General features: G+C 40.5%; 6 protein-coding genes across 11 annotated transcripts in view; 4 read left to right on the plus strand and 2 right to left on the minus strand.

The window, feature by feature from the left end:
* Positions 1–2407, plus strand: part of wnt3a (wingless-type MMTV integration site family, member 3A) — a 20732-nt gene extending 18325 nt beyond the window's left edge. Inside the window, exons 3-4 of the mRNA XM_034303402.2 lie at positions 1–237; positions 1114–2407. The exon at positions 1–237 is cut by the window's left edge and continues 29 nt beyond it. Of these exons, the coding sequence (XP_034159293.1) occupies positions 1–237; positions 1114–1593 (717 nt within the window). The 3' untranslated portion in view covers positions 1594–2407. The remainder of the gene's footprint in view (positions 238–1113) is intronic.
* A 12489-nt stretch (positions 2408–14896) lies between these two features.
* Positions 14897–24309, plus strand: arf1 (ADP-ribosylation factor 1). The gene is made up of 5 exons (XM_034303735.2): positions 14897–15033; positions 18846–19019; positions 19214–19324; positions 19475–19599; positions 21413–24309. Exons 2-5 carry the CDS (start codon positions 18875–18877, stop codon positions 21572–21574), a joined length of 543 nt encoding a protein of 180 aa, XP_034159626.1. The 5' UTR covers positions 14897–15033; positions 18846–18874; the 3' UTR covers positions 21575–24309.
* A 1672-nt stretch (positions 24310–25981) lies between these two features.
* c4h1orf35 (chromosome 4 C1orf35 homolog) lies at positions 25982–32150 on the minus strand. The gene is made up of 8 exons (XM_026910260.3): positions 31900–32150; positions 30572–30722; positions 29710–29755; positions 29528–29607; positions 29363–29435; positions 29116–29192; positions 28652–28792; positions 25982–26430 (listed from the first exon to the last, which is right to left on the minus strand). Exons 1-8 carry the CDS (start codon positions 31994–31996, stop codon positions 26250–26252), a joined length of 846 nt encoding a protein of 281 aa, XP_026766061.3. The 5' UTR covers positions 31997–32150; the 3' UTR covers positions 25982–26249.
* Positions 31314–46159, plus strand: guk1a (guanylate kinase 1a). Of its 4 annotated transcripts, XM_026910261.3 has the most exons (8): positions 33554–33719; positions 43752–43865; positions 44478–44519; positions 44613–44709; positions 45084–45222; positions 45466–45550; positions 45645–45730; positions 45940–46159. In XM_026910261.3, exons 1-8 carry the CDS (start codon positions 33686–33688, stop codon positions 45973–45975), a joined length of 633 nt encoding a protein of 210 aa, XP_026766062.3. In that variant the 5' UTR covers positions 33554–33685; the 3' UTR covers positions 45976–46159. The 4 variants fall into 4 exon arrangements, with proteins under 4 accessions (XP_053089327.1, XP_026766062.3, XP_053089326.1 ...); XM_053233352.1 differs by lacking the exon at positions 33554–33719 and adding an exon at positions 31314–31625 and having other exon boundaries at positions 44478–44709; XM_053233351.1 differs by having other exon boundaries at positions 44478–44709.
* A 5465-nt stretch (positions 46160–51624) lies between these two features.
* ipp (intracisternal A particle-promoted polypeptide) lies at positions 51625–58001 on the minus strand. 2 transcript variants are annotated; one of them, XM_026910267.3, is made up of 11 exons: positions 57983–58001; positions 57645–57740; positions 56693–57234; positions 56212–56423; positions 55613–55832; positions 55107–55256; positions 54826–54993; positions 54571–54708; positions 54214–54336; positions 52783–53003; positions 51625–52351 (listed from the first exon to the last, which is right to left on the minus strand). In XM_026910267.3, the coding sequence occupies exons 3-11, from the start codon at positions 57027–57029 to the stop codon at positions 52127–52129; spliced, it is 1794 nt and encodes a 597-aa protein (XP_026766068.2). In that variant the 5' UTR covers positions 57030–57234; positions 57645–57740; positions 57983–58001; the 3' UTR covers positions 51625–52126. The 2 variants fall into 2 exon arrangements, with proteins under 2 accessions (XP_026766068.2, XP_034159973.2); XM_034304082.2 differs by lacking the exon at positions 57983–58001 and having other exon boundaries at positions 57645–57759.
* A 953-nt stretch (positions 58002–58954) lies between these two features.
* The window catches only part of ccdc13 (coiled-coil domain containing 13), a 13387-nt gene continuing 1662 nt past the window's right edge, over positions 58955–70679 (plus strand). The window contains exons 1-14 of one of the 2 annotated variants that reach the window (XM_034304081.2): positions 58955–59331; positions 59893–60261; positions 61499–61635; positions 61759–61833; positions 62638–62751; positions 62936–63040; positions 63267–63431; positions 63560–63736; positions 66139–66336; positions 66441–66529; positions 66653–66727; positions 69435–69566; positions 69668–69810; positions 70636–70679. The exon at positions 70636–70679 is cut by the window's right edge and continues 50 nt beyond it. In XM_034304081.2, coding sequence (XP_034159972.1) covers positions 59895–60261; positions 61499–61635; positions 61759–61833; positions 62638–62751; positions 62936–63040; positions 63267–63431; positions 63560–63736; positions 66139–66336; positions 66441–66529; positions 66653–66727; positions 69435–69566; positions 69668–69810; positions 70636–70679 — 1821 coding nt within the window. In that variant the 5' untranslated portion in view covers positions 58955–59331; positions 59893–59894. Of the gene's footprint in view, positions 59332–59892; positions 60262–61492; positions 61636–61758; positions 61834–62637; positions 62752–62935; positions 63041–63266; positions 63432–63559; positions 63737–66138; positions 66337–66440; positions 66530–66652; positions 66728–69434; positions 69567–69667; positions 69811–70635 lie in introns of both variants that reach the window. The other variant, XM_034304077.2, reaches the window with a different exon arrangement.

A 70679-nucleotide genomic window follows, 5' to 3' on the forward strand; every position in this document is an offset into this window, starting at 1 on the left:
ATCGCATCTGCAGGAATAGCATTTGCCGTGACCCGAGGGTGTGCTGACGGTTCAACTACGATCTGTGGCTGTGATATGATACGTAAAGTTCCACCAGGGGATGGGTGGAAGTGGGGCGGCTGCAGCGAGGACATCAACTTCGGAAACATGGTGTCACGAGAATTTGCTGATGCACGCGAGAACCGACTCGATGCCCGATCTGCCATGAACCGCCACAACAATGAGGCCGGCAGAGTAGTGAGTATTTACAGCTAAAATAATCTTTACTACTGACTCCCAAAATACTGAATACACTATACTACTGACTCCCATTATACTGAATATACTGTACTACTGACTCCCATTATACTGAATATACTTTACTACTGACTCCCATTATACTGAATATACTGTACTAATGACTCCCATTATACTGAATATACTGTACTACTGACTCCCATTATACTGAATATACTGTACTAATGACTCCCATTATACTGAATATACTGTACTACTGACTCCCAATATACTGAATATACTGTACTAATGACTCCCATTATACTGAATATACTGTACTACTGACTCCCATTATACTGAATATACTGTACTACTGACTCCCATTATACTGAATATACTTTACTACTGACTCCCATTATACTGAATATACTGTACTAATGACTCCCATTATACTGAATATACTGTACTAATGACTCCCATTATACTGAATATACTGTACTACTGACTCCCATTATACTGAATATACTGTACTACTGACTCCCATTATACTGAATATACTTTACTACTGACTCCCATTATACTGAATATACTGTACTACTGACTCCCATTATACTGAATATACTGTACTAATGACTCCCATTATACTGAATATACTGTACTACTGACTCCCAATATACTGAATGTACTTTACTACTGACTCCCATTTTATTAAATATATACTTTACTACTTACTACTATGGACTGCCATTTGATTGAATACACAGTGCTACTAAACACCATTTATCTGGACACACCTTACTTGACTGCCATTATATTTCTGCTGTAACCCAAACATTTTATACAGTAAACAGGACTTCAGTAAAGCTAACCTCACTGCTCCTTCTCATCTCTCCACAGTCCATCACGGAGCACAGGTACCTGAAGTGTAAATGTCACGGACTGTCAGGAAGCTGCGAGGTGAAGACATGCTGGTTTTCACAGCCAGACTTTCGCAAAATTGGTGACTACATGAAGGACAAATATGACAGCGCCTCTGAGATGGTGGTGGAGAAACACAGGGAGTCTCGGGGCTGGGTTGAAACCCTGCGGCCCAAATTTGCCTTCTTTAAACCGCCCATGGAGACAGACCTCATCTACTACGAAAGTTCACCCAATTTCTGTGAGCCGAACAAGGAAACGGGTTCGTTTGGGACGCAAGATCGCACGTGTAACTTGACGTCGCACGGCATCGACGGCTGCGAGCTGCTCTGCTGCGGCCGAGGACACAACACGAAGACAGAGAGACGCAAAGAGAAATGTCACTGCGTCTTCCACTGGTGCTGCTACGTCAGCTGTCAGGAGTGTATGCGCGTCTACGACGTCCACACCTGCAAATAACTCGGAGTACGGAGAAAATCGGTTTCCTTATTAACCTGCTAAAATAGTGCTTAAAAGCAGGGTGTGTCCTGACTTTCCTGAGTGACAAGGCTTTCTTTATTTCTGGATGCTTAACATAAAATATTGATTCTAAAATCTGATTGGCTGAGCTGCATTCAAAGCAGATGTATATAATCATTCTATTAATGCACCAATGAGAGCGTTACATGTAATGCTCTGAACACAGAACGCCTTAATCTTCGCCTGTCATGTTGCTTAGCAACCAGTACTTACTGCTAACAAACTACATTGCATGGACGAAGAATTGTTTATAGCAAAAATTATTAATAATAAATTCAGTTATTTATTGAACACTAGATTTTATCATATTGTTTCTGTCGTGCAGGTATGGGGGTTTTTACTCCACTTCGCGTCGTACCTGAGAACACCTTTACCTGTGATAAAATCAGTGTAACGCACATCCTTAAGTCTTATTGTTTTATTTTAATAATAATTAAGTTAGCTAGCTAAATAAAGCTGATGTTAACATTATTTAGCTAAATGCCCTTGTTAACCCAAAAATGCTTGTCACTCTGCAAAATCAGGACCTCCGGGAACCTGAGGAGCACAAAAACAAGTGGTTCCCCCAAAAACCTGTGTGATCATTCCTTCAAGAACCTTCTGTGGAAATATCTCTGGATTAACGTCGAAATGTCGAGTAACGGTCTTCCAAAAACAACCTGTATCATCATTCCCTACTGTAATAGATTAAAGAGAAAGGTCGAAACGGAGGTCGTCGTAGATCCTGCACTGAAAAAAGGGGGCGTGTCTTATTACACACAGTCATTAGTGCTATATATAATTCTTATTTGCTCCTGCAAAAGATGGATATTTTTATTTTTTTATACTAAGCGCCGTATTAAATGATTAGTCTTTAACACGATTTTTCAAAAAAATAAATAAAAAAGCTCAATATTTAATAGCTACATCAAATATTTTTGGAAAAAAAGTAATTTCTGTGTTATGTGTCGTGAATATGTAAAAGAGGTTTATAGTAATATGTAGCATGATTACTGCCAATTTCAAGCAGCACTAGCATCACTTGCTGCTAGCAACGTAAAGATTCCTAACACCATACACAATTAGAAGATCTTAGTGTCGTATTTAATTCTTTGTGGCGCTACGAAATATTTTTGAGTTAAGACAAAGAGATTTGTGTGTTGAAAATGCTATGAAACTATGATTCTTAGTGACAAATATTTTTATATATATTTTTGATAGAAAATGCTTTATGGTGTGTGTGTGTGTGTGTGAGAGAGAGAGAGAGAGAGAGTAGTAGTAGCGCTATTAGCATAAGCGTTAACCTTTATCCATGTGATATTTAATTTGTAGCAGCTCTGACAAATATTTCTTGATTAAATGTAGTGTTTTGTGTGTGTGTGTGAAATTAAAAAAGGGCGAACAGCTGAAAGCAGGAAGTAGGCTGAGCACACGGTTAACGAGTTACTAATTAGGTTATGAGTGCACGGTTGTGCCTGAGCGAGCGTTACATATTTCCGAATTTCTCTGAATTCGCTTGTTTGCTTTATGAATCATAACTGGAACTTCGTCTCTCAATGTCACCATTCTGTCCTTGTTGAATGTTTCTGTCTCAAACTTTTCTGCTACTTATAGTCCTCTTATAACAGGAAAGTGTTAGGAGATTTATTTTTCTGAAGATAAATGAATAATTGATTTTGTTAGCTATTAGCCTTAGAGAATTAGCACTTCGGGTAGGCGCTAATATAGTACATAGAGTCCCCTTCGTTTTTGTGTTAACAGTATTAGCAATATTTAAAAGGGCTGCTCTCCAGAATAAATCAAACACTGGACCAAACATGTCACCATAGAAACACTGGAAATGGAGTCCATACAGATGTGCTAGGAATGCTAACTTTTTGCTAACTAGTTCTGAGAGGGTTTTATTTCATCCTAACTAGTTTAGTTTCTCTTTCTGGGTCGTATTCAGAGTCAGTGACTTAAGTCCGAATGTTACATCAGTATTTACATGAGGAAAGTTCCTGGTATTCAGAGTCGGGTTACGCAGATGCTTAAGTGGATTTTCTGAGCTCCACATTCAGATTATTAAAATCACCTGCATGTAGTTCACACCTCAAGGTTGCCAGATTTTTCTTGGGTTGAAGCATCCGAATTTCTACTATGAATTTCTACTTAGATCACCTTTAAACACAAATACTCTCCTTTAAGCCAGAAAAAAAGGGATAGAAAATACAGACTGAAAAAGGAAATTTTTTCTTTTTTCTCTTGCTTTTGTGTTACATCCCTAATATAAAGGGATATAACACAAAAGCAAGAGACAATTAAAAAAATGAAAAATAAACGTTAACACAAAAGATGGTGAGTGTTAAATAAATCTAACAGGAGTCTCATATATCACCAAAATATCACTGCATGAATAGAGCTCGCTGTAATTTTCACATTAATGACTGGATTAATTAAACAAAATGGCTTCCACACTCATTATTCAGCAGCTCATAGAATAGCACTTGATCCAGCACATCCTTTTATTTTACATTTTATTTATTTATTTTGTATATCCTGCTCTGACTGTTAAAATCATAATGTTTTTGTAAGATTTTCACAACTTTAATCCACTATTTTGATTTGTCGAATAAATAAAATATCGCAGATGTTTTTGTTGATATCACGCAAGACAAACTCCGCCCCCATGTGCGTTACTCCCATGTAACCTCTGAATAATTAAATCCTCACTGCACGCTTAACTCAACTCTGAATACTACAGTCTGTCAAATGACAAAACACATCTCAAGGCTAAGCTAATTAAATTAGCCAAGCGAGTTAGCATTGACCCGTGAGAAGCAGCAGAGTAATCGCGATTTAGCTTTAGATATTAGACTCATCTGGATGCTGCTAACAGTGTGTGTGTGTGTGTGTGCGTGTGTGTGTATGTGTCTGTGTGAAATCTCTTCTTTCTGTGAAAGACTCTATGTAGATATAGTTATGAACTAAAATGTGAAGTTTTCGTCTACTAATTCTCTTTTCATCCAAATGGGCCATTATCTTCATTTTAAAGGCTAACAAGAAGAAAATAAATAAAATCAGTGTGTTTAAATGGACCTTTCATCATTTTCTGTTCCTGAATAAATAATAATAATAATAATTTGAACTCTCTGTGATATTATCTACATTTTAATAATCGCAAAATATCGTGATATCATTTGCGAATTAATTTAGTAAATAAATTTCAGAAAAATATATTTATAATTTATATAAAGGTTTGATGTGAACAATGTGGAAATGGATCTATACTTTTTATTCCGATGATTATCTGTGTTATTTCTCATGCAGAGTTCATTTCGGCATTTTATAAAATTGATAAAATAATGAATAATGTTGCTGTCACACTGAATTCTCATTTCCTTTTGCTTTAATTTTTGTGGTTGTAAATTCCAAAGCTTTGTACAAACCGGTCCTGTGTTTATGGATTTTAGGGATTTGGGTCCAAGAATTTTTTTTTTACGATTATTTATTACAGAGTAAAGGTGTAAATTAGGAAGTGTGTGTGTGTGTGTGTGTGTGTGTTGGTAGAAGAGTAGTGTGTGATGTTTACCTCAGTATCTGCTGCTGACTCTGACCTTCTTCTTCTTTTTTTTCTTTAAAAAGTGCCGTGTCCTGCTGTCTGTTAGAGGTGATAACTATTAACCCCATAACTGAATAAATTTATTCTGAAAATCAAAAGATCTCAGTGTCTCAATTTTATTAGATTAATTCTTTCCATGTGCAAATGAAACAGTTTAATCCACATTTTTTATTTAATCAGTCATTTACCTATAAATCTGGAGCTAATGTGAGATTCAATTCAATTCAATTTTATTTGTGTAGCACTTTTAACAATGGACATTGTCACAAAGCAGCTTTACAGAAATAAATAGATTCAGAATATAAGTTTTAAATGTGTGAATTTATCCCTAATGAGGAAGCCAGAGGTGACGGTGGTGAGGAAAAACTCTCTGAGACGATATGAGGAAGGAACCTTGAGAGGAACCAGACTCAGAAGGGAACCCATCCTCATCTGGGTGACACCCGATAGTGTGATTATAAATCATTCCCTTCTATAACTGTGTACTACATGAACAAATAGTGCAGTTGTGTAACCAGGAAATTCATCACAGGTTTCACATGAAGTCTACTGTGTTGAAGTTATCAAACTGTTCACTGATGGAGAGTTGAGTGCAAAACTGTTCATTTTGAATTGCAGTCCAAAGCATCGTCATGGTTTCTGAGTGGTTCCATCCTCAGTAATCTCAGTGATCTTCAGGCTGGCTGTGTTGGAGACCATCTTCAGCAGCAGTGAGTGGATTTCAAATGATGAGAACTCTAACCAGAAGTAGGGCATCAGGATGGGAAAAAGCCTCCAAACCATAAACCATTTAATCATTATATATCTTCAATTAAAATAGAGATGATAATAATTCTATAGAGATGATATAGAGATGATAATTCTATGGAGATGATATAGTGATGATAATAATTCTATAGAGATGATATAGAGATGATAATAATTATAATAGTTTTATAATATTTACTCTCTAAATGTCTTAGAATAAATGTTCCACCACCTGCATTGTTTACAAAAGCCAAAACTAATAAACACAAAATTTCAAAAGTTTTCAGAAAATTGTTATTGAATATATTTAGAGATTTTTTTTTTTTTGGAGATTTTGATTGTCATTTTAAATTTTAAACGGCAGATTTTTTAAAAAGCTAAAATATATTGAAACTATTTAATTAATATTTAATTTTTTAGTTAATGGTGTTGTTTGTGTTTTAATTAGTGGTGACTTTAAAGGGTTTACTTTAAAATGATTATTTAGATAAAAGTGGAAGTACAGAGTGAAATGTTTCTTGAGCGAAAGTTAAATTTGTCTATATTGAAATGTCTTTTAAAATTAAATTAAAGTAATTTAAAAAATAAATTAAAAGTATATAAAAATAACATGTAAATGATTTTGACTGAATGTTTTTGCTGTTAATAAAAGGCCTCACACTTCTCACATTTTTTTTCTTACATTTTACTTAAATGAAGTCGAATAAAATCCAAACACAAATTTTTTAACTATATTTTCTCATTAATGCAGATTGTGTAATTCTTTCTTTCTTTCTTTCTTTCTTTCTTTTTAAATGTGAGTAAATTTAATAGATGAAGAGAAAGTGAGGCTAACAGACAGATGATAGTTAAATTAATCTGTATAATTTATAATATAAATCTGTGCATTTGATTTGACTGGATGTTTTGGATATATTTAGCAAATAAATTTTAAAAAAACGAGTGGTGTATGATACGGATAAATCAATATAAAATCTTATAAACTGTGGTAAAGGTAAAATGAAATAGGTGTGAGTTGTGTTAATTTAAGCTAAGTGGATTAACTGAGGAAAGCAGTTTTACGGATAAAATAAACGGATAAGATACAAGCAGCAGTGAGGAGGTGACGTGGATGAGGAGACGACGTGGAGCAGCTCACGGTGCTTCGCTTTAGATTGTGTTCAGGTGTAACCATCTGTGAAGATTTGGGAAGAAAATGTGCTGAAGCTCGTAAGACTGAAAAGGAATTATGAACTGATTTCTAACTCTTGACTGCACACAGCTGCCCCGAGGCAACGGAAAACTTTTCTGAGCTCCACCTTCTGCCAAGGTTTGGCTCCGACTCAAACTTCAGTGTGAGAGTTATCGCGAGAACCTTCCAGGATACACAGACAGATAGACAGATAGACAGATAGACGGATAGACAGATAGACAGATAGACGGATAGACAGATAGACAGATAGACGGATAGACAGATAGACGGATAGACAGATAGACGGATAGACATACGTAGGTAAAGCTATTTCTCGTGTAGATTTTTTGTCACGTGCTCTTTGCGTCCAGGTGAAAACAGGAATGTGGAATATTTGTACATGATTTAGTTGTTTCCAGAATAACTCGCAGGTTTTGAGTCTGAGTTATTTGTTTTTATTCACGCTTGGGTTAAACTACTTCTTAACTTTCACAAATCAAACAGTTTCATTTGGTGTGTGTGTGTGTGTGTGTGTGTGTGTTTTAAACCGTATTGTCATGTGAAGCACCTCAGTGCTGTAACTAAAGCACTCGCAGCTCTTTCCGAAGAATTTAACAATGAATTAACAATGATGACGTTGTTGTTCTTCTTTCGGCTGCTCCTGTTAGGGGTCGCCACAGTGGATCATCGAGCCGTGTATTTGATGTGGCACAGTTTTACGCCAGATGCCCTTCCTGACACAAACCTCCCCACTTTTATCCGGGCTTTGGACCGACACTGAGAGCGCGCTGTTGCACGCAGCCCCAGTGGCTGGTTCCCTCGCCGGGAATCGAACCTGGACAACAGCAGTGGTGAGAGCGCTGTGGCCTAACCACTAGTCCTCCAGGGCCCCTGAATTAACCATGACAATGTTAGATTTCAACTAAAGGAAGATCTTCTTCTTATCACGAGTGGAGACTGAGCTCTCACACCAAGCTGCTGAGACACGCATGACGTGAGCAGATGCATGTAATTTATGAAGGAGTTTGTAAACCACAGCGCAATCAGCATCAGCTGAAAGCTTTCACAGAAGCATTGCTTTGGCAGCGACAAATTTCACCATCCAGTTCATTCCAGGCAACTCCTGCAAGATCACACCGAGACTCAAGCAACTCTCCGTCCAAATAAACGGTTAGATTTCAGCAGCAGACATGAGAGGGCTCGCTTCAGCTCTACGTTCTTACCTGAAAACCTGCTCTTCACCTCAGATAAAGCTCTGTGTAAAATCTTACGCACATTGCGCTTCAGAATGCTCGATGCGGTGAAAGCTGTGGAGCCGGGCCGGCCCGAGGTTTGTGGAAGCGCTCACAAAGCCATCACATGACCTCCCTGCTTCCGACCCACACAGTTACACATGTCCTGAGGAAATAAAGACGCTAGCCAGATGCGAATATCTATTATCTACGATGTCAAGACCAGATCACGTAGTTTTATCGAGGGTATGAACACAATGTCCTACATGAGAAACTTTGTGTAATAATCATCAACTTATTCATTTTTCTTATTCTGTATTAATGCACTTAATTAGCTAAGTAGCTCATCATATGTTACTCCGTTAACTACGACTATTTTGCCTAGTCATGTAAGCATTTTTTTTACATTTGCTGAACCTAGTGTTAATTAAATGGTCAGTATTTAACATCAGCCCGTTTCTTTGTGGACTTGCAGAGGCAACATTATAGCTAAGCATTGTGTTTAGCTAGCTAGCTAAGTAAACTATTATTGTGTGCAATTAAATTTAGTGTTTTATGCTAAACAGCATGTTGTCCCAAGGAAGTGAATGTTTGTGATTTAGATGATCAAATTAAACTTTGCACATTTTTTTGTGTGTGCTTAAGTGTAAGACATGACTTTTAACTTTAAAAACCGTTCTTTCAGGTACACCGTGTTTTTTCTGTTCGAACGGAACCCTGGCGTGTTCTCTTCCACGTCTGAGAACATCTGAGTGACGTGGTCTCGATCCGCTTTCACGTGAACTCTAGCAGTGAGAAAGTGAATCAACTCTGAATCGACTCACCTGCAGGAAGTGAATCAAACACGCCGTGTGTTTTGTATCATGCAGTTTTTCTTTTATTCGTGAGCTGATCCACTGAGCCAAAGGACCGAGCTGTAGTGCTGCAGAAATGCCATGTGAATGTGATACACAAAAAATATATTTTTTTACATAATTATCTCATCATTTATTTAGCGTTGGCTCCGAGTTCTCCAGGCTCAGGTCAATTTTGTGATGCATTTGGAAAAGGTTTAATTTTCCATCACCATGTTTCTGACCAATGAATGAAGAGTTTTATGACGCTTTCAGCTCTACACACTAGTTTTTTTTTTGCTTTTTGGTTCGTTTAATTATGTCCCGTGTGAAAGTCTCTGATTGAGATGCTATGAATAGTCCTATGAATAATTAATAGGTTTATTTTTTTAAGGATTTAAGGTTTGTTTAGTTAATAAGTACATCTGAAGTTCGTTCTGTGGAAAATGTAATACGGGCGAGCGGCTGGATGAACATCGCCCTCGGTATCGTCCGAACCTAATCCTGTCCCATTCAGTCCAGCAGCATTAAACTCTCCACAGGAGGTCAGAAGTTTAGCAGCTAAACCTCTAATTCACTCCGTTTTCACTGCGTATTTATTAGAATTATATTTTCTCAAACTTTTATCAAAAACAAACAAAATAAACAGGCAGGTGCTGTGTAGCCCCCGAAGCTGAAATGTTAATTATACCAGCCTGGTGGATTTCCGGAAAGGATAACGCTGATTATTATGGGATGGCATGGTTGCCGTGGTGATTATTATGGGATGGCACAGCACCGCGGTGATCCGTGGCTTAAGCCTTTCTCACACTCGGGCCTTCGGTCGGTCTGTCAGTCTCTGTGGAGCCTGGAGGTGATTGTCGTATCAGATCCACATAAAACTTCTCCCCTGCTGATCCAGCGTCTCTGACCAACAAACGCCTCGGATTAACACCCGGCTAAGAACACACACACACACACAGAGGCCACAATGCTGTCATTCTCCCTGCTGTTTCTTTCTTTCCTTCTTTCTTTCTTTCTGTCTTTTTTCCAGGGGAGCAAAAAAGTCCTCCATAATAATAATCTGATTCTTTTCAGGCAGTGAAGGAGCCAGATTAGCACCGAAGACAATAAGCGCAGAAGGTCCTCCAGGTTCTCCTTGGTGACCGGACAGATTTTTGAAGAAAAGCCCTCCAGAATCCCGATAACTAATTTTTCACTCCACGACGTCCCGCCACACAGAGACGGAAAGGTGGAGACGGAAAAACGTTTTCCAAACATGACGCCTCGGACTGTGGTTTCCTCCTTTTCTGTAGTGAATAAGAACAATCATTTCTATCATCATCAATGTCATCATCATCATCATCATCATGAAATTCATCATCATCATCATCATCATCAGAGAAAGGATGAAGAAACCATGTTTGTTAAACTGAGAGGGAAAGAAATACAAGATAAGAACAGAGATGTGTATGAAAAATGTGAAGAAAGTAATAAAAAATGTAGAAGAGAAAGAAAGAAGGGAGACTGGAAAAATGGACAAGGGAAAAAAGCAATGGAGAAAGTTTTGTGAAAGTTTAAACAGAATGTCACGGTTAAAATAAATAAATAAATAAAAAGTTTTAGTTTTAGAATGTAACACAAAAATGACAGAAATTGTGGAATTTTTAATCAGGAAACTAGTTCTTACGGAAAACCGCTCTTGTGGTCTGGAATAAAAGACAGCAGAAGATGAATGCTGGGAATAAAGAATGAAGAAGAGCAAAAAGTTGTGGAGGAAGACAGAAAGAAAGAAAGAAAGAGAAGCGAGACTGAAGACAGGAAATGCAAAAGAAAAGAAAAAAGCACAGGAAGAACGAAAGAAACAAAGAAAGAAAAAGAAAGAAAGAGCGAAAAGAGGAGTGGAGATAGACGGAGAGTAATAAAGGAGTGGTGTGATAAACGAGTGTGTAAATATGCACTCTCTTTTCAGATGATGGAGGTTCACACACGGCACTCAGAGAGGGGCCACATCACACTTGGGTGAGGGACACCAGTTAGCATGTTGTCGCTAAACCGGTGTGTGTGTGTGTGTGAGTGAGGACCAGGAGGATGTGGAGGAGTGGAGCGATGGAGTGTGCGCCCTCTGGTGTTCACCGCCTGGAAGCGTGATGAGAGAAGGGTTTACGTTTCTACTTCACAGGAAAGCATGAGATCATTATCTCCAGTCATGGTGATTATCAGGAAGGGGTAGTGCGCTGATGGTTATTATGGGATAGCATGGTTGTTATGGTGATTGTTTCGGGGCATACAGCATCATGCTGACCTGCAGCTTAAGCTCTGTGTTTTGCACCCCACAAATGCCCCACCTATCTGCCCTGTTGGGGTATCAGTGCTGGTTAATTACCCCACGCTGAGACATTTTCCTTTTCTTTCCCATTTTTCCCCTCACACCCTGCATTCCTCACACTGAGCTGCAAATTACTGAGCCCAGCTCATTCTTTGGAATAATTGCATTTTAGTCCTGATTTTATTGGAACACACACACACACACACACACACACTCACACACACACACTCACACAGCGGAAGAGACAGAGGAGTAAAAAAGAGGGTGCTCTGCAGGAATCCCATTGAACGGAGGATGAATAGGAGATAAATTAGTTTATTTTGGGTTTAAATTAGGATTAAATTGAGAGGATTAATGGAGAATTAGCGTGAACATATCCCAAATCTCCCGCTGGCGTCGGATAATTCCGTCCACACATCACACACTGTGTGTGCTTTCACCATCAGCACTAAGAGGGACCCATTCTGCACTTTCGTATATGAACATACGAACATAAAACAGAACATAAAACTTCAGCTGAAAATCTAGTAGATCCTCAGAACACTTCACGACGTCCTGTCATCGCATCGTGATCACCACGGCAACATGTCACCCCACTGTGAAAATTTATTGAATGTATTAATGATCTCGCTTTATTTACTAGCGCTGCAACAAAAAATTCTCTTCATCAGCAAACAATCGTTCGACTATAATCATCAAATCTAACAATTATTCCCTGCTCCAGTAACTACAGAGAACATTCCCGCCTTTTCTCCGCTTCTCCGATCACATCCACGCCTGCAGAAGTAAAATAAAATTCCCTGTTGCGTTGCGTTTCACTTTCATCACTGTGTTGCACACGTGCCACACTGAAACGCAATCACTGTCCAATCACAGCCCTAAGCTGTACTTTTACTGCTCGTTAACGTCGATTCATTTTTGTTTCTTTTGGATGTAACATTATAAAAGCCTCAAATACACACACACACACACACACACACACACTCACACACACAGATGGCATTGTGGGTTGATTTTTTTCCCTCTTTGACATACTGTGTGGAGGTGATGGAGGTGACAGGAGTCGTGAGAACACCTGCCCTTCACAACACCACAGAACCACACACATGAATGTGAACTATTGTGTGTATAAGACTACGCAATACACACACACACACACACACACACACAACATGAAGGCCAGTTTGCAGCCCACGCTGTGCTAATGTGAGGTAAAACACAGACCCAGTGTGCAGACGCCAGACTGCAGTCACAGCCGTAATTTCAGCAGTAAAGTTCTATTGTTTGCATTAAAGCTACGAAGGTATTGTAGCTAAAAAGACAAGATCGTAGCCTCACGTTTAGCATCATCACACACTCACGTCGCCTCGGTCGACTTTGCAAAGAAACTGAATTTCACTGATAAATTATTATTCAAATTTACATCATATTTACACACCTGAAGGTGAAACTCTACATTTTAACATTACGTGTTTAGGATCCCATGTTTTACTTTTAGTCGTCATTAGCACAATTTTATTTGTATAGCGCTTTTAACAATGGACATTGAATGACATATGAAATATGACATTGAATTTATCCCTAATGAGCGAGCTAGAGGTGACGGTGGTGAGGAAAAACTCCCTGAGATGATATGAGGAAGAAACTTTGAGAGGAACCAGACTCAAAAGGGAACCCATCCTCATCTGGGTGCAACGGATAGTGCGATTATAAATCATTCCCTTCTATTACTGTGTACTATAAGGACAAATAGTGCAATTGTGCAACCAGTAAATTCATCACAGTTTTTGCAAGAAGTCCGGCTGGTTAAAATCTATCCACTGTCCACTGATGGAGTCCTGAGTACGAAGCTGCTCGTGGCAACTGCAGCCCCAAAGCCACTACAGCAATCGCAGTCGCAAGCCATTACAGTACAGTACAGTACAGTACAGCTCCCCATATGTGATCCCCAAGCAGCACCATCTCCACAGCCCCCAGGTGGCACCATCCCCAGCAATCCAAACAGTTCTTCAGAACGTCCACATGGGGCCCCAGCAGCAGCGAGCGAACTCAACCGATGAGAACTTGGTTTTCGGACTTGGTTTCGTTTGGGTTTCAGTGAAAGCAGAAAAGTCTGTAAAAAAATGCTACGTTACACATTCGGACTAAAATCCCAGAGATACTCCAGGAATAATTACATTCCACACCTCCACATGGAAAACTAATCCCGTCTGAACAGGGCTTAACTCACGTCCACAGAAACCTGCGATTTCTAAACATCTTGATGAAATAACCCTGATGACGTGATGTAGGAAAAGGGGTCGTCACTAGGGGGCGGTAGTGTCACACTTAACACAGCACTCCGCTTACGACACCTTTTCAGTCCAGTAGAAATACTGATGCTCTGAAAAGCCTTGTTGTGTGTATAACAAGAGAAAGCTGCGATTTCCTCAGAGAAAAAAACTGCAAACATGGATATTAATAATTATTCGTGAAATAAAGAATTCAAGGCTATTTATTTTAAGACTTAATAATAAATAAATAATAAATTATAACTCCTGAACACTTGAATACCTGAATAGTTAAAAGTATAAACCTCCTGTGTTTTAGGAAACGTGACTCTAAAATTTTGTGGTACAAAAAGTTTTCTTACAAAATGACAATTTGAAAGATCCAGTATGACATCAATAATCACAGGTAATCACAAGTACTCACAGGTAATCACAGGTAAGTACAGATAATTGAAGGTAATTGCAGGTAATCAGAGGTAATCACAGGTAATCGCAGGTGATCACAGGTAATCACAGGTAACCACAGGTAATCACAGCTAACCACAGGTAATCACAGGTGATCACAGGTGATCACAGGTAATATGTTAAATGAGAAGAACAAAACAAAACAAACAAAATCAAACAAGAAAAAGTATGAAACAATGAACCTTTAAAGAAGGAAAAATTCAGCAAAATATGTAAAATAGAAATCTAAAACAAATAAATAAATAAAATAAAAAAGAATAAGACACAAAAGGAAAGAAAACAATTATAAAAAAAAAGATAAATAAAATGAGAGAGATGCAAACAAACAAACAAACAAACAAATAAATGAAAGAAAACAAAAAAGAAGAGAAAAAGAAAACAAATCAAGAACAGAAAACAAGCAAGCAAGCAAACAAACAAATTACTTAATTAATTAAAGAAAGCAAAAAAGACGAGAAAAGAAAAGAGAAAAAAGGAAGAAAAGTGGCCAAGAAAGAAAAAAGACAAAAAAGAAGAAAAAGAAAAAGAAAATAATAAACTGATATTTAACTGATGTGTCACATTCATTAAGACTTCATTAAAAACGGATTTAAATAAAAATGACTTAATTTCATTTAATTAAGTTTTATTTTCCATCGTAGCTCTTGTAATTGTGGCACTGAGGTAAAGTTGATTAGCGGGAACGGAAATGACGCAGGAGTCCCTGACGTGGCCGGAAGTGCCGCCATCTTGAGGAAGGAAACGCCTTGAAGTTGAAGAGGAAACAAACTAACTGTAAGCAAACTAACTCTTTATTAACTCATAAACATGATTTTTTATGCCCCGAATCAGACAGAATAATTGATTATAAGTGTTTTCTTTAAGTTGTGTAAGTGTTGTGGGGAAAATAATAGGTGTTTTCATTTTATTTCCGTTTTTACGAGTTAAAGCTTGACAAAGAGATAAATCAGTGGCTAGCTTAGCTAACGGTAGTTAAGGCGCTACTTTTTCTGCACCCGTATTCCGGAAAATCCCGCCTCCATGTTGTCATTGGCTGCCTGCTCGCGGCAAGACGCGATTAGCCAATCAGAGCGCAGGAAGTTTCACAGCACTAGCCAATTGTAAAACAGGGAGGTGGGGTTTGTCGAAATACGGGTAGGGAAAAAAAATAAAGCTGAGCTGTAACAGACTAGCTGAGGAAGTGAGTTTTTATCTGAGTAATTTTACCAGAAAGATGGAGAAATATTTAATATATTCGCGAATCATTCATTTTTCTTCAGAGTTTACAGTGACGTAATAATGTTAGTTGATTGCTCAGGTAACAACACAGTTATTTATTTAGTTATTCAGCTCTGAAGATTGGGGTTTACTGTTGATTAATTATACACTCTTCAGTGATTAAACATGAATTATTTGTGGTTCAGCTGTGTTTGGATCAGTGTTTGTCCAGCTCGGATCCTGTACGATTGGAGTTCACACACTTGGTTCAGGTGCTCAGGTGTGCTCAGGTGCGCTCAGTCACATACTTCTGTACTACAGGAAGTGTGAGTGTACATGACTATCTAGAGCAAATGTAGCAGAGTAAAAGCAGGCGATACAATCTCGAGTATAGACTTGTGTTTTAACCTTAAGACTTTCAGGAATGGTTTAAAGCGTGTGTGAGAGAGAACGCCGCACTGACCGTCTTCTCTTTCAGGGAATAATGAACATCCTGACGAGAAACTCGGACACTTTCACATTCAAACTGAGACACACTCACCACGCAGGAAAGAGTCATCAGATCATATCAAAACATTTCAACACGGATATGCAGTCGCCCTAAACCCCGCCTTTAACCCCGGGTTACTGTCGCTCTAAACCCCGCCTTTAACCCCGGGTTACTGTCGCCCCAAACCCCGCCTTTAACCCCGGGTTACTGTCGCCCCAAACCCCGCCTTTAACCCCGGGTTACTGTCGCCCCAAACCCCGCCTTTAACCCCGGGTTACCGTCGCCCTAAACCCCGCCTTTAACCCCGGGTTACTGTCGCTCTAAACCCCGCCTTTAACCCCGGGTTACTGTCGCCCCAAACCCCGCCTTTAACCCCGGGTTACCGTCGCCCTAAACCCCGCCTTTAACCCCGGGTTACTGTCGCTCTAAACCCCGCCCTAAACCCCGGGTTACCGTCGCCCTAAACCCCGGGTTACTGTCGCTCTAAACCCCGCCTTTAACCCCGGGTTACTGTCGCTCTAAACCCCGCCTTTAACCCCGGGTTACCGTCGCCCTAAACCCCGCCTTTAACCCCGGGTTACTGTCACTCTAAACCCCGCCTTTAACCCTGGGTTACTGTCGCCCTAAACCCCGCCTTTAACCCCGGGTTACTGTCGCCCTAAACCCCGCCTTTAACCCCGGGTTACTGTCGCCCTAAACCCCGCCTTTAACCCCGGGTTACTGTCGCTCTAAACCCCGCCTTTAACCCCGGGTTACTGTCACTCTAAACCCCGCCTTTAACCCCGGGTTACTGTCGCTCTAAACCCCGCCTTTAACCCTGGGTTACTGTCGCCCTAAACCCCGCCTTTAACCCCGGGTTACTGTCGCCCTAAACCCCGCCTTTAACCCCGGGTTACTGTCGCCCTAAACCCCGCCTTTAACCCCGGGTTACTGTCGCCCTAAACCCCGCCTTTAACCCCGGGTTACTGTCGCTCTAAACCCCGCCTTTAACCCCGGGTTACCGTCGCCCTAAACCCCGCCTTTAACCCCGGGTTACTGTCACTCTAAACCCCGCTTTTAACCCCGGGTTACTGTCGCCCTAAACCCCGCCTTTAACCCCGGGTTACTGTCAGTTTAGTCAGAAATCCCGACTGTAAAGAGTTGAGCGATCGTCCTGTACTCTGCGATCGTCGCCAGACGACTCAATGTAACTGCGACCCTTCGTTCCGCATCGATAGCGGCTCGGAGATGAGTGTTTCACTTTCGTAACGTGGTCTCTCAAAGCGTTTACCGAAAACATAGAAGTCGTTCGTGTCATTAGAGCGTGGCGTATCCAGTCACTGTTGGGAAATTAGCGATGAAACGCCACCGGTGGTGACTCCTGGGGTCAATGTATAGTTTCCGAGTTGAGGACGGAGCAGTAAACAATGACGCTACTGTACAAATAAACGCAAATCTCTCCACGCTTAAAAGAAATTCAGAATATATTCATATCATTTGTTTCTCTGTGTTTTGCTTCTTTTGTCTTTTTGTTTTCGGAGGATTTACGTAGCGACACTTTTTCTCACTGATGAGAAATCACGAGACGAGCCGTTATTTAATCCGGTCGCACGCTGGTTTTATCCAATCATGGTGCAAATATGCAAATAAGAATGTTAACCCAGGGTTTAGAAGTGTACAGTGTGAAACGTGAGATCATAAATACGCAGGATTAATTGTTAACCCCGGGTAAAGTATGAACAATGTGAACCATGATAACCCAGGATTCTGGCTACCCGGGGTTTAGTATGACCCACTATTTCAAGTTAAAATGAAAAGCCATTTTGTTAAATGTTACTCAATGTCAAGTACAGTACTGTGCAAAAGTCTTGGCACCCTATTTTTTTTTTTTTTTTTTTTTACAAACTTTGTTATAGGTGTTTATTTTCTGACTTCTACATTATTGATTCAGTACAAAAACATTTTAGATTCCAAACATTAGTTTTCCAGCACAAAATGAAATGTTACAGAAAAATGTTTGTATGTCAGTAAAGAAAGCAGCAGATTCCATAAGAGACACTTTTCAGATAAAAACATAATGAAGGCTGCTGGGTTTCGCTGCAGAAATAAGAAGCGAGTCGACAGTCAAAGTCTCCAGAAGAACTGTGGCTGCTTCCGCAAGATGCTCAGTAACACTTCCAGCTCATTTCCTTATAAAACTGCACACACTGCACCTCAGATACTGCTTTATTTATTTACAGTGAAGGATCGTCACACCAAATATTGACTTTGTTTCATTTATTACTGTTTACTGCTCTTTATAGTATTTTTTTAAAATGTAGAAACATTTAATTTCATTATTTTTGAAGGCATCTTTGCTCTACAGCATTTCTTTGCATGTGCCTAAGACTTTTGCACAGAACTGTATATAATTATATTTCATTTTCACTGTTAAACAATTAGAATACCTGAGTATTGGTGTGTTTTGCTGGTTTTATTATTTAGTTTAATCTTTACCTTCCTACACCATGTAGGCAATGAAATAACACTTCCTCCACCATATCAAGTGCGCTATAGCTTCAAATTACGAATCATTTGGGATTCAACCAAATGCAGATAACTGGGAAGACAGTGATGTAACTGTTGATCAGACGTGACTGTGTCAACGTGTATCCCTGAATCCGAGTTATTCTGACACAAAATGTGTTTTATTTGAACCAAAAACGCAGAAGTGTAATGTCAGGGAGATTTGTAGGTGTTCACACACAAGGTGAATTTATTTATTTAATTGTTTTTGATTATGATCTTATTTTACTTTTGCCTTCGTTGCACAGCGAGTGAAACGCTACGACGTTCCCCAGCAGAGCGTCTACAGCATGCAGTACCTTTCAGTTTGTGCAGTAATAAAAGAATTGTTAACCTAGCTCTGTGTGGGTTTCAGCTCAGAAGGAGTTACAGCACCTATCCAGGATGGGAAACATTTTCGCAAACCTCTTCAAAGCCTTTGGTAAAAAGGAGATGAGAATTTTGATGGTGGGACTCGACGCAGCAGGAAAAACCACCATCCTGTACAAGCTGAAGCTCGGAGAAATCGTTACTACTATTCCAACTATCGGTAAGCGCTCGTCACTGCTCGGGTGCCGTGTTTACAGTTTGGCCATGAACGAAATGTACACAGTGTTCCCGAAAAATCTTGATCAGCCAAGATGTGTCAGGTTTTGCTTTGGAGCTAAAAGCCTAACGTAGCCAACAAGAGTGTTACTCGATAGACTCTTACTGACCGAGTTTGCTTTGTTTCTGTGATTTCAGGGTTTAACGTTGAAACTGTGGAGTATAAGAACATCAGCTTCACTGTGTGGGACGTGGGCGGTCAGGACAAGATCCGACCCTTATGGCGTCACTACTTCCAAAACACACAGGGTAAAAAACAAAAAAACAAAACACTTCTATGGAAGGAAAAGATTAAACGTTAACTTTTAACTACTAACTAAAGCTAAACGTCATATGGGAAGGTGCTGTGTGTGTTAAATATATGGGTGAGTGTAATGGTGTGTGTGTGTGTGTTTGTAGGTCTGATCTTTGTAGTGGACAGTAATGACAGAGAGCGAGTGAACGAGGCCAGAGAGGAGCTGATGAGGATGCTGGCTGAGGACGAGCTCCGAGAGGCCGTGCTGCTCGTGTTCGCCAACAAACAGGTGACCTCTCATACTGACGTGTTACAGTATAGATACGCCGAACTCTTTGTGCAGGGTGAAAGCGGTACCAAAACAAAAACGTGATTAAATATGAAAGTATAACGCTGATCAGTTCACTTGGCTACAGTCATTGCCCTTCAAGTGGCCCTTACAGTTATGTTACAGTATGTTATGGCCCTATACAGTTTGTATCCATCCTTGGTACAAGCGGGCACCATTACTGCATCCTTGGTACAAACGGGCACCATTACTGCATCCTTGGTACAAACGGGTACCATTGCTCCATCCTTGGTACAAACGGGCACCATTGCTCCATCCTTGGTACAAACGGGTACCATTGCTCCATCCTTGGTACAAACGGGCACCATTGCTCCATCCTTGGTACAAACGGGCACCAGTGCTCCATCCTTGGTACAAACGGGTACCTTTGCTCCATCCTTGGTACAAACGGGTACCATTGCTCCATTCTTGGTACAAACGGGCACCAGTGCTCCATCCTTGGTACAAACGGGCACCAGTGCTCCATCCTTGGTACAAACGGGCACCAGTGCTCCATCCTTGGTACAAACGGGCACCATTGCTCCATCCTTGGTACAAACGGGCACCAGTGCTCCATCCTTGGTACAAACGGGTACCTTTGCTCCATCCTTGGTACAAACGGGTACCATTGCTCCATCCTTGGTACAAACGGGCACCATTGCTCCATCCTTGGTACAAACGGGTACCATTACTGCATCCTTGGTACAAACGGGTACCATTACTGCATTGGTACAAACGGGTACCATTGCTCCATTCTTGGTACAAACGGGCACCATTACTGCATCCTTGGTACAAACGGGCACCATTACTCCATCCTTGGTACAAACGGGCACCAGTGCTCCATCCTTGGTACAAACGGGCACCATTACTGCATCCTTGGTACAGACCGGTATCATTGCTCCATCCTTGGTACAAACGGGCACCATTACTGCATCCTTGGTACAAACGGGCACTATTACTGCATCCTTGGTACAAACGGGCACCATTACTGCATCCTTGGTACAAACGGGCACCATTGCTCCATCCTTGGTACAAACGGGTACCATTACTGCATCCTTGGTACAAACGGGCACCATTGCTCCATCCTTGGTACAAACGGGTACCATTGCTCCATCCTTGGTACAGACCGGTACCATTGCTGCATCCTTGATAGAACCAGGTACCATCACTCTATCCTTGGTACAGACCGGTACCATTGCTGCATCCTTGATAGAACCAGGTACCATCACTCTATCCTTGGTACAAACCGGTACCATTGCTGCGTCTTTGAAACAATGAGTAACGATTCCTGTGTAATGGACAAAACCAGGTTTTGGTACCCTTGGTACTGCTTCCTTGGTACAACTAGGTACCATCGCTGCATACTTGGTATATCCAGGTACTGCGGCTGTATCTCTGGTACAACCAGGTACCATTGCTGTGTTCTTGATACAACCAGGTCCATGCAATCAGGTACTGTTGCTGCATCCTCGATACAGCAGGGTATCATAACTGCATCTTTAGGACAACTAGACACCATTCCTGCATCATTGCGGTGCAAAATTAAAAAACTCTATCTTCATAAACTGTGTGTGCACAAGTCTATTTTTTTCTACTTGACAGAATACAGTTATAATGTAATGAGTCATCCACATCTTCCACCCTTTCACAATCCCCTGTCTACTCTCACATCCCGGAGCAGCTATAAACTCGTACTATGGTTTTCGGGTTGTCAGGTTTAGTAGCGTTTCATGTTATTAAAATTAACATACATGTGTGGGGATTTTTTTTTCAGGACCTGCCTAATGCTATGAATGCTGCAGAGATCACAGATAAGCTGGGCCTGCACTCTCTGCGCCACAGGAACTGGTACATCCAGGCCACGTGTGCCACGAGCGGAGACGGCCTGTACGAGGGACTCGACTGGCTCTCCAATCAGCTTAAAAACCACAAATAATCCTGAACACCTACCTTCTGTTTATCCTTCTACACTGTAGCGCTCTCATCTCCATTCAGTTTTAAAGCAGAACGTGCCGGAAGCTGCTCTCCTCTCAGACTGGTCAAAGTGTGCTGACGGAGACACACACCTCTAATACTTTTACAAATAATGAGGCAGCTTTTGGAGCGCTCTTATGCAACACTAGGCGTGTGCCGATATTAGACCGTAGTATATCGATAATTGAGAAACTTTTTAAGGTTCAAGGTAGTATTAAATTTTTTTTCTCCACTTTTTAAACAGCTCTTGTACTGAAGAAGTAGCTGGTTAACGCTGATTCCCAAGATGCCTGCACTGATCGTGTTACATCAGCTAGCTGAATGGAACCTATAACCTTGGGATTCAAGGAAAAGCTCCTCTTAAGGTTGTAGGTTGCGTTTAGCAAGTTAACATACATTGATATGCTAGCTAGCATTGTTCTGCTATCTATGAACATGAAAAAAAAAAATTTACCCGAAAGACCTGACTTGTACATTTTATATATCACGATATACTGTGATTATCGGCACATGCCTATGCATTATATATATACAGTATATATATAAAGATATAGATCTATACACTCAGACTTTCCTGTTCTTTTTATTGTTTTTATTTAATCACAGATGAACTGTAGTGGGTAAATCTTGAAAATTGTCACATCCTGTATCTCTCCTTTCAGTTTTTTTTTTTTTTTCGTTTTTGCTTTGTGTACCCTAATGGTTAAGACGTACTGTAAAAGACTTACGGACTACGTAGAGGAGGTCAAGACAGCATGCACATAAACACACACGCACACGCACACGCACACGCACATATATACATACACACACTACCTACAAAAATAAGGGGCAAAACAAACCACAAAAACGAATCAGCAATCTCCCGCACCGAGACCAGCATATGTTTATAGAATAACTAGCATTAGCATATCAGATTGTATCAATATCAGCAAGGTCTAGCGTTACTGGAATTGGGTTAGGCGTATATTTATATTGTGACAAACATAATCATCTAGAAATCATTCCTAGGTTGGACAGACAATTTGAAAATTGTCTGATGCCAGTTGTCCAATCTTTGCCCCAAAATTCCCCCTATCTAGGCAGGCTTCTCCCAAATCTGAGCATTCATGACATTATCATGACGTAGTGAATTACTGATTATGACTAATTTAGATCCTTGGTAGTTTATTTGGAGTGCATGATACATGAGACTTCTGCAGCATCGAGAGGAAAACTAATCACCGTCAAATCTCAGGTTAAATCACGCTTTGCCTTTACGACTCGAGAAGCTGAACAGGGCTTTGTTTCGGGCGAGATTTATTTTCTGTGGGTGTTTTGTTCATTCCAGTTTAGTGTGTTTACTGTGTGAACTGGATCAGGTGTGTTACAGCAGGTAACACAGTAAAGTGCGTGTGTGTGTGTGTTTGGGGGTTTAGATCATCGAGCCCTAGTTAGGCTGCAGAGTGTGCACTACTGAAACTACAGCAAGTAGATTCATGCTGATTTCCACCAATTTTAAAACCTCTTTTCCTTTGACATGTGGTATAATCAAGAGACTTTTTCTTTTCTGAAGATAATCAATTTTTCATTATAAAATGTAAATTAAACCCCCCTTTTTTATATATATAGAAGTCTTACCATGTGTGTCTGTAATCATCTCATACATTAGTTTCTTATAAATTCACTCTGCTACAGCAGACATGTGTTTTGCTTACTAAAACTTACCTGGATAATGTTTGTATAGAAATTTGGCTGGCTAACCTAGCTACGAATCGTTACTGTTGTCACGCTGGATAGTAAGATGTGGATAGAACAGTGTCATCAGTGTCCTCTAGGGCTCCTCCGGGGTGTGTGTGTGTGTGGGTGTGGGTGTGTGTGTGCGCTAGCAAAGTAAACCCTGACCGCTCAGATCATCAGCTGCTCTAATCTCTGCTAGAACTCGACATTAACAGAACTGACTCCAGGTTTTGGATGTTTAAAGGTCAACCGGTTTATCAGTTGGACCTCGCTTACTTTTTTACGCTGCCTTTCCTGCATCCTGAACAGTAGACGTCTCGTTATGACCGCCTGGCTTCATGCTCTGAAATACTGAGAATGTGACATGGTACAGCAATATTAAACACGCAACAGCGTCGTATTTTAGATATTTTTGCTGTGTTGGTGTTCCTCGGTGCCTTCGTGATCTTCGTCTGAACTCAGTACCCTTCTGGGACTGTTTTTGTTTTTTGTTTTTTTTTTCTTTTCATTTTGTGTTAGTATAAACTGAATGAAAGTGTTCCTTTTATTTTCCTGTCTAGTTTCGTACACTCTGGTTTGCTTACGTTGGGACCAGGCATGTGCCGATATTTAATCTCACGACGTATCGGTTTACGATGTTATTACGGTATTCTGCTAGAAATGTATGAATTGCCTCTTGAATCGTCTTCTCAGAGACAATTCTGAGTTAAAATAATCGACTCCTTGCCAACTCCAGAGTGATGTACTGGATATTACGTGATACAATATGGTGCCTGCTGAATATCGTGATGTATCGTACAACCGATAATCAGCACATGCCTAGTGGGGACAAAAGTATTTCTGAATCTCATGAAATATGTCTTGTTGTGTGATTCTTTAACGTGAATGTTTAATTTTTTTTAATGCAAACTTGTCTTGCCTTTCATTTTGACAGAAAAGCAACGTAATGAAATGAAATAAAATTAAAAATGAAAATCATGCTTCTGTTGTTTCCTTTTGCTTTCAGTTTTAGTAAAGTGCATGTGCCAGGGCTGGGTGAGGTGATTAGATTGCGTAACACTCACATTAGTGTGTGTGTGTGTGTGTGTGTGTGTGTGGTGCGGAAATTCAATTCAATTCATTTTTATTTGTATAGCGCTTTTTACAAAGGTCATTGTCTCAAAGCAGCTTTACACAAACAAAAGTAAAGTGAAGTGTGTGTGTGTGCCGTCTCTGATGAGCAAGCAGGGCGACGGTGGCAAGGAAAAACTCCCTGAGATGGTGATAGGAAGAAACCTTGAGAGGAACCAGGCTCAACAGAGAACCCATCCTCATATGGGTTTACACTGTAGTGTGCGTGTGTGTGAGCACAATGTGTGTTGGTGTAGTCCATGGAAAACAGCTGAAGCGTTTTCGTGGCAGTGTGAAGCATTGCCGGTGGACAGGTCCAGAGTGAAGGGGGGGGAGGTCTGGATCACCGGCAGCTCAGGAGTGTAGCTCGGCAGAAGGAGAAGGAAAGTGGTTAGGTACACTCACAGTCACCGTGTGGAGATAAAACTCAACATCCACGAGTCCCCCAGATCTACTCCTTTGATAAAAACACTAGTCGCTAAATGCTAGGTTAAATAAATAAGTCTTCAACCTCGACTTAAACACTGAGACCGTGTCTGCTTCACGTACATTAACTGGGAGGCTATTCCATAATTTTGGGGCTTGGTAAGAGAAAGCTCTGCCCCCTGCCGTGGTTTTGGCAACGCGTGGTACTGATAGACAGCCTGCATCCTTAGAGCGAAGTAGGCGCGGCGGAACGTAAGGTACTAACATATCGCTTAAATACTGCGGAGCGAGACCGTTTAATGCTTTATAGGTTAGGAGTAATATTTTAAAATCGATGCGGAATCTTACCGGGAGCCAGTGTAATGTAGATAAGACTGGCGTGATATGCTCATACTTCCTAGTCCTAGTCAGGACCCTCGCTGCTGCGTTCTGAACTATCTGAAGCTTATTTATGTGTATAGGCTTATTTAGCTTATTTAAATGAGTGAATCAGCTACAGAAAACAAGTTTCATAGCCTGAAAGAGGGTTTTCTCATATTAGCCTCTAAGTTCTTCGGGTTTCCCGGGTTTTCCTAGTGTGCTTGTCCCATAACATTATCACTTTACCAATTTTCCATTCCCCTAGCATTCCGATTTTTCCTGGTTTCCTAGTCTCCTTATAAGATACACTTTAGGAATTAATGCCTTGACATTCTACAAAGCTTCAGGAGGACTGACCAGTGCGTTCCTGTGGTGTCAGTTACAGTAACTTGTGTGTGTTTGGCTGGAAAAAGCGCTCTCGTCTTCTGATCTGACATTTTTGAGGTCATGTTAGAAACGCGACGGCTTCCACGGCTAAGGACACATCTATCTCTCCTGCTGTCTGATGTGATACTAAAGCTGGATCCTGAAACACCTGAACTGTCACGGCTCCTCTCACCCTCCAGACCTGCTATAGAAACCACTCATTTCCGAGTCTGAGGAGATGAAGAGATCCGATCATCTCCGAAATCTCACAACTGTCGTCTCTCGTTGTCCCAGTTATTCCAACAAAACACGAACAGGTTACTAACGCTCTGATTAGCTTCACTTGGGATGTAAACTCAGCACCTGAATGCGCAGAAAAAAGAGTCAGTTTTATGCAAAAAAAAAAAAATCTCAGTTTATTCATGTGGGTTTTCACAAACAATCCGGTGGCTGTGTCCCAAACACACACACACACACACACACACACTAACTGCTTTAGAACAACATTTAGAGGAAACATAAAGCTTCACCTTAATTAAAAAGATAAAATTGAACACCTTAAATTGCATACAAAATAACAATCCTCATACACACACACACATTTTATCTTAATGAATAAACTGATGAATCTGAGGATCCGCTGTTTCACTTGGATATCAGTCGTCTGAGTCGGTGTCGTGGCGACGGCGGGGTGGGCGGTCCCTGGGAGAAGGGGAGGGGCTTCGATGCCTGACCTTTGACCCCCGATCTGAACGCCTGTCGTGAGCATCGTATCGCCTCTGACTGCCATGTGATGGACTAGAACCACGTTGGTGGTCTCTGGGGGGCTGCTTACGTCTGACACACACACACACACACACACACACACAGGGTCAGACATCTGGGGTGGGCATGAGGTAAAAACATCAAACGCTGCCTTACAGAACACTACACACTAGAAATAATATTGTGATTTGCACGCGTGCTGATCTGAATCCTGATACAAAATAAATGAAATGCTGACACATGCCCAGTCCTGAAGACCTCTGACTCTCTCAGACGTGTCCGATATCACAAGCACGAAGACACAACACACACACAGTCAAACCAGGACCAATGCAGCTAATGGTGCCATAGTGTCCAGAGTCAGAGTCAGAATCAGAATCAGATGCAGGGTCAGATTTAAAATCAGTCAGAAACAGAGTCAGAATCAAAATAAGTCAAAAAAACAGAGTCAGATTCAGAAAGAGTCAGAAACAGAATCAGCATCAGTCAGAATTTGAATAGAATCAGAGTAAGATTTAGAATCAGACTGAATTAGAATAAAAAATCCGTCAGAATCAAAATCAGAGTCAACACAGAGTGAGAATCAAATTCAGAAAAAGAGTAGGAATCAGAGTCAAACTCAGAATCAGAGTCAGCAGCAAAGTCAGAATCAGCTTCAGACTCAATCAAAATGGAAGCAGAGTCGGAATCAGCTTCAGAGTCAGAATCAGAATAAAACTCAGACTGAATCAAAATCAGAGTCAACAGAGTGAGAATCAGATTCAGAAACAAGAGGAATCAGAGTCAGAATCAGAGGCTACTTCCACATTAATCTGGATAGATCTAAAAACTGCATTTTTGTTTTATAACGTTCTTCGACTACACTGGCGTTTTCAATCGTTTTCCAAAAATTGCTCATCCACACTGAAACGTCTGAAAACGCTCATATCCCTATACTGCGCGTTCGTATAACCGTAAGACGCTTTAGTCTGCGTTATTTCCGTTCCGCCGCCGAATAGCAACTGCGAGTGAACATTCCGTCCCCTTTGAAAAAATATAATCTGAAGGTTGTACCAAGTGACTTTAATCTTCAACGACGCCATCAAACTGGATTACCACATCGTCCACCATCTTGTTTGCTTCGAGTTGAACGGGTCACATGACTAAAAATACATCATTGTTTTGAACATCTCCGTTTTCTCAGTTCACGCTACGACCCTAAAATGGCATTTTCAAATTTATCTGCTTGGGAGAGGGTTTTCCAAAAGCTCCGTTTTCGCTGGAGAAAAACGCTGTCGCAGTGTGAACGGAAGGCAAAACGTAGAGAAAAAGATTCGTTTTCAAATTTATCCGGATTAATGTGGATGTAGCCTGAGTCAGGAGCAGAGTCAGGAGCAGAGTCAGGGGCAGAGTCAGGGGCAGAGTCAAGGGGCAGAGTCAGGGGCAGAGTCAGGGGCAGAGTCAGGAGCAGAGTCAGAAACAGAGTCAGGGGCAGAGTCAGGAGCAGAGTCAGGAGCAGAGTCAAGGGGCAGAGTCAGGGGCAGATTCAAGGGGCAGAGTCAGGAGCAGAGTCAGGAGCAGAGTCAGGGGCAGAGTCAGGGGCAGAGTCAGAAACAGAGTCAGGGGCAGAGTCAGGAGCAGAGTCAAGGGGCAGAGTCAAGGGGCAGAGTCAGGAGCAGAGTCAGGAGCAGAGTCAAGGGGCAGAGTCAAGGGGCAGAGTCAGAAACAGAGTCAGGAGCAGAGTCAAGGGGCAGAGTCAGGGGCAGAGTCAGGAGCAGAGTCAGGGGCAGAGTCAAGGGGCAGAGTCAAGGGGCAGAGTCAGGAGCAGAGTCAGGGGCAGAGTCAGGGGCAGAGTCAGGAGCAGAGTCAGAAACAGAGTCAGGGGCAGAGTCAGGAGCAGAGTCAGGGGCAGAGTCAAGGGGCAGAGTCAAGGGGCAGAGTCAGGGGCAGAGTCAGGGGCAGAGTCAGGGGCAGAGTCAGGGGCAGAGTCAAGGGGCAGAGTCAGGAGCAGAGTCAGGGGCAGAGTCAGGGGCAGAGTCAGGGGCAGAGTCAGAAACAGAGTCAGGGGCAGAGTCAGGGGCAGAGTCAGGGGCAGAGTCAAGGGGCAGAGTCAAGGGGCAGAGTCAGGGGCAGAGTCAGGAGCAGAGTCAGGAGCAGAGTCAGGAAAAATAATATTCAGTCTGTACTTTTCCCTCATGTTTCCTTTTTACTTTGATATCAATGTCCATGATTCGTGTAAAACCTGATTATACTGAAGTGTGTTCTTTATCGTAATCGTTCTGTATCGTAGTGAACAGCGTATAAGCCGTATTACCTTTTACGGTCAGCATCCGAGTCGGAGTCAGAGTCAGAAGACGACTCTTTCCTACGCCGCTTCTTCTTCTCTTTCTTCTTCTTCTTCTCCTTTTTGCTTTTCTTCTCCTTTTTACTTTTCTTGTGGTCGTCATTTCTGTCACTGCGTGAACAGATTACTGTTTCAATTAAACACGTTAAGAGAGAGAAAAACAGAACAGCTACAGTGTGCAAAAGTTTCAGCACCCTTCTTCTGATTACTGGTGCCAAAACATTTGCACACAAGTTGTAGTTTATAACGTTCTTTTATTTTTAAAGTGGGATCTTAACAAGCACTGCAGTTCCCCCTGCAGGTGAAATCCTGTACTGCAGTTACAATATTACACACATATTATAAATATAGCGTTATTATAAAGTGTAGATTTATTACACTGTTTAATACTCAAACATGTGCTTTCATTTATTTATCAGTGAAAAAGGCAGAACCTTTTACTCTCTTCTTCTATCCCCGTGTCCTCAGTTTCCTTGGCAGCTGCGGCTTCACCTCCGGCCACCTTATGATGCTGAAAATGGATAAAAAAAGTGATGAAGAGATGTTAAATAAGATTACACACATTTCTTTAATCCGATTATGTGGATCTTTTATCACACAAATAGTCGTGATCATTAGCAAGCTGTCATATCGTGTCATTAAAGTGATGTCATTTCCTGACAGCGAGCGTGTCGAACGTACAGTAAACACCGGGAGACCCATTTTCACCGCTTCCTTCTCCTGTTTGGACAAAATCATCCTCCGACCTCCACCACTGAAACACACGAAACAGTAATTTGAGGGGTCAGAGGTCAAACTCTCATCCAATTAAAATGAAAGTGAGAGATCCTCATTAGCAATTTGTACCTGGAGCTTCCCAGTCCGGAGACTCGGTCCACGTCTCGTTCGTCCCCGTCTCCCTCTCTTCTGCACACATCTACCAAATCCTGCGCAAAAACACAACACTCTGAAACACACCCCGGCTTCGTCCCACACGCTACAGATATTGGTGATGCGTGAATCAGCGTGCGAGGATTTTAAACACACACCTCCTTCGTTAGACCGGCCGGCCGCTTCTGAGCGGTTTTATGACCCCTGAAAAGACAGAAGCAAGAAAAGTCTAATTATAAATATGTAAATAAGGAAACTTTATAGCACTTACAGAGCCTCCATCATTACCTAAAGATGGATGGATGGATGGATGGATGGAGGAGGCGTTTAATGATTACAGATGGATGTAATGATGGAGTTGTGGATGGACAGATAGACGGAATGGTGGAAGGCATGGATGATGGACAGATGTATGAACAGTAACGTCATGAAGCACACGCCCAGCGCGACCATCCTGGTGATGGAGTGATGGATGGACAGATGGATGGAGTGGTGGATTGACAGACAGATGGACAGATGGATGGAGACATGGATTGACAGATAGATGGACAGATGGCTGGAGAGGTGGCCTGACAGATGGATGGATAGATGGATGGAGAGGTGGACTGACAGATAGACAGCTGGATGGAGAAGTGGATTGATGGATCGATGGATTGATGGATGGAGAGGTAGATTGAGAGATAGACGGACAGATGGATGGAGAAGTGTACTGACAGATGGATGGATGGATGGATGGATGGGTGGATTGAAAGATGAATGGACAGATGGATGGAGAAGTGGACAGACAAATGGATGAACAGTAATTTAACTTATAGTGTGACCATCATGGCTTTGTGTTCAGATGGATGGAGTGAAGGATAGAGTGAAGGATGGAGTGATGGACGGAGTGAAGGACGGAGTGATGGATGGGGTGATGGATGGAGTGATGGATGGAGTGAAGGACGGAGTGAAGGACGGAGTGAAGGATGGAGTGATGGATGGAGTGAAGGACGGAGTGATGGATGGAGTGATGGAACTCACAGTGCGACCATCATGGCGTTGTGCTCGGCCTCTCTCACCGCTCGGAGCTCCTGCTCTCTGTCTCTCGTCCCTGAGCTCTGTTTGTCTTTATTAAACCACGTCAGGTCCCTTCCCTTCTGCCAGCGTCCCACTGGAGCCATCAGAGAGTTCCCTACACACACACACACACATGTATACCCACACACACACACATACACACATACACACATGTGCACTAGATATAAACACACAAAAACACCGGCTAAAAACAACACAGAATTCCCAAAAACTATAAATATAACCAACCCACCACAAAAAAACAATATACATCCAAAACAATAAATATCATTTTAAAATTATTTAATTACCCTTCAAAATTAAAAGCAAAATAATTAAAAATATTTTAAATCAGTAAAATTATAATATATATATTTAAAAAAATCTAGATATAAGAAGAAAAAAAACAGTTGGTGTTGGAGTCATTGTCGGAGCGGACGGGTGTGAGGTGTCGGAGCGGACGGGTGTGAGGTGTCGGAGAGGACGGGTGTGAGGTGTCGGAGAGGACGGGTGTCTATCCATCACTCCATACATCACTCCACCCATCTGTCTATCCGGCACGCCATCGTTCACTCCATACATCACTCCAGACATCTGTCTATCCATCTATTCATCACTCTATCCACAACTCCAGGTTTTTTATTTCGTTAAACAGAAACAGGTCTTTTAACCAGTCTTTAGATTATTTAGATTATCCTCCATACAGTTCCTTGCTGCTGTTATAGAAAACAACTTCTGACCAATCAGAATCCAGAATCCAGACAGCAGCGTGGTGTAGAGAGGAGATAAGTGGTGCAGTGCCGAGGAGAGATAACCTCTGTGTAACTGCTTTAGCGCTGATATTGCGCAAATTGTGCGCATGTGTGACGCGCAGAACGCATCCCGCAGAGCTCTCACTAACAGGCGCTGCCGCAGGAATTCATCAACATCAGAAAAAAACAAAAAGAAAACCTTTACCAAAACGCAATTTCCGTGGGGATTACTGTGTATGGAATGAGAGAGGACCTTAAAGAAACAGGTAAGCTCAGCGTGAGGTATGTGTGTGTGAGAGAGAGAGAAAGAGAGAGAGAGAGAGAGAGAGAGAGAGAGAGAGAGAGAGAGAGGGAAAAGAGGCAACGCGTTTACGCAGTGTAAAGAGATTAGCTAGATATAAACACAAACAAGAGTTAAACTGAAATTAAAACATCTAAATAATCTCGAGAATAGATAAATACACCATAAACAGAGTGGATAAATTGTAATAATTGAGTGTAAATAGTGTGTGTGTGTGTGTGTGTGTTTGTGTTGTTTACCCAGATAGTTCTCTCTGTGTTTGTCTACTTTCACATCGTCCCAGTTAAACTGGTCCTGTCCTCCTCTCACTCCTCCTGACCTCGAAGAGCCGAACATCTTCTCTCTTTCTCCAGATTTCACAGTTTGTTTATGAGTGATAATATCATCTGAGGTGTTTTCTTTCTTTAGATATACTGCATTTTACACGTGTATCGATCCAGCAGGTCTACTTCCGGCTTGGCTGTTGCCGTGGTAACCGCTAGAGGGCGCTATGGGGGCGGGGTTTAATCATGGCGGTGTCCCAATCCGCTCACTTCAACTTACATTTAAAAACAAAAACAAAAAACAAAACGAAACAAACCAAAAAAAAAAAAATCAGGATGATAAGTTTTTGTTTTTTTTGTTTTTTTTTTTTAAAATGTGACTTCTTTGAAGGAATTGTCACAGCGTCAAGTGGCAAAAACCGTTGGGAACATCGTTGCTATGGCAACGGGGATATATTGATTTAAATTCTTTTATAAAGATCTTATAAAAGCACAATGACACACGGAAACATCCAGAACATCAACATTTACCTCAGAAAATGTTGGTAAATTGCTAAAAAAAAAAAAAAAAAAAAAAATCCTCACGACTAAAGTTTCACTTTAATTACGCGTGGGCTGCTAACTGAAGCCCCACACGTTCCGCCATTTTGAGAAACATGGCCGCCTTCGTGTTCTGTCAGAAACATGCGAGCTCATGACCAGCGCCACAGCACGAGTTTTCTGTTTCTGATATAATGTAGTGGACGAATAAATGTTGTCATAAATAAACTAGAAAATGTAATTAGTGTCAGAAAGCAATTTACTTAAATAATAACCGAAACATCGACCATCATCATAAACTTCGCACGGAGCCCCACAGGGGACATGGCGATGGGAGGAACGTATATATTTCAAATGCTTTTGCGTTCACTCACAAAGATCTTCGCATTTGCGAGAGAACGCAAAAAAAAAAGAAATCATGAGAGAACGCAAAAGCATTGAAATACAAATTTTCCTTCCGTCTCGTATTTTTTCCCCTCAGGGGCTCCGTAGGAACTGTTCCAGTGTCAAGTGGCAAAAATCGTGGGAACGCCGTTGCTATGGCAACAGGGATATAGAAATTCTTTTATAAAGACGTTATAAACGCATGATGACGCTCAGAAACACCCGAGATTATCTCGTAAATATTAGCTAGCATAATATATTTCTCTCTATACGTAATGTTTTGAAGCGAAGCGAGTAAAAGACACAGATATTATACTTGACTACTTTCCACCCCTGATTACAGCCGATGATTGATTATAATTTTCTTTTTAGTTTTATATTGTATTTGATTTTTTTTTTTTATTAAAGTGAATGTTTTTAAATGTTTTTTAATCAGGCTTTATACAGACAAGCTCAGATTAGTATTTGTGATTAGTTATGACTACGCTGTTACACGTGTCTGTTAAAAAACATAACTTTAAAAAAAAAAAAATCAAGCTGTTATGTCACTTTATGCACATAAACATTGTCCAGGTAAAAATCTTGTAAATATAAGATCAAGACATAGTGCACATGGCTCGGTTTGAGACGCAGCCCGGTGGTGTTCTGCGCACAGTCTGCGCAGCGTTGACGCGCTCGAACTGTTTGAAGCGCCTGCTGCCGCTACTTCCGGGAAAGCGGCGCCCGGTGACGTCACTAGCGCAATGGCTGTGTGCGGAAAGCGATGAGTTGAGTTCCGTGTGCAGGATTGCAGGAGGATCTGTGAGTTTTTCTCTGTTGCAGCTCGGTTTCCTCCCCGATGTACTTGAGGTTTTTCTCCAGAGTTTCCTCAGGTGAGGTTTTCAGCTTTACTGTTTAATAAACAGCGAGTCGCTGATGCTGCATCCGGGGATTTAAGTGGCATCAGCGCGCATCACCTGGATTTGATGGAAGTTATTTCTCTTTGTTTCTCAAGACCTTAAACCCTGCACACACAGCTTTATTTCTGCCCCAGATTCACTTTGTCCCCTTTATTTATTCCCCAAATCCCCCTTTCCCTTTTTATTTCTGCCCCAAATCCCCCTTTCCACTTTTATTTCTGCCTCAAATCCCCTTTTCCCTTTACTTTTGCCCCAGATTCACTTTTTCCCCTTTATTTATTCCCCAAATCCCCCTTTCCCTCTTTATTTCTGCCCCAAATTCACTTTTCTGCTTTACTTCTTCCCTAAATTCACCTTTTTCTCTTTTTTTGCCTTAGATTCCCCCTTTTCCCCCCTTTATTTCTGTCCCAAATTCACTTTTTCTCCTTTATTTCTGCCCCAAATTCACTTTTCCCCCTTTATTTCTGTCCCAAATTCACTTTTTCTCCTTTATTTCTGCCCCAAATTCACTTTTCCCCCTTTTATTTCTGCCATAAATTCCCTTTTTTCCTCTTTATTTCTGCCCCAAATTCACTTTTCCCTTTACTTTTGCCCCAGGTTCCATTTCCCCCTTTTATTTCTGCCCCAGATTCCCTTTTTTCTTCTTTATTTCTGCCCCAGATTCCCTTTTTTCTTCTTTATTTCTGCCCCAGATTCCCTTTTTCTTCTTTATTTCTGCCCCAAATTCACTTTTCCACTTTTAGTTCTGCCCCAGATTCACTTTTTTCTTCTTTATTTCTGCCCCAGATTCACTTTTTCCCCTTGATTTCTGCCCCAGATTCCCTTTTTTTTCTTTATTTCTGCCCCAAATCCCCCTTTCCTTTTTTATTTCTGCCCCAAATTCACTTTTCCACTTTTATTTCTGCCCCAGATTCACTTTTTTCTTCTTTATTTCTGCCCCAGATTCTCTTTTTTCTTCTTTATTTCTGCCCCAGATTCTCTTTTTTCCTCTTTATTTCTGCCCCAGATTCACTTTTTCCCCTTGACTTCTGCCCCATTTGGAGGTAGAATACAGTTTAGTCACGCTCGAGTGTTTGTCAGTCGCAGTATTTGTGTTTAAATAATGAATGACTGAATGCTATTTATATTTGAAAGTGTCACAGTCAGGATAAGACTCTGCTTATAAACACCACGGTACTGAGAGAGTGTTGATTAATGGCACATGAGTGATGTTAATAAACAGTGTTATGTGATGTGTGTTGGCTGAGGAGGAGATCAGAGACTCGTTTATCTCCACTGCTTCAGAGCTTTTTATTACAGTGTAAAGTCCTGCAGGTTTTCACCCCGTCACTGATCCGGCACTGAAACCGTCCTCATGAGTCTCGCGTGATTTCACTCGGAGTGAGTTACAGATAATTAACCTGCATGTGGCACTCGTTAGTCACCATCCTCCTCCTCCTCCGTTTATTAAATATATATATAATATAAAGTAAATAAAGAAACCACGAGTTCCTTTACAATAAAAAAGCAACAAAAAGACGTTTCAAACTTTTTACATCGTCCACTTTCTCCATTTAAAAAAACAAAAACAAAACAAAAAAAACAGTTCACCTTAAAAACCCCACACTTTCTTCACATTACACAAAAACACAAAAAACCTTTCACTTTAAAAAAAAAAAAGGAAAAAAATAAAAGTGACAGTTTGTTCGTTTTCTTTGTTTGTTTACCTTAAAAAAGATTTGTTCATATTAAAAAAAAAACAGAAATGAGTTTGTTTACCTTAAAAAAATAATAATAATAGCTTGTTCACTTAAACATTTTCTTCACGTTTAAAAAACAAAAACAGGTTTTTTTTGCCGTTCTCTTTATAAACAATGACAGGTTGTTAACTTCTTTGATAAAAATGATAGTTTGCTGACCTGAAGGGGGAAAGACACGATAAACAAACTCTATATTACTGTTTATAATAACATCATAGCATATTTAAAAAGTTAAAACTAAACTTTATAAAAATTGTAGTGACATTATAGTGACATAGTGGAGTTATAGCAAGGATGTAATGACATTATAGTGACATAGTGGAGTTATGGTGAGGTTATGATGGCATTATAGTGACATAGTGGAGTTATAGCAAGGATGTAATGACATTATAGTGACATAGTGGAGTTATAGCAAGGATGTAATGACATTATAGTGACATAGTGGAGTTATGGTGAGGTTATGATGGCATTATAGTGACATAGTGGAGTTATGGCGAGGTTATGATGACATTTTGGTGACATAGTGGAGTTATAGCAAGGATGTAATGACATTATAGTGACATAGTGGAGTTATAGCAAGGATGTAATGACATTATAGTGACATAGTGGAGTTATGGTGAGGTTATGATGGCATTATAGTGACATAGTGGAGTTATGGCGAGGTTATGATGACATTATAGTGACATAGTGGAGTTATAGCGAGGATGTAATGACATTATAGTGACATAGTGGAGTTATAGTTAGGTTATGATGGCATTATAGTGACATAATGGAGTTATAGCAAGGAAGTAGTGGCGTTATAGTGACATTATAGTGGAGTTTAGTGGACTTACATTGATGTTAAGGTGGAGTTATAATGACATTACAGTGGCGTTACAGTGGAGTTATGGTGGTGTTATAGTGGTGTCATAGTGGAGTTATAGTGGCATCATGGCGGCATTATAGGAGCGTTATGATGGTGTTACAGTGGAGTTATAGTGGAGTTATAGAAGCATTATGATGGCGTTACAGTGGAGTTATAGTGGAGTTATAGAAGCATTATGGTGGCGTTACAGTGGAGTTATAGTGAAGTTATAGAAGCATTATGATGGCATTACAGTGGAGTTATAGTGGAGTTATAGAAGCATTATGATGGCATTACAGTGGAGTTATAGTGGAGTTATAGAAGCATTATGATGGCGTTACAGTGGAGTTATAGTGGAGTTATAGAAGCATTATGGTGGCGTTACAGTGGAGTTATAGTGGAGTTATAGAAGCATTATGATGGTGTTACAGTGGCATTACAGTGGAGTCATAGAAGCATTATGGTGGCGTTACAGTGGAGTTATAGTGGAGTTATAGAAGCATTATGGTGGCGTTACAGTGGAGTTATAGTGGAGTTATAGAAGCATTATGATGGTGTTACAGTGGCATTACAGTGGAGTCATAGAAGCATTATGGTGGCGTTACAGTGGAGTTATAGTGGAGTCATAGAAGCATTATGGTGGCGTTACAGTGGAGTTATAGTGGAGTTATAGAAGCGTTATGGTGGCGTTACAGTGGAGTTATAGTGGAGTTATAGAAGCATTATGATGGCGTTACAGTGGAGTTATAGTGGAGTTATAGAAGCGTTATGGTGGCGTTACAGTGGAGTTATAGTGGAGTTATAGAAGCATTATGATGGCGTTACAGTGGAGTTATAGTGGAGTTATAGAAGCGTTATGGTGGCGTTACAGTGGAGTTATAGCGGAGTTATAGAAGCGTTATGGTGGCGTTACAGTGGAGTTATAGTGGAGTTATAGAAGCGTTATGGTGGCGTTACAGTGGAGTTATAGCGGAGTTATAGAAGCGTTATGGTGGCGTTACAGTGGAGTTATAGTGGAGTTATAGAAGCGTTATGATGGCGTTACAGTGGAGTTATAGTGGAGTTATAGAAGCGTTATGATGGCGTTACAGTGGAGTTATAGTGGAGTTATAGAAGCATTATGGTGGCGTTACAGTGGAGTTATAGCGGAGTTATAGAAGCATTATGGTGGCGTTACAGTGGAGTTATAGTGGAGTTATAGAAGCGTTATGATGGCGTTACAGTGGAGTTATAGTGGAGTTATAGAAGCGTTATGGTGGCGTTACAGTGGAGTTATAGCGGAGTTATAGAAGCATTATGGTGGCGTTACAGTGGAGTTATAGCGGAGTTATAGAAGCATTATGGTGGCGTTACAGTGGAGTTATAGCGGAGTTATAGAAGCATTATGATGGCATTACAGTGGAGTTATAGTGGAGTTATAGAAGCGTTATGGTGGAGTTACAGTGGAGTTATAGTGGAGTTATAGAAGCATTATGGTGGCGTTACAGTGGAGTTATAGTGAAGTTATAGAAGCATTATGATGGCATTACAGTGGAGTTATAGTGGAGTTATAGAAGCATTATGGTGGCGTTACAGTGGAGTTATAGTGGAGTTATAGAAGCATTATGATGGCGTTACAGTGGAGTTATAGTGGAGTTATAGAAGCATTATGGTGGCGTTACAGTGGAGTTATAGCGGAGTTATAGAAGCATTATGGTGGAGTTACAGTGGAGTTATAGCGGAGTTATAGAAGCATTATGGTGGAGTTACAGTGGAGTTATAGTGGAGTTATAGAAGCATTATGGTGGCGTTACAGTGGAGTTATAGTGAAGTTATAGAAGCATTATGATGGCGTTACAGTGGAGTTATAGTGGAGTTATAGAAGCGTTATGATGGCGTTACAGTGGAGTTATAGCGGAGTTATAGAAGCATTATGATGGCATTACAGTGGAGTTATAGTGGAGTTATAGAAGCATTATGGTGGCGTTACAGTGGAGTTATAGTGAAGTTATAGAAGCATTATGATGGCATTACAGTGGAGTTATAGTGGAGTTATAGAAGCATTATGATGGCGTTACAGTGGAGTTATAGTGGAGTTATAGAAGCATTATGGTGGCGTTACAGTGGAGTTATAGTGGAGTTATAGAAGCATTATGGTGGCGTTACAGTGGAGTTATAGTGAAGTTATAGAAGCATTATGATGGCATTACAGTGGAGTTATAGTGGAGTTATAGAAGCATTATGGTGGCGTTACAGTGGAGTTATAGTGGAGTTATAGAAGCATTATGATGGCATTACAGTGGAGTTATAGTGGAGTTATAGAAGCATTATGGTGGCGTTACAGTGGAGTTATAGTGGAGTTATAGAAGCATTATGGTGGCGTTACAGTGGAGTTATAGCGGAGTTATAGAAGCATTATGGTGGAGTTACAGTGGAGTTATAGTGGAGTTATAGAAGCATTATGATGGCATTACAGTGGAGTTATAGTGGAGTTATAGAAGCATTATGGTGGCGTTACAGTGGAGTTATAGTGAAGTTATAGAAGCATTATGATGGCATTACAGTGGAGTTATAGTGGAGTTATAGAAGCATTATGATGGCGTTACAGTGGAGTTATAGCGGAGTTATAGAAGCATTATGATGGCATTACAGTGGAGTTATAGTGGAGTTATAGAAGCGTTATGGTGGAGTTACAGTGGAGTTATAGTGGAGTTATAGAAGCATTATGGTGGCGTTACAGTGGAGTTATAGTGAAGTTATAGAAGCATTATGATGGCATTACAGTGGAGTTATAGTGGAGTTATAGAAGCATTATGGTGGCGTTACAGTGGAGTTATAGTGGAGTTATAGAAGCATTATGATGGCATTACAGTGGAGTTATAGTGGAGTTATAGAAGCATTATGGTGGCGTTACAGTGGAGTTATAGTGGAGTTATAGAAGCATTATGGTGGCGTTACAGTGGAGTTATAGCGGAGTTATAGAAGCATTATGGTGGAGTTACAGTGGAGTTATAGTGGAGTTATAGAAGCATTATGATGGCATTACAGTGGAGTTATAGTGGAGTTATAGAAGCATTATGGTGGCGTTACAGTGGAGTTATAGTGAAGTTATAGAAGCATTATGATGGCATTACAGTGGAGTTATAGTGGAGTTATAGAAGCATTATGATGGCGTTACAGTGGAGTTATAGCGGAGTTATAGAAGCATTATGGTGGCGTTACAGTGGAGTTATAGTGGAGTTATAGAAGCGTTATTGTGGCGTTACAGTGGAGTTATAGTGGAGTTATAGAAGCATTATGGTGGCGTTACAGTGGAGTTATAGCGGAGTTATAGAAGCGTTATGGTGGAGTTACAGTGGAGTTATAGTGGAGTTATAGAAGCATTATGATGGCATTACAGTGGAGTTATAGTGGAGTTATAGAAGCATTATGGTGGCGTTACAGTGGAGTTATAGTGAAGTTATAGAAGCATTATGATGGCATTACAGTGGAGTTATAGTGGAGTTATAGAAGCATTATGGTGGCGTTACAGTGGAGTTATAGTGGAGTTATAGAAGCATTACAGTGGAGTTACAGTGGAGTTATAGTGGAGTTATAGAAGCATTATGATGGCGTTACAGTGGAGTTATAGTGGAGTTATAGAAGCATTATGATGGCGTTACAGTGGAGTTATAGTGGAGTTATAGAAGCATTATGGTGGCGTTACAGTGGAGTTATAGTGGAGTTATAGAAGCATTATGGTGGCGTTACAGTGGAGTTATAGGTTAGGTTCGGCTTTATTGTCACTGCCAGAGTACAAGTACAGAGACAAAGAAATGCAGTCAGCATCCAACCAGTAGAGCAAATAGCAAATAAATTAAATGAGGTAATGAGGTCATGGTGCAGTAAGTTAACAGTGTACAGTGTAGAGGTAAAGGTAAACAGTATGATGCATATGCCTGCAGAGAACAGTAGTGTCTGATGCTAGTGTTTAATTATAAGGTGGAGGTTTGCAGTTAATGCTTGGAAGTTCAGCATCAGTACAGCTGAAGGGAAAAAGCTGTTCCTGAGTCTTTTTGTAGACGTCTCTAGTGTTTTCTTGATGGGAGACCCACACACACAGTCCAGGGTGGGGATGGGAGGTGTCCTCGATAACACCTCTCACTCTCCACAAGCAACTGCGTCAGGCAGTTTTCACTACCCGCTGTCGTGCCTTCTGGTCACACACGTTATAATGTAGTTACAGCAGCAGAAGTTTCCAGAAGGTCAGAGCTGATCTGAGGTCAGTAAAGTAAAGGTTGTGATGTAGCTCCTGACTCTGACATGGAAAAGGAGCAGTTCGTGGATTCTAGCACTGAGTGAAGTCAAGAGCTGCTGTCAGTGCCAGCTGTTACACACACACACATACACACACACACACATATATATGTGTATGTATATATATATATATATATATATATATATATATATATATATATGTATATATATATATATGTGTGTGTGTGTGTGTGTGTATATACTGTATACACACCCCACACATACATATATACACACACATTCCACACACACCCACACATACCACACAATCATATACACACACAAAGGCAGCTGTAAGAATCACAGAGGGGTGTGGCATTAAACATGTTAATGCCTTTTGTGAGACACACTGAGAGTGAGACCCAGTGATATGGAGTGAGAGTTAGACATGGTGTGCGTGAGACAGTGAGACATGGTGAGAGTGAGACACTGAAACATGAGGAGACAGTGTCAGGAGACGGCATGTCTCAGCATGTGAGACAAGCTTAGACAGTGAGACACAGTGAGAGTGAGACCATGAGAAATTGAGACATGTTGAGACACAGTGAGAAAGTGAGACCCTGTGAGACACAGTGAGAGTAAGACATGCTGAGACCCCGTGAGAAAGTTTCACATTCCTGCTTTTCGTACCTTGCTGTGCGTGCTCTGACAGATAATGGAGTCTGAGTTTCTCCTGTCAGAGTTCAGCAGTCAGACTGGATTTTTCCTGGTAGTTATTTTTACTCCTCTGAGGTAGAGACTGAAGCAGGTGATGATGGGCGGGGCTGTGGGACGGGACACTGTACGGATCAGTGTGTGATGTTGAGCGATGAGGCGAGTCAGTCACACCACCGATCTCTACATGTCCGATTACTGACCTCAAAACAGCTGCTGAAAGCGACACACACTTCTTTTTTTTTTTTAATGGAGTAAATATTGGCACAGTGTTACACTGAGACACACACTGTTTTTCTTTTCCTTCTTCTTTTTCTTCTTCTTAGGGGTCCAAGCACTTAGTCCAGGAACCTTATCATTTGAATTTGTTCTTATTAGGGGTCCAAGCACTTGTTGAAAATGAACTTCTTGGTTTGATTCCTGCATCATACATGTGTGGGATTGTAGAATAACCTTCTCCTCATCCATGAAGACATTATTTTTATCAACCTCTGGGGTGTAAATGAACACACAATCTTTCCTATAGCGCAGCTTTTTAAACATCTATCTATCTATCTATCTATCTATCTGAGCAAGTTCCTTGTATACAGTATTAGTTTTTTTTTCATTAAATGCAAATCCACTTCTTTCTCTTCTTCTGTTCCTCCTCCACTTCTCTGAAGCTTTGATTTATCCTTCTTCCTTATTTTCCCCCTTCCTCTTCATCTTACTTATCTTTCTCTTCTTCCTTCTTTTTATTATTTTACACCTTCTCTTTTTCTTCTTATTTTTCTTTTTTTCACCTGTTTCTCTGTGCGATGGTGGATCCACTGTTTGGTGATGATTTTCTCCTTTAGTTGGGGCTGTCCAATTAACACACGATTTACACAGCAACACACACACACACACACACACACACACACACACAGAGGCACACCCTAAAGAAATCCGTGCCTGATGTGATGGCTGGTTTGAATGCTGAATTTAAGAAGCAGTTGTTTGGCCGGGTGCTGGCCCTGCCACACACACACACACACACACACACACACACACACACACACACACACACACACACCTATATAAACACACCTGTGGACAGTTGCAGTGTAGTTTCTGTTTTCACTCTCGCATAGCCGTGCCTCAGGAAGGTGAGTCTGATCTTTCTGTTTCTACATCTAAGTGTGTGTGTGTGTGTGTGTAAAATGTTAATGAACTTTGTGAACATTATGGAAAACTGCTTATTTGAAAACTTTGACATTATTTAAAATAGTCGCCCAGTTTTTGTCCTCCTGTACACTAGGCACTAGGTGCATTCACTTGTTTTATTTTTATTTGTGTTTACACAAGTACACTAGTTTTTCCCCATTATTCACTAAACAGTTTATTTATTTTCCCTCTGTTACCTGGCACCTGTGTTTATTCTCTATTACACCAGGGGGCGCTGTGTCTTTTATTTAATAAAGCTTAACAGCCTTGATTTATTTGTTTTTTGTTTATCTGTTGTGCACGGTTCTTCTTCTTCTTTCTTCTTCTTATCACCATTATTATTGTTATTATTATTATTATTATTATTATTATTATTATATAACAATACTTAACATGTGACAGCTGTAAGTCCTGTCAAGTAGTCAAAAATCAAATGTTAAAAAATAATGTAATGAAATACACAAGAATAAAATATGATGATGTGAAAACAATAATACACATAAATAAAAAAACACAAATATCTAAAAAAAAAAAAAAGTATAAATAAAGAAACATGCAAAAAAAGTTAAATACTCTTAAAATATCTGGATTGAGAAGAAAAAAAATCTAAAAAATTTGGAAAAAAAAATCTGTTTAGAGGAAGAATGCTGGAAGGTAAAGAGTGGACATACAGGTATTTATAGAATATTTATATCATATTCAGAAAAGGAGGCACAAACCTTTGACCTGATGTGATATTGATGTTTTTTTCCCCGCTATTTATATATGAACATAAACTTGTGACCTTTGTTGTTTGTTGGAGGTGAAGGACCGTGTGTTCTGTGAGATTGGAGGTGAAGTGTGTTTGAGGTAATTAGCCTCCTGAGGAGCGCCTCAGCTAACAGTGCAGTAATTAACGAGTATGCTAATGAGCTCGAGACAGAGCGTGCTAACGAGCTCAGGTGTTGATTAGTCCTTATTAATCACGTACAGCTCGGGGAGAATTCAATTATTGGGAGTGGGAGCTCCAGCAAAACAGCTGTGGGCTGCATCCCAAACCACGTACCACTGTACTATTTAAAGTACCCTGTGATCGGTTACTATGACAACCACAGGTGATGTACTATTATTCTACCACACTGAACAGTGTGGATTGGGACAAAACCCATTGGTGACGCTAGAACACGCAGTTGTTTCGTTATTATATCAATTCCAAAAAACACTTGATAAGAACATCAGCTTTGTTATATTTGAATTTTTACTGAACCTGTGTGTGTGTGTGTGTGTGTGTTTGTGTGTGTGTGTGTGTGTGTGTGTGTGTGTGTGTAGTGATGGCAGGACCGAGGCCGGTGGTTTTCAGCGGGCCCTCAGGTGCTGGAAAAAGCACACTACTCAAAAAGCTGCTCAAAGAGTTCGACGGAGTCTTCGGCTTCAGCGTCTCCCGTAAGTCTCACACACACACACACACACACACACGCTGAAACACACACACACACACACACGCTCAAACACACACACATGCTCAAACACACACACACACATACACTCAAACATACACACACGCTCAAACACACACACATGCTGAAACACACACACACACACACACACTCAAACATACACACACATACACGCTCAAACACACACACATGCTCAAACATACACACACACACACACACACACACACTCAAACATACACACACACACACATGCTCAAACATACACACACACACACGCTCAAACATACACACACACACACACACACATGCTCAAACATACACACACACACACACGAACATTGGGTTCTATCTTAAATGCCAGATAACTAGAAGCGTGTCATGTCGTTACATGTATGTCTGAGCGTGTGTGTGTGTGTGTCTGAGCGTGTGTGTGTGTGTGTGTCTGAGCGTGTGTGTGTGTGTCTGAGCGCGTGTGTGTGTGTGTGTCTGAGTGTGTGTGTGTGTGTGTGTGTGTGTGTGTGTGTGAGAGAGAGAGATATGTTGTTGATGATGATGATGATGATGGGGTTTATTAGTTTATTTTACTTTTTCCTCTCAGATACGACACGGAAACCTCGTCCAGGAGAGGAGAATGGAAAAGGTATATACACACACACACACACACACAAACACAAAACACACACACACATACACACACAGTGTGTAACAGTGTGTGTTACGTTATGTGTTACAGATTATCATTACGTGAGCAGGGAGGACATGGTGGCGGGAGTCGCTAAAGGAGAGTTTATTGAGAGTGCAGAATTCTCAGGGAACATGTATGGAACAAGGTACACACACTACTGCCTCCATACAACCTGTGTGTGTGTGTGTGTGTGGTTTAAATAATTGGGTCACTGTAATTACAGCATAAATTAACTATTTTCTTATTAATTTATGAACACATCTGAGGTAAATGTTGACGTTCCGGATAATTCTGTGTCATTTCCATGGTCACTGTGTTAGCGGTTTGATGCTAAGTGTAATTACAGTGTAAGTTAAGTATTTTCTTATTAACTTATTAAGACTTCTGAGGTAAATGTTGACGTTCCGGATAATTATGTGTCATGTTCTTTGAGATGGTTCACTTTCGCTGTGTGGTACTCTGAGTGGTAAAAGTGTGTGTGTGTGTGTGTGTGTGTGTGTGTGTGTGTTTCCCCTACAGTAAAGCTGCAGTCCAGGCCGTTCAGGCCCAAAATCTGATTTGCATTTTGGACATCGACATGCAGGGAGTGAAGAGCATCAAGAAAACCAATTTAAACCCCATCTATGTCTCCATCCAACCTCCATCCATGGATGTGCTGGTATACACACACTCACACACACACACACACACACACACACACACACACTACAACACAGACCCTCAGCTAAACAATGACCTAAAATTCATCCCAAACCACACGCCCTGTTATGTTTAAATGATTAATAACTAATGTGAGTTTGTTGTGTGTGTTTCTCTGCAAACTTCCCTCTCTGTGTGTGTATGTGTGTGTGTGTGTGTGTGTGTGTGTGTGTGTGTGTGTGTATGTGTGTGTGTGTGTTAGGAGAAGAGGTTAAGGGCGAGACAGACTGAGTCTGAGGAGAGTTTACATAAGCGACTCCAGACTGCACTTGTCGAAATGAAGTTCAGTAAGTGATACACACACACACACACACACACACACACACACAGTACAGCCTTGTACATGTGCGGGTGTATAGTTGTGTATCTTGTGTGTTTCAGGTAAAGAAGCGGGTCAGTTTGACGTGGTCATCGTTAACGATAATCTGGATGAAGCGTACGAGAAACTAAAAGCAGCTCTGCTCCAGGTCACAACTTTCACCTCACACTTTCACTTCTGCATTCTGATTGGTCAGAAGGTGTTGAATAGTTTTCTATAACAGCAGCTCTGACAGTAGCACAGGTTTACATTAATGCACTCACTCTAATACGTTATCTATCGTTTCTATAGTAACAGCTCATTCACAGGGACGTGTACTCATGTCTCTCTTTTTTTTTTTTTTTTTAAAAAAAACAGGAAATCCAAAAAGTCAAAAACACCACCAAAGCCTGAAGGGCCAACATCTGGCCATCGAAGACCAGCGCTCAGAGACGGCAACATTCCAGACACACACACACACACACACACACACACTCTCTGCTTACACACTCCTCTCCCTCACACAAGGCTGATATATTCATACAGCTTCTGAAGGGAAAATGTTATTTAAATAAAATAAACATCTTTTTATTCTTAACTGATGATTAAATTTAGTCCATGAATTGTAAGGTTCAGGGAAAAGGGGACGAAATTTATTACACACTCATCCGAACAGTACATTTTTATAAAACAAACTCAGCAACCCTCAGTGTTTACCTTGATGCACACTTACAATGCAGTGCATTGTGGGTAATACACACAGAGAACGCTAACTTATTGAGCTCCTTCTGCTGCCTGCGAGCTGAATCACAGTGACAGTGATGACTCCACCCCCTCTGTTCAAAATAAACATGCCTCATGTGTTCACCTTTAAAGGAAAAGTGGGCGGGGCTGAGTCATTCTGTTCCAGGTGGGGGTGGAGTTATATTTCAGTGCTGGGAAAATCGAAACAGAAGTTGTTGTGTGAGTTTTTGGACATTATTACAGGTCTAGAAACATTTTTATACTTTAAAAGCTGACAATACAGGTATCACAATATATATATATATATATATATATATATATATATATATATATATCAATTAAATATTACGGTATTTAATAATAATAATTATGTCACAGTGTGTTTTTTCTGAATCTAATCTTCATCAGTACTTCTGCAGCATTGAGCAATTTTCACTAGCTCCATTACACAAATTAAATCACAAAAAAATTTAATAAAAAGTCACTTTTGCACATCATTCTCCTTCTTCTTTTTTTTTTTTTTGTAAATCTAGATGGTTTTTTTTTAGTTAAAATTTGTATTTCCACACTTCATTCAGACAGTAAATAGCAAACTGGAAAATAAAGTTGGCCTATAATTAAAAAAAAAAAAAAAAAAAAACATGTACATACTCATGGGATTTGTTTTATGATTTAAAATCTTGAAAAATCAATTAAAGAAAATTTGTTACCAAATCTTAGCTAAGAAATAACACATTATCTGTTTGTCCCAGCAATTATTATTATTTTTTTTTACCTCTTTAAAACATAAGAATCATATTTATTACAGGCTTCATTAAAAACGATTGGAAACTTCATTTTTGATATGTATCTTTTTTTATTGGACGGGTTTGTAGTTCAAAACTGCTAGCTGATGATTGGTTATAACTGGCATTACAGCAGCTGACCAATCAACTCGCACTCAGTGGAACTGCACATGTATTAAAATTCTAATAAACACTTATTGTAATTACACACTCTCTATAATCACACACTCGCTATAATCACACACTCTATAATCACACACTCACTATAATCACTCTCTATAATCACACACTCTATACTCACACACTCACTATAATCACACACTAACTATAATCACACACTATATACTCACACACTAACTATAATCACACACTCACTATAATCACACACTCACTATACTCACACACACACTATAATCACACACTCCCTATAATCACACACTCTATACTCACACACTCTATAATCATACAATCGCTATAATCACACACTCACTATAATCACTCTCTATAATCACACACTAACTATACTCACACACTCACTATAATCACACACTAACTATAATCACACACTATATACTCACACACTAACTATAATCACACACTCACTATAATCACACACTCACTATACTCACACACACACTATAATCACACACTCCCTATAATCACACACTCTATACTCACACACTCACTATAATCACACACTAACTATAATCACACACTATATACTCACACACTAACTATAATCACACACTCACTATAATCACATTATAATCTCACACTCTATAATCACACTCTATACTCACTCGCTATAATCACACACACTGTAATCACACACTCGCTATAATCACACACACTATAATCACACACTCGCTATAATCACAAACTAACTATAATCACACACTCTCTATAATCACACACTCGCTATACTCACACACTCACTATAATCACACACTCGCTATAACCACACTCTATAATCACACACTCGCTATAATCACGCACTATAATCACACACTTGCTATAATCACACACTAACTATAATCACACACTATAATCACACTAACTGTAATCACTCTATAATCACACACTAACTATAATCACATTATAATCACACACTAACTATAATCACATTATAATCACACACTAACTATAATCACACACTCTATAATCACACACTAACTATAATCACACACTCTATAATCACACACTAACTATAATCACACACTAACTGTAATCACTCTATAATCACACACTAACTATAATCGCATTATAATCACACACACTATAATCACACTCTATAATCTCTCACACTATAATCACACACTCGCTATAATCACTCTCTATAATCTCACACTCTGTAATAACACACTAACTATAATCACTCTATAATCACACACTCGCTATAATCACACACTCGCTATAATCACACTATAATCTCACACTCTATAATCACACACTCGCTATAATCACTCTATAATCACACACTAACTATAATCACACTATAATCACATACTCGCTATACTCACACTCTGTAATCACACTCTATAATCACACACTCGCTATAATCACACACTCTATAATCACACTCTATAATCACACTATAATCACACACTAACTATAATCACACTATAATCACACACTCTGTAATCACACACTCACTATAATCACTCTATAATCACACTATAATCACACACTCGCTATACTCACACACTCGCTATACTCACACACTCGCTATAATCACACACTCGCTATACTCACACACTCACTATAATCACACACTCGCTATAATCACAATCTATAATCACACACTCGCTATACTCACACACTCACTATAATCACACACTCGCTATACTTACACACTCTATAATCACACACTAACTATAATCACTCTATAATCACACTCTATAATCACACACTCGCTATAATCACACTATAATCACATACTCGCTATAATCACACTCTATAATCACACTCTATAATCACACTATAATCAAACTCTATAATCACACACTCGCTATAATCACACACTCGCTATAATTAGACACTCGTCACTTTTACTGTCTATTTACTGAACAACACGTTATCCACAATCACTGTGTGTGTACTGTAAAGCCCCTGTGTTTAACTTTCATAGCTGAGTTTAGTGATAATAAAATTGTTATATCATTCGTTAGAGCTTCAACACCTCACAAACACACACACACACACACACACACACACACACACATACTGTCGCTCAGTGCTACATGTTTTGTTTTTAGTCTGAGTTTCTAAACGAATTTTCAGGTTTAATGAAAAGTAAAGCAATGTGAAAATCAGAGCAATGTTCTCTTCTGTTATTCTCAGAACTGGAAAAATGTTCTGAAAACAGAAATAATCATTTTTTTATTTGTTTTAGGACAAAGTTCAGAACAGTTTGCACACCTAATTTGTAAAGTTGGAAGGTTGAGTGTTTTTGCTTTTTCTTTTTTCCAACCACATCACTGATCTGTTATGAAGTTTACATGAGAGCAGGGTCAGGTCAACTTTTTTTTTTTTCTGTAACAATCCTTTCCTTTTTCGAATTTTTTTTAGTAACTACGAGGTTCTTTTTACAAAAAAAAATTAATTAGTTGTCAGGTTATTTTTTTTTTTTACCTTTTTTTAAAAATATCTGGGTAATATCTAATATCTAAGCATCAGGTGCTTCATTTTTTAGTTATTGTCAAGATTTTCTTTAGTAACTGTCGGGTTATTATTATTATTTTTTTTTAGTAAATATCTGTTTTTCACATCTTTTTATTTTTAGGTTGTTTTTTAATTAATTTTTTAGTAACCATCACGTTCTTTTTTAAAACAGCTTTTTAGTAACTATAATTTTCTTTTTTCTTCACCTTTAAAATAACTTTCAGCTTCTTTGTTTACATTGTTTTATAATTATCAAGTAAATATAAGTTTCAGGTAATTGTCTTTTTCTTTTTACTTTTTAAAGTTAAGTGTTGAGTTCCTTTTTTTAAAAAAAACAGGTTATTGTTATTTTCATTAACTACTAGGTTCAGGGTTTTTCTTGGAAACTATTGGGTTCTTTTAAAAACTTTTTTTTTTTAGTAATTATCAGGTACTTTTTTAGTAACTGTCATTTTTTTTTTTACTAACCATCACATTCTCTATTTTATTAATTTTTTTTAGTAACTACCAGGTTCTTTAGTAGAAAAAGTATTTTTTCAGGCTGTCAATAGCACGCTGTAGTGTCAGATAGGTATTTAGCTACAGATCTTAAATGGTGTGAAACAGATGGTTGAGGCATTATTTAGCTATAGATCTGTAGAGGTTTAAAGCTCAAATAGAAACAATTAGATATACACTATAGGGGCATAAGTTTGTGCACCCCTGACCATCACACCCATATGTGCTTGTTGAATGTCTCATTCCAGATTTATTCCCCGTGTGTTTGCTGTTATAATAAGCTCCACTCTTCTGGGAAGCTTTCCACTAGATGTTGGAGCGTGGCTGTGGGGATTTGTGTTCATTCAGCTACAAGAGCATTAGTGAGGTCAGGCGCTGATGTTGGGATGTCGAGGAGGTCTGGGGTTCAGTCGGTGTTCCAGTTCATCCCAAAGGTGTTCAGTGGGGTTGAGGTCAGGGCTCTGTGCAGGACACTCGAGTTCTTCCACTCCAACCTTCACACACCATGTCTTCATGGAGCTCGCTTTGTGCACAGGGGCATTGTCATGCTGGAACAGGTTTCAGCCTCTTAGTTCCAGTGAAGGGAAATTGTAATGCTACAGAATACAGAGACGTTCTATACAACTGTGTGCTTCCAATTTTGTGGTAACAGTTTGAGGAAGAACTACATATGGGTGTGATGGTCAGGGGTGCACATACTTTTGGCCATATAGTGTACGATAGGAAAAAACAAGCATCATTGGTGAATTTCCCAACCACATTTTTTAATGTGCTGGGACACAGCTAGCATCCAGTTGGCTACTTTAGCTATCTCATAAAGATGACGGGTTGTGATGTTTATACACATTGGTGTGAATATAATTAGTTGTTTTAAATACAGTTAATAAATAATGTTAAAATGTGATGTTTAAAAGGACGTGTCAGAGGAGCGCCGACGCTTCCAGCGGTTTTAGGTAAGTTATTGAGTTCCTAGCACAGGGACAGACACGTTATGTGCGATGCTCATATAGATTACTAACAATCGAGCTGCGATGCGCTGACACACTCCCTATGACACACACTCATAATAAACGGAAACAAATTAGCTTGCGTCAAAGATTAGAATTGGGCGAAATCGTTTCCAACGTGGTCCAGCAACATTACTTAATAGACATACGTTCAGAAAACTAATCCAGTCCAAATAGTACTGTATTAACCATACATGGTTACGTGCATAACTAAATTTAGCAAGCTCATGAAAAGTGACTTGCTAACTAGCCAGTTTGCAAACTTGAATTTTTTTTAGTGGTGAAATGAAAGTTATATAAATAATTACACATGAAATGTGTCACCATGAGGCTTAAATACAGTAAAAGAAGCAGCGTTATTATAAAGCTGATTTTAAAATGCTAGTTTAATCACACAAGTAAGAAATGTGCGACAGGTAAAGTAACAAATTTCATTTACACACAGTAACACACATCACCACAGTAACGTCTTTCATTACAGCAATAAAAATACGTGAAATATCTTTGTGTTCAAAATGTTTAGAAAGCTTTTTTTTCTAGATTAACATCTATTTAGAACACTCATCAAATTTCAGTCAAAATGTTATAATAGACTTATGATGCATAATAGACTTATGATGTAAGAACGAATGCTGTTGCGTGAATAGTGCTTGAGAACTAGACATAAAGGGGCGGAGTCAGTGAGAGCATGGCCACGCCCCGTCACACAACCATGCTTATTGTTTTCTTTGTAAAATTAACACAAGGTTGTAATTCAATCAGCCGGCTCGTAGCACCTTCGTGTTCATGTATGAACATCGTAACTATTACGCTCCTCAAGTATTTCATTTAACAGTCATAACTCGTAAACATGTAAAGGGGAGGAGCATCTCAGAGCACAGCCACACCCCCATCGCAGCGGCTCGTGATCATGTTTCCTATTTCAGTCCATGTGTCCAGGTGCGGATCGTAAATCTCCACAGAGTCCACGGTGACCGGAGCGGAGAAATCCCGCCCAGAGGTTCGGCCTCCAATGGCGTACAGCAGCCCGTTAACAGCAGCTACGCTAACACCAGCGCGTGCCACTGACATAGACGCGACCTCCACCCACCGCTCCTGAACAGTGAACACACAAAGTTAGCATACAATTATCCACACCAAAACTTACAGGATTAAGGATGGCCAGCATGCTAAACTTAGAGGCCACTGTTCTTAAAACCCTAGTGAGCTAGCTAACCCTAAATCTGACCTGCTAATAAAATAGTTATGCACACAATGTATTCAGACACAATGTAAGACAGTTAAGTAATTTAGCTAGCAAATGTTAAGGCTTTAACTACTACTAGCCACAGATATTTAGCTACACCTTAATTTATTTTTCTTCATTTTAGACACCACTATCCTGTGTGTAATTCTGTTAATCTGGTGCTTTATTCCAGTTACGTGTTTTTACTTTGCTTTCACAATACTCAGTAGAACGGAAAATGTTAAATGTTATGAACGTAGGCTGTTTAAGTACACTAAATACAGTGAATGCTAGATCAGACCTCCTCAGGACAGTATTTCTCCACGGTGTCCAGCGAGCCGAGAGCCTCGTTCCACCCCCCCACCGCGTAGATGGCGTTATTGAGCGAGGCCACGCCCACATACGCCCTCCGTGTCATCATGACGGGCAGCGCTCGCCAGCGGCGGGAAATGGGGTCGTAGACCTCAGCTGAACAAAGCTCCACCCCCTCATCGCTGATCCCGCCAATCACATAGATGAAACCTGAAATCAAACATGCAATAATGATTAAGGGTTACAGTAAGCTTTATGTTACTATCTAGCTAAATGTAGCTAAATATCATGTTTCTCTATGCTTCTGCAAAAATACGTACCTAAAAATAGCTAAAAAAAAAATCATGTTTCCCTACTCTTCCATGGTAACATGTAGCTAAACATAGCTAAATATTTAGTTTGTTTATGTTTCTGTGGTAATAAATAGTTAAACATAGCTAAAGATCAAATTTCATTATGCTTCTGTGGTAATATTTAGCTAAACATAGCTAAATATTGAGTTTTTGTACATTTCTGTGGTAATACATTGATAAACAGCTAAAGATTGGGTTTCTCTATACTACTTTGAGTAGATATATAGCTAAATGTAGCCAAAGGTTGAGTTTCTCTACATTTTTGTGGTAATACATAGCTAAATGTAGCTAAAGAATGAGTTTCTCTACTGTTCTCTACCTTTACTCTGTGGTAATACCCAGCTAAATATTGAGTTTGTCTATGTTTCTGTGGTAATATGTAGCTAAATATTGAGTTTATCTATGTTTCTGTGGTAATATGTAGCTAAATATTGAGTTTGTCTTTGTTTCTGTGGTAATATGTAGCTAAATATTGAGTTTGTCTACATTTCTGTGGTAACATGTAGCTAAATATTGAGTTTATCTATGTTTCTGTGGTAACATGTAGCTAAATATTGAGTTTGTCTTCGTTTCTGTGGTAACATGTAGCTAAATATTGAGTTTGTCTACGTTTCTGTGGTAACGTAGCTAAATATTGAGTTTGTCTACGTTTCTGTGGTAACATGTAGCTAAATATTGAGTTTGTCTATGTTTTTGTGGTAATATGTAGCTAAATATTGAGTTTATCTATGTTTCTGTGGTAACATGTAGCTAAATATTGAGTTTGTCTATGTTTTTGTGGTAATATGTAGCTAAATATTGAGTTTATCTATGTTTCTGTGGTAACATGTAGCTAAATATTGAGTTTGTTTACGTTTCTGTGGTAACATGTAGCTAAATATTGAGTTTGTCTTCGTTTCTGTGGTAATACGTAGCTAAATATTGAGTTTATCTATGTTTCTGTGGTAATATGTAGCTAAATATTGAGTTTGTCTTCGTTTCTATGGTAACATATAGCTAAATATTGAGTTTGTCTACGTTTCTGTGGTAATTAATTAATATTAATTTTAAAAAAATGTGGATTTTACCTTGTAGCTCACAGCAGCCGAAGTAGTAGCGTGGTACGGGCATGCTCTCTATCACCTCCCACTTATTCTCCTCTGGATCATAACGCTCCATCGTTTTCCCGATTTCAGAACCGATCCACCCGCCTGTAGCAGTCAGAGGTCACACAGAAGTCAGAGGTTAGAGCAATTCAAGGAACTACATTTCCCATAATGCTTTGGCCCAAACTGCAGTTTTGATGGGAAATGTAGTGTTATTTTGAGACACGTTTAACATACAGAATAATTGTTATACGGATGAAAGGTGAATTAAAAACAGAAACATTCAGTGATGTTAGGCAGAGTAAGCAGTGTGGTGTGTGTGTGTGTGTGTGTGTGTACCAAGTGCATAGAGAGCTCCGTGGCACGGACACACCCCGACTCCACAGCGTGGGAAGTTGAGTGAAGCGACAGCAGCCCACTGTTTGGTGACGGGGTCGTAGCGCTCCATACAGTCGAAGATCATCGAGTCCTTCTCACCTGGACCACCATAAACACGTGTCACAAAACTACTTTCCCTGAGCTTTGTCTAATTCCTAACTCCACCTACGGCGTGAAGCTTAAGATTAATCCAAATAAAGTAAAACATGTACACACCTCCGATGACGTAGATCATGCCGTCGAGGACGGCGACGCCCAGCCCACTGCGGGCCTGATGGAGGGAGGAGACCGTCGTCCAGAACTGACTGAACGAATCAAATCGCTCCACACAGCTCAACGCCCGACTATCACTCCATCTCCCCCCTTGCAGACGAGTGTAACCTCCTGATGGGGTAAGAAAGGTTGCAAGTGTAAGAGAGATGAATGAGAATGAGAAACACACACACACACACACACACACACACACACACACACACAAACACAGACACACATTGTACCAATGGCGTAGAGGTATTTGCGGGCTTTCCTCCGGGGCCTGGTCTTTGTTGGTTGTGCGACTGTTTTGGGGTCTTTGGGGGTTTTGGTCGTCTCTGTGTATTCTCTCAGGAGGGTCTGCAGCGCCACCCGCAGGTTGAAGTCGCTCACGCCTGTCTCACACACACACACACACACACAGTATCTACACTGTAAGTATGTCATTTCTATAATGTGACTATGATGTAACTATGATGTAACTACTGCCATTACACATTAACTGTGACATAACTCATAACTATGAATTAACTTTTGCCATAATTATGTCATAACTATGATGTAACTGTAATGTAATTATGATGTAGCTATGTAGTAATTATCCCGTAAGTATGATGTAACTATAGCTGTAATTATGCTGTAACAGACATAACTATGATGTTACGTCATAACTATGACTTAACTATTCTGTAAGAATAACGTAACTGTATGATGTAACCATCACCCCTTTATTCTGAGGCGTTGCACTCACCCTCGATGTAGGCGTAGAGTCTTTGCGGTGACAGCAGAGGGAAGCGGATTGGCTCCAGAACTTCCACCACGTGTTTCTTCCTGTGTGTGATGTCATGCAGAAGCCAGCTCATGGCCGCCGTGAACACCTGATACTCATCCTCGATCCTCAACTCCTCACTGCGCAGCAAACACGCCAGCTGATCCTTCGACAGGCTGGAGAACTCCTCCGCCTCGCACACCTGACACAGGGGCGTTAAAGGTACAGTCAGGGCTTTAAACTCCGCCTCACACACCTGACACAGGAGCGTTAAAGGTACAGTCAGGGCTTTAAACTCCGCCTCACACACCTGACACAGGAGCGTTAAAGGTACAGTCAGGGCTTTAAACTCCGCCTCACACACCTGACACAGGGGCGTTAAAGGTACAGTCAGGGCTTTAAACTCCGCCTCACACACCTGACACAGGGGCGTTAAAGGTACAGTCAGGGCTTTAAACTCCGCCTCACACACCTGACACAGGGGCGTTAAAGGTACAGTCAGGGGTTTAAACTCCGCCTCACACACCTGTCACAGGAAGCTATTAAAGGTACAGTCAGGTGTGCAGGAGGGTGGGGCTCACCTGTAGGAAGTGGGCGTGGATGTAGTTCTGCGTGAACTCCAGGAGCTCGCTGTAACCGATCTGTTCCAGGAACTGATAAATTCCTACACAGTTACCCGGCTCCATGTGGCTCCTCAGGAACTCTCCACAGATGAGCACGAGCTCGGCGAGCTGCAGCATGTCGGCCGCCATCATGAGATCCTGAACGTTCTCCACCGTCACCTCCACGCAGCCTCACACACACACACACACACACATAAACAGGATCACCCTGAGTATAGCCTGTGTATTTACCCTTTTAGAGACCTGAGCATCTACCTGGGGCTCTAATTTGTATGTCTACCTGTGTATCTACCTTTGTATTGACCTGAGTATCGATCTGTATATCTACCTGTAAATTTAATGTATACTTGTACATTTAGCAGTATATCTCCGTGTGTGTCTACATGTGTCTAACTCTGCATTTACCTGTGCACCAACCTGTGTGTACATTTGTATCTACCTGTGTATATGAACTCCAGCAGAGACTCGAACACGTCTGCTTCCACCCCGGCGATGTGCACTTCCTCCTCGCGTGCCTCACTCATGGCCAAGTTAAAGAGGGCGGAGAAATACGGCCCGCTGGCTGCCAGGACCAACCGGTGGACCTGGAACGCCCGTCCGCCCACCAGCAGCCGCACGTCACACAGCTCCGAGTGCAGGCGCATCTTATTCATCTGAGCTAGCAGCAGGTGGGCGTGGCGCTCTGAAGAACGGCGAGAACCGTCCTCCATCCCTGTCCCTGTGATGTCACTCACTCCAGGGGGCGGAGCTGAGCGTGACTGGCAGGTGGACAACATGGTGTTGACGGTACGACTGTTCAACCCACCGTTACAGACGACTTACAACAGCAGAGATGCTGCTCAGTTTCTGAGGGGACATTGTGTATGAGGTAATGAAGGGTCAAAGGTCACAGTGGTAGGGAAGCGGGTTTATCTACTCTCTTTCAGTGAGACATCATCAGATGTAGAAAATCCCATTTCACCTTCTCCTACCAGCATGTTCCTGTAGGACAGAAGACAACATCTTAAATCCACAGTTATCACAAAATTTATTTTGATCTCTTTTTACCTTTAGCCAAAATGGCGCATGCGCAGAAAAGTCGTGTGCTTATAGCACGTTAATGACAGCAAAGCGATGTACAGCTCTCATATACATCGTTTTAAACAAACATACACAGGTGTAAAAACAGAGATAACACAGATTAATGCGCAAAGACACGCCCATTTTATTATTATTATTTTTTTATAAAAGCAGGTTTGTCTGTAAATAGAGAAAAACAGAAGAAGCACAGAGGTATAATGTAAACAATACCGGATGTCAGTAAGGTTTTTAATCAGATTTATAAACATTTTGAACCTAACTAGAATGAAATAACGTGTATATTAATTTCTGCTGCTGTATAATTCTCTTACCAGATTTGATTTTGTTTGTTTAATTGTTATTTTGGCCGCAGCCGAACACAGTACTTCCGCATTTCCATCGATTTCTCGGCGATCAGCTTTTCAGACCTGAAAATCAGATCAGACCCAATCAGCCGAGCTCCGAAAACACTCGATTTTTTTTTTTTTTTTTTTGAATAATCTACTTATATTTTGCTGTCGTAGTCATATTTAATGCTATGTAAAGAATTTCTCACGGTGCCACTTAAGTTAAACGTCAAGTTAATTACATTTTATTTGTTTAAACGTCTTACTGTGTTGTTGCAGTTATTAGATCAATCAAAATAGGGACATGATAAATGTATATTTACATCAAATGTACGCAGAAATGTGTGACGTTTTTAACAAAGCAAATACTCTCTAAATCGCTTAAACATAAAGCGAGTTAGAGTGATTTTATCACAGTGGAGTCGCATTTCTCTATGACGTACATTTAAGTCCATACCTTTCCAATATGGCGGACGCGTAGAGGTAGTGCGGTAGCTATCGCGAGATGTGGAAATCTCGCGACCACGAACTACAACGTGAACGAACAACGAAGCTAAGGAAGGCGATTACTCTGGTTTGGAAATTCAAAAAGTTAAGAAGTGTCAGGATTTACCTCTGTTACACAAACACAACGCTACAATTTCAGCTGTTACACCATCAGATGTTTCACAACCAACTTTAAACTGCTTTAAACAACTTGATCGGATATTTATTAAAACGTAAAAAACTAATTTAAGCTGTTTACACAAAGCAATGGCGAGTTTCTTCTGCTGAAGTTTCTGTAGTTCTGTAATGAGTCAGGATATACAGGTACAGCAGTCAATTATTGCACTTGTCTTTATTATTATTATTATCATTATTATTATTAATATTATTATTATTAATCACACAATTTACTTAAATGCACCACATTGATTCACATAGATTCATCACAAAAGAATTAAACAGTACAAAAAGCCATTATGTGTGTTATGTACAGTGGTGTGCTACATCCTGACTGAAGAAAATCTTTATTAACTCCACTGATTTAATGTTATTGTGTAATAAATTATTTAAAAATATTTAAATATGTGCTACAGTTATTTACAATATTGTGTAATTTTAAGTATAATTTTATCTGTTATACAAAAAATGAAGAAATTCTAATGATTATTAAAAATATATATATTTTTTAATCTAGAATTTTTTTAAAAATTTAGTGCGCTGATACGAATTCCCGGATGAGACGGTAGAATCTGATTGGCCTAGACGACCCCGTTAATAAAGAAAATATTAAATATACAAATATATATTTTTAAAAAAGTCTCACATATAAAAGTATTGCATCTTTAAATTTTCGAAAGAATATGTAAATTCGGTGTGTTTAAACTAGATCAATAAACTGTACGCATTTATTATTTTCTCGCTTTAAAAGAATTAACTTCCGGCAACAGAGATGACGTAACCACGTCGGGTTGTTGCGGCGTTGCCGTGGAAACGCGTTGCCGGGGATACGCACGCGCCTCGAAGAAAAAGAAGAGGACTGGTTTTTGCCACCTAGCCGACGCTAGCTTGCTATATTTTCTTTTTTATATATATGTATATACATAAACTATCTGAAAACTCATTATAACACGTTATAACACATTATAGCATGCTGTTTGCTCTCACGCCATTCACACCGACCTGAATGGTAAGTGTTGATAGCCTTTTTTTAAAAACACCCGTATTCGCAATGATCCCGCCCTCTGCGCTGTGATTGGCTAGAATATCAAACTGACGGGCAATCGACCAATCATATTGCACGAGTGGCGTACAACCAGCACAGGAAGGCGGAAGTAATACGAATACGGTTAGGGGAAAAAATATGAGAATTTGACATTTAACTATCACGACTTTAACGTTTATCATTATAAATTATTTATTCTAATTGTGTTTCAAACCATATTTGTTATGAAAAAGTTAAGTATTATCTATTTTTGTTCGTTTTTTTGTCCTTCGCACCTATAGTTTATTGTTTTTAGCTTTTAAATTATTGTGAGGTTTTATTATTATTATTATTATTATAAGGGTGCAACTGATTCTTCTTCTTATTAGTATTATTATTATTATTGTTCTTGTTGTTATTATTATTATTATTATTATTATTATTATTGTTTTTGTTGTTGTTGTAAGGGTGCAATTGATTCTTCTTCTTCTTCTTCTTCTTCTTCTTCTTCTTCTTCTTCTCCTCCTCCTCCTGTTTCTCCTGCAGTAATGGAGGCTGATAAGGACAGGATAAAGGAGCAGCTGCGGCTCCAGTTTCAGACCCTGCAGGAACAGCAGGTGCAGCGTCTTCATGAGCGTCTGGAGAAGAAGAAACAGATCTCCTTTGAGAAGGAAAAGGATGAGATGAGCTCGAACGGGCAGGAGAGTCTGGACCTGTCTGAGGACGAGGGGGACTCGGTGCTGGAGCGCTCTAACTCCAGCTCCAGACTGCTGAAGAAGGAGAACGATCAGCTCCAGGAGCGGGTCAGGGAGCTGCGGGATGAGAACGGACGACTCCATAAACTCCTGAGTGAGAAGGAGTTTGAGATCAAGTACCTGAAGAAGAAGAGGGAGGAGGACAGGCTGGCTTTAGTGGGTGAGGAGCTGAGGAAAATGTTAATCTACTATTCTTAATCTACAGACACAGTCATGTCTCCCTCTTGTGGCTGGAGGTGGTAGATGCATCTGCTTGTAAGCGTCTCACATTAATTTCTGGGTCAGGATTGCTACAGATGCGTATTTTTTTGGAGTAGACGTTTTATTTATGAGACAGTTGGCCAACAAGATCTTGTTTTAAAGCAAATAAATCTAACTAAATTCCACAAACCCTGGCTGTGGCAAACAAAGGGAAAGTGAACGTGCAGACAGCATGTCTACAATTTCTGTTGTAACAAGAACCATAAACGTATTACAGTGATTCAGCTGGGAATGCTTTTTGTGTAGGTGGACTAAAGCTCATTTTACGGCTTGTGTGAAAATCATTCACTGTAAATAAAGCTGGCTTACGTGGTCAGGATATTTTTAAAACAACTCCTTGAGCGGTTCCCTAATGTTTTTTTTTTTAAATGAATGACAGCAGTGTAAAAGAGTAACAATATAAGTTGCTGTAAATGTAAACATAAGGAGTAGCAGCTGGGTAGAGAGTATAAAGATTATATACAGATATATTATATATGATTCACTGATATTTGTAAATGACTCCTCAGGTGATTCACTGATATTTGTAAATGACTCCTCAGGTGATTCACTGATATTTGTAAACAACTCCTTAAGTGGTTCCCTGATTTTTTTTATAAATGACTCATCAGGTGATTCACTGATATTTGTAAATGACTCATCAGGTGATTCACTGATATTTGTAAATGACTCATCAGGTGATTCACTGATATTTGTAAATGAATCATCAGATGATTCACTGATATTTGTAAGTGACTCCTTAGGTGGTTCCCTGATTTTTTTTTATAAATGACTCTTCAAGTGATTCCCTGGTATTTATTCTTAATGACTCCTCAGGTGATTCACTGATATTTGTAAATGACTCCTCAAGCAATTCACTTACGTTATGTTTCCATTATGTACCTGGCGACTGAAGGTACAAAGACATTCCCTTGAGGGTTGACCCCCAGCGACAGTACATCATCTGAAAACGTACAGGGAAAGTGTAGACGTTAGTGTGAACATACAGAGATGTTTCCTGAAGGAGCAACACACACACAGAAAGAGAGAGAGAGAGAGAAAGAGAGAGAGAGAGAGAGAGAGAGCGAGAGAGAGAGGGAGCAGCTTTTTTGTACTCTACAATGTGATTTATGTGATTTTCCTGTTTGAAGGCACAGTGGGACTGGCAGGAGATGCAGCAGCAACCAAGATCGTGGAGCTTTCGAAGAAGAACCGGGAACTCTCAGTGGAGATGGAGAGAGAGAAAACCAAGAGCAAACAGCTGAACAACAGAGTGAGAGAGCTGGAGAGAGAGGTAAACACTCCCACTTACAGAGGAGAGGAGAAGATGGGAAATATATCAATACGACCATATACCATGATAAAGAAATCTCACATATAACTATCTGTGTGTGTGTGTGTGTGTGTGTGTGTGTAGCTGCAAGATACAGCAGTATTCAGTAATGGAGTGAAAGCAGACCACAAACTGGACCTGAGGAGCTCACAGCAAGAGGTACTGCATCACTATTGTAAACGACTCCTCAAGTGAATCACTTATATTTGTTACGACCTGTTGAGCAGCTCACTTATATTTGTAAATGACTCCTTGGATGGTTCACTTAGATGCATAAATGACTCCTTGGATGGTTCACTTACATTTGTAAATGACTCCTTGGACGGTTCACTTAGATTCATAAATGACTCCTTGGATGGTTCACTTAGATTCATAAATGACTCCTTGGACGGTTCACTTAGATTCATAAATGACTCCGTGGATGGTTCACTTACATTTGTAAATGACTCCTTGGACGGTTCACTTAGATTCATAAATGACTCCTTGGACGGTTCACTTAGATTCATAAATGACTCCGTGGATGGTTCACTTACATTTGTAAATGACTCCTTGGACGGTTCACTTCCATTTGTAAATGACTCCTCAATTGGTTTACTTACTTTCGTAAATGACTCCTTAGTGGTTCTTGTGCATTCGTAATTGTCTCCATAAGTGCTTCATGTATTTATAAATTACTCCTCAGGCAATTCACTTCCATTTGTAAACAAATCCTTGAATGGTTCACTTACTTTCGTAATTGACTCCTTGGGCAGTTCACTTACTTTCGTAATTGACTCCATAAGTGCTTCATGTGCATTTATAAATGACTCCTTGTGGTTCATGTACATTCGTAATTGACTCCTCAGGCAATTCGCTTACATTTATAAATGACTCCTTGAGCAAATCACCTCTCTGAGTACAATTTTTGTTGCAGTTGTGATTACCCAGTTACAGTGTGTGTGTGTGTGTGTGTGTGTGTTTTAGGCCACTCCGCTGGTGAAGTCTCTCCAGGAGAAACTGAACACAGCCCAGTTTAAAATGAGTGAATACCGCAACCAGATCCAGGCTGTCAGACAGGAGCTGAAGGTCGCGTACAAGGTCAGAGCTTCAGAGATGGAGTGTGTCTGAACACGCAACGGATTAATTCGGAAACGCTGTCCGATGACTGAATATACACTTCAGTTATTAATGTCATTAATGTTGCTCTGTTAATCTAATTATTAACTTTGATTAACATCAATAATACTGTGTGTGTGTGTGTGTGTGTGTGCGTGTGTAACAGGTTCTGAGTAGTGAGATCGGGGAGGACGTGTGTGTTCAGCAGATCCTCAGTACTCCAGGAAGCTGGAGAGGACGAGCGCAGCAGATCCTGGCCCTGCAGAGCCGAGTGAGTGTGACACACACACACACACATCTCATTTGCATACTCAAACCTGATTGGCTCTTATAGCTTATGATGCAATAACACTCACATGTCATGGGTTTAACACTAATTCTGATATTCCAGTGAGATATTTTGAGGAAGGTGTGTCTGCTACGGACTTATGGGCACGCCTGGTCTCATTTCCATATATGGACTCATGATGATGATGATGATGATGAATTTACCACAGGTGAGAGATCTGGAGCAGCAGCTGAGCTCGGCATCCAACAGGAAGCAGCCGGGAGAGTTCAGCCCGGAGCAGTGCATGCTGGGAAAGGGAGTCCATCAGAGGAACCAGGACAAGAACCAGAGCTATATCCGCACCTTGGAGAGAGACAGGAAGGAGGCGCTGGAGGTAACACACACACACACACACACACACACACACACACTAAAGCTCTAATATGGAGAAACTTGTCCAGCGTGTAACCCGAATGCTATGTTAAGCTGTGTGTGTGTGTGTGTGTGTGTGTGTGTGTGTAGAAGCTAAGTGTGGAGTATGAGCTCATTCTGGGTGAACACGGTGAGGTGAAGAAGAAGCTGGAGAGCAGCAAAGCGAGGAACCGCATCCTGAGTGCCGAGCTCAAAACCCTCAAAACTCAACTGTCCACACTGACCGAGAAGGGTCGGCATGACAACGAGCTCATCGATGCACTGCTGGTACACACACACACACACACACACACACACACACACATTGATGGTCTTCTAGCTCTCAGCCAATCAGAATGCACTGCACTGGACTGATGCTAGTGCACATGGAGTTAGAGTGATGTAAAATGGTCTGGTGTTTTATAGCTGGATTTAGCACCTTAATGTGTGATGTAGCTTAAATTTATGTTAAAAAAGTGTTGCTTACTCTGTGTGTGTGTGTGTGTGTGTGTGTGTGTGGGCCTGTAACTGATTACAGCACATTTATTAATGAGATTATTTAACCTCAGGATGGAAAACTATGAATTCCTGACTGTAGACTTTGACCCAGTGTGCTAATGAGGACAGGAAGTGCTGAAGTGAGCCAAGTGAGGTCCTGATTAAACAGGAGAGGACATTCATTACTTCACTGTTAGCGAGACACAACTAACACAGGACGCAAATTATTTTATTTACCATGCATCCATATAAAGCATCGTTGCTCCGTGAGCAGACAAAATGCCTCGGGATTGATAGAAGAGACTCCACTGACTGTTTTTTTTTTTTCAAAACAACAAAAATGGGTCTGATGTCCTGATGACCTTGCTGAGTAGTTTATTCAAAACAAACAAAATGGCGGCAGACAGTTTCAAAACATAATGTGGTGTCACCAAAGTGCTATACCTTGTGCTTCAGCAGGACAGGGTGGTGGTACAGGTGAAGCTGGTCCTGATGTACCACCATAATCCTTTGCTCCGTCCCTGATCAGACCTGCTACACCAATTCCCTTCCTGTGCCAGCCACTGTAGAACCACATGGGAACCACAAAGGTGCAGCTGCTCCCCTGGCAGCAGGAGTCATACGCTTACCTTGGCTAGGTGCTTGTTTTGCCCTTTTTGGTCTTGCTTGATTCTTAGTTGCAGGTCTTACACACACACACACACACACACTCATACAGTCCTCCTCAGGACCATTTTTAAGTGGTGCCTCATAAGCACATTCCATAGGGTTCAAAATCAGTAGTGGTGGTTCAGGTTAAGGTGCTAGGTTACTAATCAGATGGACGGGGGTTCAATCTCTAGCACCGCCAAGCTGCCACTGTTGGGCCCTTGAGCAAGGCCCTTAACTCTGTTTGTTCCAGGAGTGACATATCACAATGTATATGTGACGAATAAAGAATTTCGCTCCCTTCTTCTTACTCAAACATCAATACTGAGTTGATCTTCCTGGCTGTTTCAATATTTACTTGGTCTGTGAGCATCCAATTAAAAATTTATGCAGCAGAAGAACTGCTCCTACAGCTTCTTCGCCATTGTGGTGACACTTTGGTCTGGGACTTGGTATTCCTCAGGCCAATCCTAGTCAAGTTCTAGGACATTCCACCCCTCCAACCTCTTGAAGTATCTCCTTGGTATACAAATGGCAGCACAGAGCATATGCATTAGTAGTTGCTGCGCAGAAGGTCTGTAGATCAGGAATGTGAAACACCATTATGAAATAAAGCTCTTGCTCCTTTGAGCAAAATTATCCACAGAAATCTAAGGTAAGGGCCACAAAATAACTGAACTGAGAACCCAGTGTGGCAGATCCATCCTTTTCCTGTCACTAGACAGGAAGTAGAGCTCTAGTTGGGGAAAACTGGAATGTGAAATGAACGTTAAAGATGATCAGTGATAGCGTTATTTGTTCAAATTAGAGAACTAAAGAAGAAAAAATGTAAAGGGAACATCTAAACCTCTGTTTGCACTTTTTCAAAAAGAGGTACTTTTCTTATTTATTTTATATTAATGTTTAAGATTATTTTTTATGCTGTGTATGTACAATAAATATTGTTGAAATGCTATTTAAATGTACAGTTAATTATTTGATAGGCAAACTACAACTGCATATAGATCCATCTACTCTAAGTTATACCACAATTTAGACATAATCGGGTTTGGACCTTTGTTGGGAGAAAATTTTAGTAATCAGATGTATTTAAATTTTAATTCAATACACCTGGTGTAGACCAATGACAGTCCCTTATGGTTCTCTTCACTCCAGAGACTAACGGATCTTGTCTCTAGGTTTGGGAGCAAGCAATTTATTGAAAGCATCACAGTTGGCAAAGATTCGGATTCATAATTGCCTTGTGGTAGCAGTACTTCACACAGAACTGCAAGATTCCATCATTCTTCCATACAATTTTTAATTCTTGAGCTGTTGTTAGGTAATTTGCACTTTACAACAATTCTTAGTGTTTAGTTATTTCAGCTTGCTAGCTAACAGGCTAATAGGCAGTTAGCTTAAGACAACTTAAGGGCTTTTTTACACACACACACACACACACACACCAACATCAAACAGCCACTGTGCAGACATCTTGTTAGAACCAAATGTGTGCTCTTTTGTATTTGAGTTAAAAGTGTGTGTGTGTGTGTGTGTGTGTGCAGAAGCAGCAGGCTCAGCTGCAGGGTGTGTTGAGTCGTCTGGGTCAGAAAGAGGGGCAGCGCGATGATACAGAGCAGAAGCGGGACACACAGGAGGCTCAGAGACACAATGACCTGATCACACAGCTCAAACTGATGGTGAAGGAGAGAGAGGAGAAAGTTCAGGAGCTTGAGCGGGAGATCCAGCAGCTCACACTCACTGTAAACACACACTTCACACTCTCACGTGTTATGATTGCCTAGGAAGTGGGATTTACAGAGGTAATGGAATGAAGAATTAAAATATGGCCATTGTGCTGCTACAGAAACAGGAGGCCAGAGACACAGAGGTGAAGATTAGCCATGCCCACCTGATGGTCAAAGAGGAAGGAGACAGGAGGTCCAGCTCTGCCAGGTCTCACACATTCTCTAAAGGGACAAAACACACACACACACACACACACACACACACACACACTGTTCACTGTGTGTAATTATATGAAATCATGTTGGGTTTTTTTTCTTGGCCATTTTGCAGGTCAGTCTCAAAACTGGGACACAAACTTGTTGAGTCAGCTCTGGCACTGTCTCCTGGAAACACCACTGATCTCGGGTCAGTTACTAACTGGTTGATTCCATTATTCGTCACTAACATACTGTATATTTGTTATTCATACTGTACTATACACTAACGTACGATATATTCTGAAGTATAAAAAACATGTTTTGCCCACGCGCAGGTGCTGTGAGTTAAATTAAATAATGTTTACATTATCTCAGCTGTAATCTGCCCCTTTGCTAGTGTGTTTATGGTAGTTTGTGCAATTGCTAGTACATTTGTAGTGTACTGTAATGATGCTACAGTGGAAGGCGTGCTATTGCAGCACTTGCAGTAGTTTGTACGTTTGTTAGTGTGTTTATGGTATATGTTACTCCAGCAGTTAACATGTTTATAGCAGACATACTATTCTTATATTATGGTAGTTTGCTCATTTGTTTTTGTGTATATGGTAGACGTGCTAGTCCAGCATTTACAGTAGTTTGTCCACTTGTTACTGTGTTTATGATAGATAGATAGATAGATAGATAGATAGATGAGCAGCAGTTTAGCCAGTATCCTGTCCTGCAAAACTGATTCCAGGGATTCCAGATTGTTCCCAGCGTCCTGTCCAGCTTTCCTTAACAGTTTGTTTAGTCTGCTGGCATCTCCTGCTTTCATGCCACTACCCCAGCATACTGCTACGTAAAAGATGGTATCCACCACAACTGACTGGTAGAGTATGCGTAACATCCCGTTGCCTACATTGAAGGACCTTCCTCAAAAAATAGAGTCTGCTCTGTCCCTTCTTGTAGACTGCATCAGTGTTATATGTCCAATCCAGTCTGCTGTCTAGGTACATTACAATGTACCTGTAGGATTCCACTGCTTTCCATGTCCTCGCCACAGATAGAGACAGGGGTGTCCATCATCCAGTCAGCTCTATACTCTGACTCATGCCCTTACTTACACATCCCACTACAGCAGAATCATCAGAAAATTTCTGTATATGACATACTCAAGTACTTAAAATCTGAGGTGTACAGTGTAAACAAGAAAGGAGAAAGAACTGTTCCTTGTGGAGCTCCTGTGTTGCTCAACACCTTGTCTGACACACAGTTCCTCAAACACCCAATCTGGGGTAAAGCTGTCAGGTAGTAAGTAATCCAGGAGGTTGTGGAGGTGCCCACCTTAAGCTTTCCACCAAGCAAGAAAAGTTGTATGGTACTAAAAGCACTGGAAAAATCAAAGAATATGACTGTCACAGTACAGTACCAGGTTTGTTTAGGTGGGAGTGGGCTCTCTGAAGTAGAGATATTGGCATCATCTACACGGACTTCGTGGGGGGTCTAGTGATGAGCCAACTTTAGGTTTGAGATAGGCAAGAACCAAACTCTCCAGGGTCTTCAACATGTATGAAGTTAAAGCAACTGACCTATAGTCAGTGAAAGCTGTTGGACATGATTTCTTTGGAACCGGAACTAGAGAAGAAGTTTTGCAGACTGTGGGTACCTCACCTTTCCTCAGGCTCAGGTGGAAGAGTCACTGTAATACTTCATAGAGCTGATCTGCGCAGGCCTTAACGACCCTCAGGCTAATGCCTTCTTGCCCTGTGGCCTTGTTCTGATGGAGCCTTAACAGTTCCGTTTCACCAGATCAGCAGTGACAGTCAACCCAGAAGAAGCACATTGAACCTCCTGTCCGTCCATGCTGGTGGTGTTCGTGCAAGCTGTCTATTCCGGCTTGTGTACAGGTGAGGTATCTGTAATGTCCTTGCTGGGTTCAGGAGGACCAGAAAGCAGAGGATAGAGAACAGGAGCATCAGTGCCATTGGTTTTGCCCAATCTGTACTTCCCTCAGTTTGCTCACTGCTGTTCTTGAAGCCAGTTCTCAACTTCATACCACTCCACACATCCCTGCAGCTTCATCTGCTGCAGCTTCATCTCCAGTTTCTTTTTGTAGGAGTCCTTGCACTCCCTTATCTTCACTTTCAGTTATCTCTGTACACAATCTCATGTTATCTCACATTTGTTCATATGTTAGTGTTATTAGTGTTATTATTGTTAGCGTGTTAGTGTCATAGCACGTTTGTTAGTGTGTTTGTAGAAGGCTTTCTACTCCACCAGTTATGGTATTTGTACATTTGTAAGTGTGTTTACATTAGGCGTGCTATTGCAGCACTTACGGTAGTTTGCCGGTTTGTTAGTATGTTTACATTAGGCGTGCTATTCCAGCACTTACGGTAGTTTGCCGGTTTGTTAGTAAGTTTACATTAGGCGTGCTATTGCAGCAGTTACGGTAGTTTGCCGGTTTGTTAGTAAGTTTACATTAGGCGTGCTATTCCAGCACTTACGGTAGTTTGCCGGTTTGTTAGTAAGTTTACATTAGGCGTGCTATTGCAGCACTTACGGTAGTTTGCCGGTTTGTTAGTAAGTTTTCATTAGGCGTGCTATTGCAGCACTTACGGTAGTTTGCCGGTTTGTTAGTAAGTTTACATTAGGCGTGCTATTGCAGCACTTACGGTAGTTTGCCGGTTTGTTAGTAAGTTTACATTAGGCGTGCTATTCCAGCACTTACGGTAGTTTGCCGGTTTGTTAGTAAGTTTACATTAGGCGTGCTATTGCAGCACTTACGGTAGTTTGTACATTTGTAAGAGTGTTTACAGTAAACATGTTAATCCAATCAGTAAGGTTGCTCAGCATTTGAGAATGATTACTCATTATTATTCAAGAAAAGTTTTTTTTTTTTGTAAATTCTGTGTATATTGTATGTATTATGACAGAGAGCGGTCAGAGGCACCGTGCTCTGCGTGCGCTGCTCTGCAGGTTCAGTGTTCAGAGTTTAAAGCTCTGTGTCAGGCGGCTAACGTGGAGAGAGACCGACTGCTGGAGCTCGCTCAAGTTCAACAGAGGAGGTATGCTGAAAAACGTGCCTTTGGTAGCATGTTTTTTTTTTTTTTTACTTTAGAAGTAATTGTTTGTTTGATGTAGCCACTTGCATCGCTTTTTCGTATAGAGAAGTAGAGACGATTCAGAAGTGCGCAGATGCCGAGCAGAAGCTTCGGGAGGAACGTCGCCGCTGTGTGGTTCTGGAGCAGCAGCTGGAGAGACTGAAGCTAGACCCTGAAAAAGCACAAAGAGTCAATCGCAGCAGGACAGGTACACACTGTACAGGTGCAGCTTTACGGCAGTACAGGTGTAACTTTACTGCAATACAGATGCAACTTTAAGACAGTACAGGTGCAACTTTACTACAGTACATATGGAGCTTTAGTACAGTACAGGTGTAGCTTTACTACAGAACATGTGCAATTTTGCTACAGTACAGGTGTAGCTTTACTACAGAACATGTGCAATTTTACTACAGTACAGGTGTAGCTTTACTACAGTACAGGTGCAACTTTGCAACAGTTCAGGTGCAACTTTAGTACAGTACAGGTGCAACTTTACTCTAGTACAGGTGCAGCTTTAGTACAGGTGCAACTTTATTCCTGTACAGGTGTAGCTTTACTACAGAAAATATGGAGCTTTACTACAGTACAGATGTAGCTTTACTACAGTACATGTGCAATTTTACTACAGTACAGGTGTAGCTTTATTACAGAACAGGTGTAACTATACTACAGTTCAGGTGCAACTTTACTACAATACAGTTGCAGCTTTACTCCAGTACAGGTGTAGCTTTATTCCAGTACAGGTGTAGCTTTATTCCAGTACAGGTGTAGCTTTATTACAGTACAGGTGTAGCTTTACTCCAGTACAGGTGTAGCTTTATTCCAGTACAGGTGTAGCTTTATTACAGTACAGGTGTAGCTTTACTCCAGTACAGGTGCAGCTTTACTCCAGTACAGGTGTAACTTTACCAAAGTACAGGTGTGGTTTTACTACAGAACAGTTGTAGCTTTACTACAGAACACTATAGAACAGGTATGTGTTGTGCTTATAAGTCTTTATGTGGTTCGTGTTTGATTGTGTTTAATGCAGGTAGTTTAAATGTACCTGAGAAACAGGACGTTCTTTCACCCAGA

This window comes from Pangasianodon hypophthalmus, chromosome 4 (genome assembly GCF_027358585.1).
Source record: "Pangasianodon hypophthalmus isolate fPanHyp1 chromosome 4, fPanHyp1.pri, whole genome shotgun sequence".
In the NCBI taxonomy this organism is placed as follows: domain Eukaryota; kingdom Metazoa; phylum Chordata; class Actinopteri; order Siluriformes; family Pangasiidae; genus Pangasianodon; species Pangasianodon hypophthalmus.

Bases quoted from the DNA above. Each gene is read 5' to 3' on its own strand.
- arf1 (XM_034303735.2), top strand. From the start codon at position 18,875: ATGGGAAACATTTTCGCAAACCTCTTCAAAGCCTTTGGTAAAAAGGAG. The intron at 19,020-19,213 runs GTAAGCGCTCGT...CTGTGATTTCAG, and splicing joins TACTACTATTCCAACTATCG to GGTTTAACGTTGAAACTGTG. The intron at 19,600-21,412 runs GTGACCTCTCAT...TTTTTTTTTCAG, and splicing joins TCGTGTTCGCCAACAAACAG to GACCTGCCTAATGCTATGAA.
- guk1a (XM_053233351.1), top strand. From the start codon at position 33,686: ATGTACTTGAGGTTTTTCTCCAGAGTTTCCTCAG. The intron at 43,866-44,477 runs GTAAGTCTCACA...TTTTCCTCTCAG, and splicing joins CTTCGGCTTCAGCGTCTCCC to ATACGACACGGAAACCTCGT. The intron at 45,223-45,465 runs GTATACACACAC...TGTGTGTGTTAG, and splicing joins CTCCATCCATGGATGTGCTG to GAGAAGAGGTTAAGGGCGAG.
- ipp (XM_026910267.3), bottom strand. From the start codon at position 57,029: ATGTTGTCCACCTGCCAGTCACGCTCAGCTCCGCCCCCTGGAGTGAGT. The intron at 55,257-55,612 runs GTGAGTGCAACG...TGTGTGAGACAG, and splicing joins ACTCTACGCCTACATCGAGG to GCGTGAGCGACTTCAACCTG. The intron at 54,709-54,825 runs GTGTGTACATGT...ATGGTGGTCCAG, and splicing joins CATGATCTACGTCATCGGAG to GTGAGAAGGACTCGATGATC.
- c4h1orf35 (XM_026910260.3), bottom strand. From the start codon at position 31,996: ATGTTCGGCTCTTCGAGGTCAGGAGGAGTGAGAGGAGGACAGGACCAG. The intron at 29,756-30,571 runs GTGAGTTCCATC...CTGTCTTTTCAG, and splicing joins AACGCCATGATGGTCGCACT to GGGTCATAAAACCGCTCAGA. The intron at 29,608-29,709 runs GTGTGTGTTTAA...GTTTTTGCGCAG, and splicing joins CGGCCGGTCTAACGAAGGAG to GATTTGGTAGATGTGTGCAG.